This window comes from Diadema antillarum, unplaced genomic scaffold, assembly GCF_040938485.1.
Source record: "Diadema antillarum isolate AM-2024a unplaced genomic scaffold, OU_Dant_1.0 seq00000085_RagTag, whole genome shotgun sequence".
Lineage (NCBI taxonomy): Eukaryota > Metazoa > Echinodermata > Echinoidea > Diadematoida > Diadematidae > Diadema > Diadema antillarum.
In genome coordinates this window covers 587,730-659,818 of record NW_027271177.1, presented here as the reverse complement: position 1 = coordinate 659,818, position 72,089 = coordinate 587,730, and the positions used below count along the sequence as shown (strand labels likewise).

At 38.0% G+C, this 72,089-nt stretch overlaps 3 protein-coding genes across 3 annotated transcripts in view; 2 read left to right on the top strand and 1 right to left on the bottom strand.

The window, feature by feature from the left end:
* The window catches only part of LOC139726489 (protein dead ringer homolog), a 27,477-nt gene extending 4,505 nt beyond the window's left edge, over positions 1-22,972 (top strand). The window contains exons 4-7 of the mRNA XM_071637443.1: positions 13,209-13,392; positions 20,819-21,081; positions 21,953-22,159; positions 22,803-22,972. Coding sequence (XP_071493544.1) covers positions 13,209-13,392; positions 20,819-21,081; positions 21,953-22,159; positions 22,803-22,972 — 824 coding nt within the window. The remainder of the gene's footprint in view (positions 1-13,208; positions 13,393-20,818; positions 21,082-21,952; positions 22,160-22,802) is intronic.
* A 7,939-nt stretch (positions 22,973-30,911) lies between these two features.
* On the bottom strand, positions 30,912-61,755 carry LOC139726465 (transient receptor potential cation channel subfamily M member 3-like). The gene is made up of 25 exons (XM_071637421.1): positions 61,579-61,755; positions 53,966-54,060; positions 52,519-52,675; positions 51,501-51,714; positions 50,650-50,789; positions 48,977-49,154; positions 48,242-48,416; positions 47,575-47,698; positions 46,827-46,899; positions 46,356-46,456; positions 45,689-45,826; positions 44,912-44,998; positions 44,315-44,458; positions 40,537-40,766; positions 39,513-39,735; positions 38,693-38,827; positions 37,985-38,179; positions 37,520-37,648; positions 36,656-36,767; positions 35,740-35,885; positions 34,628-34,802; positions 33,566-33,707; positions 32,374-32,567; positions 31,598-31,730; positions 30,912-31,047 (listed from the first exon to the last, which is right to left on the bottom strand). Exons 1-25 carry the CDS (start codon positions 61,753-61,755, stop codon positions 30,912-30,914), a joined length of 3,753 nt encoding a protein of 1,250 aa, XP_071493522.1.
* A 4,041-nt stretch (positions 61,756-65,796) lies between these two features.
* On the top strand, positions 65,797-70,734 carry LOC139726488 (uncharacterized). Its single transcript, XM_071637442.1, has 4 exons — positions 65,797-66,070; positions 67,127-67,290; positions 68,313-68,463; positions 70,634-70,734. Exons 1-4 carry the CDS (start codon positions 65,797-65,799, stop codon positions 70,732-70,734), a joined length of 690 nt encoding a protein of 229 aa, XP_071493543.1.
* The last annotated feature ends 1,355 nt before the right edge of the window (positions 70,735-72,089 follow it).

The following is a 72,089-nucleotide window of genomic DNA, read 5'->3' as shown; positions in this document are numbered from 1 at the left end:
ATTTTTACCTTCATTTGCACAGATTTTCTTGAGAAAAGTGGAACTGGGGTTGTTCTTTTTCTGTGTGTTTGTGTGTGTGTGTGTGTGTGTTATTTGTTTGTGCATGTGTAATGTGTTGTATCTAAAGGTTCAGCTCATTAACTTGCTTTCTGATGAACATTAGGAAAACAGAGACACTTGCACCACACAATGTTTACATCAAATATTGCATTGTTTTTATGCTCATTCAGACAATAAACCTCAGTACAGTATATATCTAACCATATACTGTATTACATCAATGGGTTGTGTTCATGGGAACTTTGTATGTAAAAGTCTATATAGTAGAAACTTATAGTTAAATGTCAGGTAGGTTTAATCATGTAATGCATAAAAAGCAGGAGTGTGTATGGTTGTTAAATATTAATTACCTTTCCACATTTAAGTATGTTATAATAGTGTGTACATAGTTGTTGTTTGTTTTTTATCTTCTTTTGTTCTTCTCTGAAGTTGCTGTTTCTTTAAAGATCCAGGTTCAGTAAGAGTCAAAAGGCTTCATTTCAGTGGAATAGTAATTACTCGGCCTAATTGCTAAAATAGAATCTGGCTTGGATGCTGAGAGCATAACTGTAATGGAATATATAATTTGAAAGTTGAGGTTGTTATAATAGTGCTGTTATGGCTTGATGTTCATGGACATGAAGACAAAAGAAGGAATTAATTACCAATCAGTGCTGTCAAACCCCCTGTTGGTCCTCTTAATTAGAAATAAATTGATTTCACTGGAAAAAAGCCAGCACTATCTTAGAGTGGCATCTCGGATGAAAAGAAATGGATCAAAGACGAGTTTGATCCAATGTAAATGAGGGTGAGACAAGACGCTAAGTGGTGCTCCATGGTCCATGATAACACCAAGAGCAAACACTGATACCATCAAATTATTAGTAGCATGCATCAAGCATTTTGTGTCAATGTAACTTGTAAGAGAGCTGTTTGACAAAATGTGTAAAATTAAAAAGTGAAATGTTAGTCAGCATTGGAGTTACCATCATGGGTACTATTCTAGTGTATAATACCATGAATAAGTGATTATTTTTCCCACTGTCACTGAGTGATTGATGGGAATTTATGGCAGTTTGCTCCATTTTGTTGTGAATAAAGGAACATGATGATCTCCAAGAACAATGGAAGATAGTTTTACAGGCGCGTGCTAGGTCAGTACATGTAACAATCAATATCAATGCTAGAGCAACAAAAGAGTCTAGACTGCATACAGTCTTTGGCCTTGTGTTCATGGATGAATTCAAGGGTTTTTTAAACCTTCTGCATTGGAAGATAGTTTCCTTCCTTCTAGAAAATCAAGTACAAGTCTAATGCTTAGTTTTGATTAGCAAGTAGAGGGCTCGACACTTACATTACATCTTTCTGTGGTTGCCTATTCTGGCCACTATCAAAATATTTGCATTTGAAATTTTGGTGGCCCAAAATTGAAATGTATCAACCCGACATAAAAGGTAACATAACAGTTCATTTTTTTTTTTTTTAGTTTAAGTTGCTCAATGGGGCCACCAAAAGATAGCCTTTTTGGAAATTTGGTGCCCCGACATCAGTTTTTCGTGGCCCCAGGCCACTGGGCCACCGCTAATTTTGGGCCCTGAAATAGACACTTTGGCTGGATGTTTTAGATTGACAATGAATTATGACTTTTCACACAGTGATGAATAATTTTTGGTGTTGAGTAAGAAAAGTGTTAAGAAAATGAAATGTCATTGATATAGGTGTGATAATAATTGTCCAATATTTTGACATTTCATTCTACAGTTAATCTCTGAATACATTAAAACAGTAGTCCTGAAGATTTTGATCCCAGAAGGATCAAATACAATAATTTGTCTGTTTTTTCTGCATCCTACAGTGAGGGATTGCAGCAGACCAGCTTAGCATGTAAGATTCTTCAAACTTGAGGGCATCTTTCACTCTTAATACAGAATTGTAGATGGGGTGCTTCAGTGCTTGTCACATTGGATTTTCTAGTGTGCATGAAATGTGAAAAGGAACACGATTATCCCAAGAGTTTTTAAGGATTCATACAATCGTTTCCGCCCGGGCTTTTGTGGGTAAAAAGAATATGCAGAACCCTTATTTGACAGTAAATCAACTCCCTCGATCCTTTGCTTCCCATTCACCGATGTAAGATTTCATGTACTACAGTCGAGTAGAGAGATACACCAACAAAAGATGTAAATTTATCCCTGTTATCTACAAATTATAGTGGGTAAAGTGTATGGAAGCGCGTTCAATGCAGAGTCGGAAGCACTGCAAAAAGGGGGTTATTTGGAGGCATTTAACTGGTTAGGTTTGACTTAATATTATTCTGGAGAGGAGGAAGACTTCAAAGCAGATCTATGTCATCTTAATTGCACACCCCAAGAAAAGTCTGTTGTTGTACAGGGTAAAACTGGGGCAGCCTTATTCCCAGTTGCCTTTCTAATGAACATGTTCAAGTTTTGTGTTTCCATTTTCACTCTAATACATCAGAAATCTATTTTCATTTATCTGAATGATCACCAATGATCACTCTGTTTTCAAAGGCTGTCATTTGTGTACAAAAAGATGTTGTATGTTACAACACCACAGTTCTGTAGTCTTCCTCTATTTTGATAACTTGTGTAGGAGTATGTTAAACACAACAGTGTAGCTGTAACAGCTTTTCAACATAATTCTGATCACATTTGAAACAGAACATGTTCTTTGATATCAAAACTATGAAGCTATCACATGCTAACCGAATCACCTTTATTCTCAGACGAGTATCCACTGGGATTTAAAAGGGAGACATGTTTCATGTATGTGCTCCAAATTGTCACTCATTTGAAAGCAGAGTTCAATTTTGTATTCACATTTTGATAGACATCTAGTATTTATGATAGAAATAAAACAGCATATAACTTTAAACAATCTTATATAAGTTACCCTTTAATATCGCAACTTTTGCTGTCAGTTTGCAAGCTTCTAACTCTAACTGACTGGAGACGAGCAAGGTTGCGCACTCTAATTGTGGCTGCTTAATGCTGCATAGAAAGAGACATCTTGGAACATGCTGCTGTCCTCCGCTATCTTGTATACTGACCGAAAGTGGTTGGCTCTATTTGCTGTTGAGATGTTGGCAGCTTGAATGAATGTGGCACCTGTAAACAGGTACAGGGTGAAATACATCTAAGAGAAACTTTTTTTTTCCCCTCCTCCAGTATCAACTGGACGCTAAGCCGGCCAAATTAAGCTTTACCGCAAATTTTTCCTTCTAAGTATCCCCTGTCTTCTACCCATCCAGTGTTAAATCTAAAAGCTAATATGATGATGCCGTCCCAATAGCGCTACTGAAAATTCCTGTTTGTTTGAGTCACCGTGACAGTGGGTGTGTGAAAGGGAATCACACATTCCTCTTCCCCCTTGAGGGTGTTTTATCCGTCCAAAATTCGAGCTTGATTGTTCGGGCCCACTCCGTGTATTATCTCACCTAGCTGGTAGAATCGGCATCCCAAGTTTGCGCGGAAGGAGCTCCATGGAAAAAAACACGAACTACACCAGCAGTAATCCTCCACTTTCTTTTTTTTTTTTTCATTCCCCAAGTGGACTTATTTGTCACAATGGTTGGTGTTTAATCAAGGATTCATCCAGCTTCCCAATCTGAAGAAAGAGGTTTAATCTCCAGTACTATCATCCGGCAAATTTATTCCGCCATTGAGCAGTGGTAGCCACTGGTGGGCCTCTTAAGTTCTTTTTGCCACTGTATCGAGCTGGAATCAAAAGAGCTGTTTACTTCCCTTTGGCTTGTCCCATTTACCCACATTTCTGGAGGGAAGTGGGCCACTCTTTCAATTGTCAAAAAAAAAGAAAAAGAAAAGAAGAAACACAAATCACCGCCCAAGAGCTTGTGGTGGAGATGGACAACACAAAACAGAAGGAATTACTTTTCTGGGAACGAAGAGATGTTGTTGAATAATAGCTGGTCTTTGATTGGTAGGAAATACCTTGAGTCAGTTTGTGCCGTGGAAAAAGGGAGCACTTTCACATAACATCACAGAATCAAATTGTATGATAACAGGAAATCAATAGGATGGCATGTTGGTTGATGTGTGGTGGCCGGGAAAGAGGCTGGCACTCTCGGCTGAGGTGCTGCCCGATGAAAAGGTCGTCATCATTCTCAAAGAATGCACCTCTTAGGCTGCATTTGTGTGGTTTATGATAACATGCAAAGGAGCAGTGACCACAGACTGTTCCATTATTCCAGCATAATGGCAATTAATGACTCAGTTCTCTTCTTCAACATTTGTCAGTCATTCACCCAGCTCAATTAATTACATCAATTGGGAGAACTGGGAGCATAAAGCCCGAAAATGACTGCAGTTGTGGGGGTAAATTGAAAGTGGGAATGGTTTCACAGAAGAAAGAGGAATTGTTGTCAGCCAGTGATCTCACCAGAGATAAGTTAATGCAGTCTAAAAAAGCCATTTGATTTCTTGAAGATTCTGAGAACCTCAAATGTTTTTCTTCTTGTTTTGAGGAATACACTAAAAGCACCTGCACACTGAGTGCCCTGTGTGTGGTACCTTGTGGTCACCACACAAATGGGTAATATTGATGTGCTTTACTATCATTCAGTTGTCATTGGTATATCCACAGGCCATTTAGTAGCTGTCCACAGAATGTCAATGATATGATTAAAGGTATATTGTGTCATGTATTACTATCGAAAAAAGACTTGTGGTCGCATTACTCCCAAAATGTCAAACTGCGGAAGATCTTGATAATATGTAAAAATCTTGCACTTCCCCCATAACATGCATGGGTTGTAATAATATTTTACTCTTGTTTTCATGTTGTTGTTGGGTTTTTTTCAGTTGCCCCTCCTCTGAATAGGAAAGTGATGTACATATGTGGGAAAGAACACTTGGACTTAAGATGTTCACACAGAGTAGCTGGCATTAGTGGAGGCATCATTATAAAAGCACATTATATACTGTGGTTATCGATCCCATCTTCCTACCTCTTACGGCCAAATTTAGCAGTGAATCCCATCCAGAATCAATACGCATCAATGGAGGACCATTTTGATCCCCTCTTATCACTCGCTTGGCCCTCCCGCCCGGATGCATTGAACTTGTCAGTGGTCCAGTGCGGCTGAATAGATAATTGATTCCATTCCAGCCAATTCAAACCTGTAGAGGATTCCTCATTAATCCCTACTGATGGGAAACTAACAGTTGCCCGCTTTACCTTTTTTTTCCCTCCTTCTTCCCCTTCGCGTAATCCTTTTGAATAAAAAAAGTGCTGTACTACTTCTCCTAATCCCCCCTGAATCCTTCTTTGAATCTATAGATCCCTAGTAAGGACTTTCCCAGATATAAAGGGGGAATGAAAGGGAGATGCCCGTGTCATTGAACCCTGTGGAGCTAATGTCATTAGGGACCTGCTGACTAACTGAAGGGGGCAACTTTCAATTGGTGTTAGCATGTGAATTAAAACGAAAAATCAATGCAAGGTATTCAATTTTCAGCAGTCTTTCTGAAGCTTTAAAACCAATAACTTTGTCTTCTGTTGATAACCCAGCCCAGTTTGGTCCTCCCCCCCCCCCCCACTCCAAAGTCAAATTCAAAGGCACATTGAAATAATCCTCAACTTTGTTCCTTAATCTATGCCTGAGACCCCTCCCCCCCCCCCCCCCCCCCCCATCCAAATCAACAATCAAGTAGACAGCTGTACACTGTATCAGGACTTATATATTTCAAATTCATTAATCAGACTTCCAGAGTATCCTTGACAGCAGTACAAAAAGAAAGATGGTTTTGAAAAGGGGAGAACATCACTACAGTAATTCATGCTAATTCATATCATTATTTTATTTTTATTCTCTTATTTTTGTGTTTTGCAGCCAAGATACTCGTTAACGTAGATACTGGCACCTTGTTAATTTTGCAAAGGGGGCACTCTTCACTCTTCCGTGAAGCAGCGAGTCATGTCAATATGATGTAAATGCAGGTTTGTGTGATTAGTACAGTATTTCACAAACAACAGGTGTATACTTTAATCACCGTTCTCTCAGGAATATGTGCACCACTTATGTCCAAGGCTGGCAGCAAGAGGAGTGCACTTTTCTGTCCACACACAACAACAAAAGCATTATGAATCCATAGTTCATATGTCATTGAACAAGTCTCTTTGATTCTCTGTTTGATCTTATTTTCTTTTAACGATCATTTAGTGGGACGTTTCTGGAGAGCATTCTTGTTGAGATGTGTTATTCCAGAAAAGACAAAACATCTCCTGGCACTGGTTCTGCAGATAAAGAGTACATGTAGTTGAAGGACTGCAGTAATTACAGTTCTCTTCTTTAATCAACTGCTTTTTTTTTTCTCTCTCTCTCTCTCTCTTTTTTTTCTTACCTTTCTTTTGTCTGCTTCACCTGAGATGGCTGAATTGAAGAAGGGTTCTAAAGTGGCTTCTCTGGAGATCAAAGATCATTAACTAGCAAATCCTCCCCTGGGATAGAGGTGGTTTGGTGATTTAGGCGGGAGGAAAGAGGAGATTACGGGGCCCCAGTTAAACTTGATATCCTCTGATGAAAACCATTAAGTGGAAGTTGCAAAATATGATTATGACACAGGTGTTTTTTGAGAAGTGTTGATTAGTTGTCATTTATAGGCCACGCAAGCTCTGTCTTTTTTAAGATTTGATTAGTCAGATCAAGTGGATTTTTGAGCGCTGCTCTTTCTTGCTAGATATGAAATGTTTCAAGAGGGTAGTTATTATATTCATTTTTTAAAATGAAATAGCAAAATGGGCCCATTTTTCAATAGATTTTCAGGAGTAGACTTAATTCTAGCACAAAAGAAATAAAATATTTTAATTACGAAGCACATCTTTGCACACGGCAGAATATGTACAAGGTTTACATTCAAACCAATTAATGTCTTTTACTTGTCCCTGGATTATACCTCAGAGTGAGATAAAGCAATACCTTTTACAAGAAAGACAAGTTGCAGAAAAAATGCACTCGTCAAATTTAGTTCAACGTGTATAATGAATAGATACTACTGACTGTAACTTGAACTATCACCGAGAAAGAGATAGAGTCAGTTAAGTCTTACTTCAGTGTTGTGGAAGTTGCTACCAGGGGGAATTGTTGTCACTTTTATTTCCATGGGGAATCAGTTTCAAAGTAATGAAGAGGGCTAATAGGGAACATATTTGTGGATCCACAAAGTAATTGTCATACTACCCAGATCCACTGGAGGTGCCATGTTTACACCACTTCCTGCCTGTGTGTCTGCCCAGGGCTGTGAAGACTTATTCCCACCATTACAGTGCCACGCCCATTGGCATGGTTTTGATTAATTCTCCCTTATGTTGAGAGGACGGCGGCTATTTGTCATCGTCGCGCTAATTCGTGCCCTCTCCCAAGTTCTGATCAGATGATTGGACGTAGGGTCCTTACCGGATTAATCCTCCGCAAACTGGTGAATGCCTGCCATGAATTGTGCCTAAAATTGAATTACACGCCAGACTAAAGTCTTGATTCCCGATGATGGGCAGGTCGCACTCAATGATATACGGAAATCTCCGGGAGATGACCTGCACTTTGATTCTGAGGCAGCTTTCGAGAGTGAGAAATCCTTTCTGACTGCAACACAGACTTTGTCAACTAATTTTTCAATTTTTCATTGTCAGTTTATCCTTCATGGCAAGGCACTGGCAGTTTTAAGTGAAATTCTTATTTTCTCCGTATTGTTTACACCCTTTGTGAAAATGTTCAGATTAATTTTTATACTTACCTGACTTATAGAAATAGAATCTCTTTCATCTGAAACTTTGTATGTAATTTACAGTCTTCAGAAGGAACAGAAAGACAGACATGAAGAGGTGGGTACATCATGCTCTTCTCAAAGGCAATTAGTATCTCTTCCCTCTAGTGTAGAAATCATCGAGCAAGACATCCCTAGATACCAAACAGTGGATCACCCCCACATTATTATTGTTTGTCTCCCTAAATAAAAGGGGGAGGGGGGTACATTCCCCCTCCATGATGAGGGACAGTTTCCTTACACATGTGGTCGGCCAAGATAAGACATGAGATGTTCCTGCGCTCATAGGCTTTATCGGAAGCTGGAGAGGTTATTGCGATGAAAACATGCTATTGATACAGCGCTGGGGTCTATTAAGAGAACCAGGCTTTCTTACCTGTACACCTCTGCCTCCTCTGAGTATTTCTTCCAAACTTATCAGTGCATCACGAAGTTGCTTGCGTGGAGTAAGGTAAGATCATCCTCTTAGCACCCCTCTCAGATGACAAACGCCCCAATCTGATATAAGCATCTCAATCTCCAAGTGCTTGTTGGTTCATGGGATTTGGATAAAATTTCTAGCGCAAGGCACAAAAAAGCAACAACAGCAACAACAAGAGAGAAGAAGCAGCAATAGTTATCAAATACCAATAAAAAAAAACAAACAAACAAATGGACCTGCATCGATTACAAGCTGAACATAGGTAGCAATCTGAGACAATGGCTTGCAGAGAAGACAACAATGAGGTTACAGTGTAGATCAATTTTTGAAGCTTGTATCAAAAACCAAAGGTTGAAGAGGATGAGGTCACTGAAAAGAATCACTATTTCTAGGTTGTGGGGAACAAGAAACGATTGTTACGGAATACTGAAGTTTAGCAATATGAGTCTCTCTTTTCCATAGTAAGAGTTTTTACAGTAAATGGCATTATCTATATTGTGTTTATTTCTTGTTTTAGTAAAAGCATTCTTAAAACTGAATCAGACAAAACGGTGAAAGTGACAACCTGCAGTTAAAAGTTTTTGCTGCCTTCAGAGTTTGTGGGAAATTGCTTGCCCTACTGCACCAAAGTGATCACATTAGTACTGTCATTGTACCGTTAAGATCTGTTCTGCATTTGAGCTAGGTAAACCAGTTGTGATTTATCACATGTACACTCTACATCGCAGAAAATGTAATGTACCATTATATCATTTTTAGAATCAATTTTCCTTTAGTTAGGAAGGCCTCTACCGAGCAAAAATTTGATTCCCCAATCTGCACTCGATGCAACTCTGAACCTCTTAGAAATAGTATTCTTCAGCATGCAAACTGAACCTTTTATTATTTGCATGGCAAGTTAAGTACTATGTTTGTCATTGTGCATTGTGTGGTCTCCATTAGAGATTTGTATTTCTCAGGGGTATAGTCATCGTACACGTTTGCAAGATTGAAATAAGATGCATTTGGAAAGAAAACCCCTGAAGCTCATGTCCATCGATATTGTCTTTTTTTAGGGTGAGACAGGATTAAATTCATCCTTGGTTGATTAGAAACCATGGGAAAACATAAACCATGAATTGTCGCCCGGGAATAAAGAACAAGGAAGGTAAATATTCATTCCACATTTCAACAGGTATGAAATGATAAATATCTGTAGCCCCCTTCTCTTTCTCTGCCCAAAGCTTGCTGTGGAGAGATGTGGGTTATCGGAAAGCCTCCATTAATGGGAAGTACGCACAGGTTAGGTCGATGACAAGCAGACATTGATACCATAGCCCAAAAAAGGCAGTTGTCAAAATGTTGGAGTTATTTGATTTCAAGATCATGGCAAGCTTGGCTGCAAAGATTGCGGTCCATTCCGAGCGTGGCGAGTTCAATGATTACAGTGGAGGCTACCGCGTTGTTTCCGATCATCCTTTAGGGTTAGCAGAGTAAGGCGATTGTAGGCTAAGATCGGACTCTGGTCCACCTGATAGTGGGCTGGGACTTAAGTGAGAGTTTTGCCCCTTTCTCAATTCTCCGTTCAAAATACTACATCATATTCTCCCATTAGCTTGTATACATAATTTGTGTATGTATGTGTGTGTGTGTGTGTGTGTGTGTGTGTGTGTGTGTGTGTTCTGCTACCTGTATGGCAGGGCTCGACACTAACGGTGGCCCGGTGGCCCGGGGCCACCAAAATTGAAAGTCGGGCCACCAAATTTCAAAAAAGGGCAAATTTGGTGGCCCGCCTCGGGCCACCAAATTTTTTTTTAAAGTACGTCAATTAATTCGTAGCTTTTTGCGCCGGAAATTAGCAGTTATATTTGTTTAAAGGATGGATGAAAAGGACTGAATGAGTGCCTGAGAGTGAGTGTTGCGAGTTTGTTAAGGTTTATTTATGAGTAGATGTATGTCCAACTTCCAATTCTTACTATGACTGGATAAAACTTAGATATTTGACTCATTAAAAAAAACCCAGGACTTTTAATGTTTTTTTATTGTTTTTTTTTTTTCGGGGCCACCAAATTTTTCTCTCGGGCCACCAAAAATTTGAAATTGAGGATTTTGGTGGCCCCATCGGGCCACCAAACAAAAAAGTTCGTGTCGAGCCCTGTGTGTGGTATAAATCCAGATTTAGTAGCAAGATAGACTTTCCCCCTGATATTTTGGAATTGTTCTCAAAGATCATCAAGTTTTATTGGTGTATACCTCCCCTTCATCCTGTACTATGCAAATAATATTTTGCAATCAAAGTTCTGAGACACATCTGAAGATCGTGACTATCATTTTTTAAAAGTATTATTATGATTTGAGATAACGTTAGCAAAAGTTATGAGAAAGTATGCTATTGATCAATTATACAGTGTATATTGCATTGATTCAAACATGTGTTTGACAAATTGTCATCAACAGATTGTATTAAGTTAACAGTTAAATCCACAAAATGAATATCAAATTATCAAAAAGAGAAAACAACTTTTATTTGATTTTTGTTTTAAAGGGGGAATTTCTTCACAAAGAATGTGATATGTTGCTGTGAAAAATGAAAATGAAGTGTGTTCATCTGTAACAAGTATGTGAAAGTAAAACCTCCAGAAGGACATCGGGAGTGTGAGCCAAGAATTGAACTCCTAGCTTTGATCCAATATTGGTTATGGTGGCCTTCATGTTGGGGCACAAGCTTGTTTACCAGAATTAGATAAACAATAAAATTGAAATCAATAGGAAAGTCTGACGCTCCGTGGTGGGGTGCAACAAAGGCACATGAGAGATCAAATGAAAAATGTCATTGTGGTTTGCGAGGATGGCACACACCTGACAGATGGAGGACTTGTTACCCATTGTGTGGGAACATATGTCCTGTGCGGCCAAAGAAAAGAGAGAGAGTGCGTATCGACAGGTTGGGACAATGGTCGAACAGGGTTAGCCATTAGAATTAAACCCAGGGAGGACAAAAGACTTACAAAGCACAGAACTCTCTCACACTGCCGGCAAGGATTGTAACACACTCTCTCCAGCTCCTACTTTTCCCCCCATCAATTTTTTATCGACGTACACCATTGTCTTGGGGTTTTGATCCTTCCCGATTCAGTGGGCAGGATTTAGTCGCTTGTCAATAACGGGACAAGGGAGGATAAAGCCCCGCAAGGCAAAGGATTTCTTTCTTTGATATATCAGTGTGTGTTTATGTGTTCGACCTAACCTCATCAGCAGGTTGATGGTGAAAAAATGTGGTGGATCTATATAATGTTTGCAGAGAAGATGATATCAATGATGTTGATGAAAATTGATGATGTTGATGACATTGGTAGTTACACCGTTAAAGATATAGTCCTTGGGCATCGTGGCAAAAATACATCACTCAGTGTGAAAAAAAAGACCATGTTCTCTGCTAATTACTGTCTCCTCTGGTTTTCATGCCGAATTAATCACCCCCGACCAGAGAAATCAATATCTTGCAAATGCCTGGCAAGTTGTCGCCGACATTCCTCTTCCATTTCTGGGCCAATCCTAACAAAGGAGCCGACGCATGTGCGGGAATTCAGTGAAGTCACACAAGAGAAGAAAAAGAAGCGGCGAAAACTCCGCTGGCTTTGTCTCGCTGAGCTAAGTGGCCGCGCATTATATCGAAGATGCACAATTAGCCCAGCTTCCTGTATCAATGCAAATGAATTAGGCCTTTGATATACAATTTCCACCTCCCGTATTTGAGACAATAACCTCCTTTTATACGGCTTTTCCTGCCATTGCATGGAGGTGATTAGATTTGCTGCGTGTTTTCCTAAACCCATATTTTCAGCATCCTCACAGCATGGGATCTTGTTACACCTCGAGCTAGTCGTGCAATTTGTAGCACTCATCGAGAGCTAGCACTTAATCCTCAGCCTAGTGTTTACCACCGCTCTAATGAAGATTGGATTTGTAAATTATGCACCATTCTTATCTTGTCATCGCAATGCATACCTCCGTATGTGGGCTATAATTGAGATGCTTAATTGAAACAAGATGTGGCTTTTTATATTTGTGGACACGCTTTTAGTGGGTCTAATTGTCAAAGCCTTGGAATTACAGACAGAAATTAAAGTGAAAACAAAATGATCTTCAAAATTGAACGAATGACACCCTTGTGTGGTATGATTAGGTTGCCCTAGACATTCGTGGCTTGATAATTTATGATGTTATCGATACAAAGTCATTTCTTAGTGGTTACCAGTGGTCAGAGTTTGTCAGATGAAGGATGTATGATATTACTTCATTATTTTGACTCTTTTAATTTTATGTTCTCAGGGCAGGGGACAGGTTTCTAGTTGTTCACCTACACCGCAGAGTAGAAGCTATCAAAACACAAAAGTAGATCAATGCTTTGAGGCTTTCTGCCAGTCTCAAGTGTGGATGTTTTCAGAAAGATTCTGAAAGACCTGGGAAAACAGAAACCACAAAATCTATCAGGGTTTCTTTTCTACTCACTGTTCTTGAATTAGAAAGGAAATATTACAGAAAGAATTATCTTCATGATTTTTAAATGATTCTCAGATTATATAAAAAATATCATATATGCTTCTATGAAATCAATTGTCTCTCTTGGAAAACCAAACAAGATCGATAAGGAGTACATATTTCCACAAATCTGAATCCCATGAAATGTAATATTATCCTTGAAATGTGTCTACACTAACAGTAGTTCAACATTGATTACTGTAGTTTACAAAATTAAAGGGGGCACACGTGCCTCCCCCCCCCCCCCATTTCTTTTGTTCTAACAAAACAAAAACAAAAACAAAAACAAAAATGGGGATGCGCCAGGTGTGCCCCCCTCTGGATCTGCTGCTGCTTCTCTATAATCTTCTTAACCACTATTACTACTAGTCATTTCCAAAAGGTTACTCTCATCTTCGTTGCTTGTCTTGATGCCTGAACTGCAGGGACGCCGGTGAACAGGATTCCTATCATGGCCAAACAGGTGCTGGACCTGTATGAGCTCTACAACCTGGTGGTGGCTAAAGGGGGACTGGTAGAAGTGATTAACAAGAAGCAGTGGAGGGAGATCACTAAGGGGCTCAACCTCCCTGCCTCCATCACCAGTGCGGCCTTCACTCTCAGGACACAGTGAGTTCATCCCTCATCTCATTCTCATCTCTGACAAGTTTAAAGGTCAAATTCACTGTTATAAACATGTGGATTGAGTGAATGCAGCAATATTTAATAGTAGAACATACAGTTGTTTCAGCGAGAGTTTGAGGAAAATCGGGCAACTCGTTCAAAAGTTGTTAATTTTCGAAGTTTCTGCTCCGTCACTGCTAGATGAGAAGACTACTACAAGTTGTGATGTCACATGCGTACAACGATATAAAGAAAATATAAAGAAAATTCAACATATTTTCACTTTTCTCGCATTATGAAAGAACACTTGACTTGCCTCTTTCAGAAGGCAAGGGAGAACATCATTGCCCTAATATGTCAGTGACAAGTCGAGGAAATGTGCACTTTAAAAAAAAAATTAAATTATGTGAAATTCTCTTTATATTTTAGTTATATTGTTCTATGCATGTGACATCATACACTCTAGTAGTCTTCTCATCCAGCAGTGACTGCGCAGAAACTTCAAAAATTCATAACTTTTTAATGGACTGTCCAATTTTCCTCAAACTTTCACTGATGTGTTCTAATGATATTGCAGCATTCACTCAATCCACATGTATATGAAGGTGGACTTGTCCTTTAACTTCATGTATTATATGGATTGATTAAATGCAGCAATAGCAGTATAGAGCACATCAGTGAAAGTTTGAGGAAAGTTATGAATTTTTGAAGTTTCAGTGCTTCCATGCCTGGATGAGAAGACTACTACAGTTTTGTGATGTCACATGCATAGAATGGTAATTATAAAGAAAATCAAAAGAGAATTCCACAAGCTCACTTTTTAAAGTAATCATTCCCATTGCTTTTTACCAACATATGTTAATGGGAATATATGCTCATTTTTTATGCAAGAAATTTGAATTTATATTTAATTTTCTTTATATCATTCTACGCGTGTGACATCACAAGCTGTAGTAGTCTTCTCATTTAGTGATGGTGGCATTTTAACTTCAAAAATTCAGAACTTTTGAACAGATTGGCTGATTCTCCTCAAACTTTCACTGATGTGTTCTGCTGATATCGCTGCAATCACTCAATCCATTTCTATATGATGGTGAACCTGTCCTTAAAATGGAGGATGGAAAGAATGAAGGAAAGCAAAACCTGACAAAAAAAAATTAACATTGAACCAACAAGGCTGTACCTTCTTTCAAACAATCTGAATTCTTCATTTTCAACTTTGACTATACATCTATAGACCTGTAGTTATTCATTACTGTGTCAGGTATCAGGTACTAACACTACAGAAACCCACTGGTTGGCAAAGGGTAATAAACTGCACACTCTGAAACTTACATGCATTTGTGACAGTCCAGTATCCTCACCATGCTCTTGAAAAAAAAAATGATAATAAAAATAAAAAATAAGCATATAACTAAATATAAATAGATATCTATCCCTCAAGGGTATGTGGCTATTATATTTGCAAATGTGGGCTAACAGGAAACAATGAAACATTTTATTTCTTTGGCAGAGATCTTTTTAAACACTACAGACAAAGTCACCTTGAAGTCTTGCGCATAGAAACTCTCAAACATGGATACGTAGGTCTTATGTCCACAGTCACTTTGAGTCAAATCAAATTTCATATGTCATTTCAAGTTGAGAAATAAGTCACTTTGGTAGCAAATCAAAAAAAAAAAAATCTCACATAATTTGCTTGATATACATTGTAAGTCTTAAATTATTGAATGAGTAAAGTGTTCTATTTTCCATTTACCCTGGGGGTAGATCTCATGGCAAATTGGATTGAGTAATAGCTATGCTGTATTTAATGTTACATGTTAAGAATTGTGTCATCATAACAATAGTGGTCTGCTTCATCAGGTCTGCTGATGTCTTCAATTTTCTTTTGTGTTTATTCATTTACAATATTGAAAGAACTTAGGACAATCGAGGAAAAGAAGGTGATTGAAGTAATATTCGGAGCAGGACATATAACTCCATAATTTATAATCTAGGAACTATGTCTGACTCAAAGTTTTAAAGAGGGATGTATTCTGACATTGTGGGGGCTGTGTTGTAGCATACAGCTGTACCAGTATTTTTTTATGAAGAGATATTTATGTGGGCAGTTCCTCGAAACTGTAATGAGATCCCAGAATGCTGTGCAATGTGGCAAACGAAACGACTGAGGCATTGATAGAGCCCTAAAAATGGTATATTAGATTTAGCATGGTAATTCATAAATGGTTCCGGAAGAAATTAATGAAGTGGAAGCACTTCAAGCAAAAAGTGTAGTGATACATGAGACAAAGCCAGTTGGGAGATGGCATACTTATTTTATATGTGAATATCAAAAAGGAGAAATGTGTGTCTGTATGAAAGTCGAAGTCAAATTCTTTGTGAGAACTTTGTATCCACTGGAGTGACATGGGAATGGAAGGATAGTCCTGGCTGGACATACAAGATTTGAAAGCTGTCAGGCCATAGCTCATATAGGTTCTTGTGGTTGAAATGTATCTTTCACTGTTGTCCACAGAGACAGACCTTGAAGTTCTGACACCTGTAAACAAAGTGGAGCAGCATGAACTCCATTGCTTTGTCATACCAAAGATACTAGAGCAGAGAAGGAGAACTTTTTTTAGGAAGTAGTAGGTGCATTTGATTAGGATTAATTCATCTGCAAAATACACCTCATTTGGAGTCTGGACATGCTCTCTTTGGAATTAGCGGGACTATTTTGTTTTTGGTATAGATTCAGAAACACCTGACATTTTTTTTTTTTCATTATAAAAGTCATAGTCTTCGTGTAGGACCTGAGCAGAGTTAGAACTTAAAAAGAAATAAAAGAAACCTAGTTCAAATTTCTAGACCGAAGTGAAACAAGTTTTGTTCACTTAGACATGAAAGATGAAAGACATAAAATCTTTTATGCATTTTAAAGATTTTTTTTTCTTTATACATGTACATGTATGTCAGTGAAGAATCATGTACAGATTTGAGACTGGTGTTACCAGGGAGGTGAGAGGTTCACACCTTTTCCTTACTTGATTGTTCAACCCAGCAGACTTTGCATGGACTCACCAATTTCTGTTAGACTACAAATTAAGCGTAGTTTAGGATATTCAGACTTGCCTTAGAAAACTATGAAAAGCATTGTTACTTTTTGATATATTTCTTCCACTGTTACCAAAGTTAACACTTCCTACATTGATGCCACCTTTTGAAGAATCAGATATGAATTTTCTAGCTGAAATGATACTGATTTGAAGATTTTTCTTTATTCATTTCTTTGACTGATCTGTTAAAACTGGCACAGAATTCTCCTATCCAATCATTTCATGAAACTATAAAGAACAAGAGGCTTTAATGATGAGGAAATAGTTACAGTGGGTCTCAAAGTAAATGGATAGCAGCATATAAAACTTGCAAAACTCAAGAATAGGGACAGTTTACTCCCATTACTATGCATAAAGGTGGCTGCTAATTAGCAGTTCATCACATTGACTGATTTACAAGTTCTGTATTACTGCTTCATATGATAGTGTACAATTGCCTTTCTTTTTGTAAACTGAAAATTGAAAATGAAGTTTTTTTGAAACAGTAAATATCATAGAGTAAAATAATTATGAAATTGGAAAAATGTACAAAATACTCAATTTGTTTGACAACTTATCTGGTGGCTTAAAACTAGAGGGATTTTGCTTTGGATATGCTGTCAGCGCAAAGTTGAGTATGATAGGAAGATTGGACCGATCCTTCTCATTGATAACATTATTGACAGAGTTATTGTGACCTTATTACAACCCACATTTTTACCACCTGTGCCTGTGCTTTAAATAATGTTTGTGGTGTAGAAACAGCCCAGGTGTAACCGGGGGCTCTGCGTGTCTCGATGAGTGAGTGGCTCCACGGATCAGGCGGTGTTCGCAACTCTGGCAAACTGCTAAAAAGTTTTTTTAATCTCTCGAGGTATCTGCGTGCCCTTTAGGAAGAGAGAGTGAACGAGATCCCAGAGTCTCAACGAGGAGTATCAAATGAAAGATTATTGATAATGAACATAAGAAAGTCGATGCAGAAAGCTGGAGGGAAGGAGAGTGAGAGAGGACAGGGGTTATAGTGCCAGGCCTGGTCAACTGAAGAATGTATTCTATGCATGGAGAGATATCTTCTTTCATACAAGAAGAAGAGATAGCAAAAATGAATTGTAGAAGATGAATTTTATTGACTTTTTCGGCCCACTCTTTGGGTATGAAGAGGGAACACAAACAACACTATAACAGACTTGTGAATACAATTCTTGTAGATTATACATATTGACACATGGATATGGGAGATTATAGTATATGGGAGTATGTACAAGTGTGAGTTAAATGAAAAGTGAAAACAAACAAATGAACAAAAAGTAAAATAAAATAATGTATGTGATCATAAAACACCAAATTGTACACAACAAGAGCCTATACGTAGACAATCTACTTGTTATTCTTTTACAAGTTAAACAAAGCAGGATACAATATGTATTTCACCATCCTACCGCTATGAGTACTTGTAGGTCAAATTCTTTTTTTTTACCATCTATGGTGCTTTGACAATGTTCTTTCTCAGAATTTTTAGAAAATTGCAACTTAATAAGGTGAGTAAATTTTGCTGAATTCTTCACCTGGGTGGTGCTTTCAGTATCAAAAAGTCCTGTCATGAACGCACAAAGCACTTGGAAACATTCTTTGACAATGACATACAATTTGTAACTCTCTGAGGCAGATAAAAATGTCTCTCCCTTTGAAAATAAGAACAAACACAAATATCTGGTGAAATACATCATCTTTGTGAGAAGACAGGCAGAGTGTGCACTGCATATCACGATAATGTATTCGCATTAAATTGGCCTTAAAGAACTTCCCTTGTTATGCCAAAAGGGCGCTAAGAGTGTACAAAGTCTATAGTGCATAACAGTGGAAGTGGTTTAAGGCCCTTTTGGTATATATAAGACCGACGATATGTTATGTACATGTGCATACACATACACTACACATTGAGTATTTCTTATACATGATACTACAGTAGGCAATGAACATGGAGTTTCTCTCTCTCTTCAATACAAACAACACAAACACATAGCCGATGTACTCATGGCATTCAAAAGACGTCCAGGTGTTACATTGATGATGATGAATGTAATGGTAATGATATACTGACTTTTGTAGATCACTTTTCAGCCACATTGTACAGTCATGTGTTAATCACCTTGACAGATGTATTTTTTCAACGATAAGAGATAAGAAAAAACGAATACTAGCACTCCAAAGTTCTCCCTTTGTATAATGTATACACAAGCATATGATATTATATGTATACATAATTATAGAGAGATTATAGTATATGGGAGTATGTACAAGTGTGAGTTAAATGAAAAGTGAAAACAAACAAATGAACAAAAAGTAAAATAAAATAATGTATGTGATCATAAAACACCAAATTGTACACAACAAGAGCCTATACGTAGACAATCTACTTGTTAGTCTTTTACAAGTTAAACAAAGCAGGATACAATATGTATTTCACCATCCTACCGCTATGAGTACTTGTAGGTCAAATTCTTTTTTTTACCATCTATGGTGCTTTGACAATGTTCTTTCTCAGAATTTTTAGAAAATTGCAACTTAATAAGGTGAGTAAATTTTGCTGAATTCTTCACCTGGGTGGTGCTTTCAGTATCAAAAAGTCCTGTCATGAACGCACAAAGCACTTGGAAACATTCTTTGACAATGACATACAATTTGTAACTCTCTGAGGCAGATAAAAATGTCTCTCCCTTTGAAAATAAGAACAAACACAAATATCTGGTGAAATACATCATCTTTGTGAGAAGACAGGCAGAGTGTGCACTGCATATCACGATAATGTATTCGCATTAAATTGGCCTTTGTTTACAGGTGATTTATATGATCAACATGTACCTTGGTAAATAAATAGATGAATAGATCGAAGCTTAAGTAAACAGTCTGTTGAATGAAGGCAGTGTGGCATGTACGACAGTTACAAAACAGTGAGTGGGATTCAAGTACGAATGGCATATAAGCATTTCTATTCACATTAGATGCGAGAGCAAGAATATTTTTCCTCCCATACTGGTTTGGAATAAGACTACATTAGTATAGTGAAAAGAGATATAGATGCAGAGTATACCAGCAAAAGCAAATTTAATTGGTGATGGTTTTAGCAGATAGAAAGTCTGCTTTGATGAAATTCACTCTAATCAATGTTGGATGAATTTCAGTTTCATTTTTTACCCGTTGAGGATGAACTGATTCTGCTTTAACACACATTTCCCACAAACACCTGGCTGAGTATACTCGCAACTAGTCTTCAACAGGTTAAGTAAAATGTATCACACCAAGCCAACTTTCTGCCTTCATGTATCCAACCACCACCGGACAAATTTTATAATTCAAGCTTCCTCTTCATGAGCCCAGTGATGGTGGGGGTGGGGAGGGGAGAGAATAATTATGATCTGTGGAAAATTACATTTCCAGGAGAATATACTTTTGTACTCTTCGAATACAGACTTTTCTCATAAATGTGTACAGGGTGTTTGGCCTAGACTGTGCATGCACTCACAGGCACTTTTGATTGGAGTTGACAGATGGTATTGTGGCATTTAGAATTACAATTTAGGTCTCATGACTTCTCAATGATTAGGGCATTTATCAAGGTCACTGTTTAAGGAATTGTGTTTATGTTTCCTACACATTGGAAGCATACTATTGAGTACTTTCATATGCGACAAACTTTAATAATTATTGTTCTAGAAATCTTGTTTTCTGTGTGCTGCTATGAACTGTTTGAACTCATATATTCTGCCATGTGTAGGATTCTAAAGAAGCTGTTCTTTGTAAGATTCTGAAGAACATGTTCTTAAAATCCAATTGATTGTGTATAAGATCTGTCAAGTTCCTCAAAGGGAATGAATGAAATGGAAAAAAAAATCTGGAAAATTCATCATGTACATGTACTCATATATCAAGATGCTTGAAATTGACTTATATTAGCATAGAATGTTTTGTAGTTTTGCTAACAGCATTTTAGTTAATTGATATCATTATACCCAGAACCTTGATGCACAGCATACCTTCATAATGTTTTTGATTCCTGGAGCTAAGTTTGCATCGTGATTTGTAGCCATCAACTGCTACAGAATAATGGATGATTCATTGTTTCCTATGTCCCTGAAATAAAAGTGCCTAGGTGTTCCATGTTGGTTTTTCTTGGAAATCATAACCCTAATCTGTACACTATCGGCATGATGTATAGGTTTAAATGTATCATGTTTGCCGTTTGTTCGCTTTTTATCAAACCCTTACTGACAGCCAAACTTTGCATTATGCTTCAATGTCCTTTATTGTGTTTGCCCTAACTTGATCTTGTATCCGCTTTTATGTACTACCAGATACATGAAGTACCTGTACCCATACGAGTGTGAGAAGAAGAACCTCAGCTCGCCCTCCGAGCTTCAGTCTGCTATCGATGGTAACCGGCGGGAGGGGCGTCGCCCTTCCTACCACAGCCCACACATGCATTCCCGGCCCCCCTCACTGGCCTACCATGGGCTGGACCTTCACACCCCTACCGGCTCTCCTCCGCCTACCATGATTCCACATCCATCCAGAATTCCCACTCTTCCATCCAGGTTATCACCATCAACATCACCAGGTACAAAATGTGTAAATCACAGCAGCTATAAGAGTAATACTATGACAAACAGCAGTATTACACCAATGTGATATAATAACATTGTGTTCACAGTTATTGGAGGGTTTGCTTTAAGCTTTATCTTACTGGCAACTTTGTAATCATAATTCATTTGTGGTAAGAAAAATGCCAGTGCTTGTGCCATGTACTCTAGGGGGAGGGCTCCAGTGCCCTTTTAGTGTAGCAGTTGATCTTTTAGGCTGTCTTTACCATTAGCAATGTGTTTGCAATGTCAGCATCACACAGGACCCCTTTTTGGAGAGTACAGATGTTAAGCCCAATTCTGAATAGGGTCTGTCCTGGGGTGTATTCTTTCTGAGGGAAAGATCACTAGAAGTTATGGTAAAGTGAGGTATGTTTGTCTGATCTGTCATACCATTTTAGAAGAGATGATTAGACACACAAGAAAACAGACTGCAATCAAAATGACTGAAATAAATGGACAAAAGAAAGATGCTATCAGTGGCCATAGAATGAACAAGAGTGGTGTTTGATGGGTACATTTGTGTATGTGAAATAGCATCACAAATTACATCATTAGTGGTTGTTTGGGACATTTTAAAGGCTCATTTTTCCAGGCTCTTGTCATTCACACAGAGAGAAACTCTATAGAGATTCATTCATCATTTCAATAACTGATGGAAAAAAAAGGTGATCATGGCCCTCTTGCCTTGTCCAGGCAAGTCTTGGTTTCAGAGTTCAGAAATTCCCTTTTAACCCATTGAGGATGAGTCAAGAGTATACTCGAGCAAGTGTCTATGGGAAATGCGTGTTGTAGCAAAATCAGCCAGTCCTCAATGGGTTAAAAATATATTGTTCTTGTCCATTACAGGTGAGGATGATCACATCCCCCTCACCCTGCCCAGACAGGGCAGCCTCAGCCATGCAGCGATGCTGGCAGAGTTGGCAGAGAGGGGTGCAATCCCGCCCCCATCCAAGCGCTCCCTACTGGCAGAGGAGCACCACCAGCGCCTCCTTCATCTCCAGCAGCAGCACCTGCTTATGCCCACTGCCCACCTCAAAGTCAGCAGTGCGCGAGGTATGTTGGCTACCATACACACGGATACTCACACACAGAAGACAATGTTAATAATTATTTGATCTGATATCTCTCACATATCATCGGCCTTCTGCTAAAAGGGCCTTAAAGAACTTCCCTTGTTATGCCAAAAGGGCGCTAAGAGTGTACAAAGTCTATAGTGCATAACAGTGGAAGTGGTTTAAGGCCCTTTTGGTATATATAAGACCGACGATATGTTATGTACATGTGCATACACATACACTACACATTGAGTATTTCTTATACATGATACTACAGTAGGCAATGAACATGGAGTTTCTCTCTCTCTTCAATACAAACAACACAAACACATAGCCGATGTACTCATGGCATTCAAAAGACGTCCAGGTGTTACATTGATGATGATGAATGTAATGGTAATGATATACTGACTTTTGTAGATCACTTTTCAGCCACATTGTACAGTCATGTGTTAATCACCTTGACAGATGTATTTTTTCAACGATAAGAGATAAGAAAAAACGAATACTAGCACTCCAAAGTTCTCCCTTTGTATAATGTATACACAAGCATATGATATTATATGTATACATAATTATGAAATATAATATTGACTGTTTGTGACTATATTTCATATTTACTTTCTCTGAACCTATTCCAGCCCACCCCGAGTCTGGAATGCCTCTGTTTGAAGTGCGAGGTGACAACTCACTGGTAATGAGCATCGAGCTCAATGGGGTGTTCTACCAGGGCGTGCTGTACCCCAGGGGTGCACCGGGACACCCCTTGATTGGCATACCAATCCCGCGGTCCAGTGCTTCTCCCAAGTAACGATCGTGAGAAAGGGACGTCTTTCAGTTGTTGTATAATATGTGTAAAGTACTTAAAAGAGTAAGAAAAGCCAAGAAAATGTAGAGGTAAAATAAGTTTTGATAGTACTTTAATTTCTGCATTTCACATGACACAAAACACTATTAAACAACCTACTTTGTTGTCCAAGCAAGGGGCACTGATAAATTTTTGGTGTGGTTCGGAGTGATGAGATATCTGCACTGTTGTGTGCTATATTTATAAAAACAGTATGAAATCAGTAATGCTGTAAGTAGGAAGAGACAAAGTTCCTACCATTGGTTAATACTTTTGCCCAATTATCTGTGTGTGGAACTATTTCATGGAAAGTTTCAGCAGGCAGCAGAATGGATATTCCATGAGTGTAGCATCTATGACATTAGGTAGTTTCCACTGAAGTCAGTTTGAAATAAAGTGTTTGTTTGTTTTTTTGGCAGAAAAGGGGAAAGTAGGGCTGCTTTGCTTTCTTGTTCTGAGGGATGAACACACACAAAAAAATCACAAACAAGATGGAACCGAGAGTTTAAAATTGCTATCATACTGATAGTTGTGACCAACTTACTTATTCACTGATAGCTTCACAGAGAAAAGAGGCCGAGTAGGATTAGGTAGCACTTGGGCTTGTTGTAAGCTAGGTACAGGAATACTGTCAGATATAAACATTCCTGAAGTGAGGCAGTGCTATCTCTCCTCTATCTCACTACTGAGCATACAGTAGTTTCAATCAAATGTTTCCTGAAATGAACATATTGTACATATAGCGTATTTTGACAATCGATGAATTTTCTTGTAATCAATTTTCTGTTTGTATTCATTTGTTCGAGAGTTTGTGAATGACGGAAATGTTATTTATTTTGATATTTGAATTAGGCGGTTGTATTCATAATGAGTTTGCTTATTCTTGTGTTGTGATAATGAATTCATCTGAACCATTAATTAACCCATTGAGGACGAGTCCCGAGTATACTCAGGCAGGTGTCTATGGGAAATGCGTGTTGTAGCAAAATCGGTCCATCCTCAACGGGTTAACTGTTACTCAAAGACTGAACATGAGATAAAAGGCCATTGTTACCTCGTGTTGGCGAAATGCATGGAAGCATCATACTGACTTTCAATTCTATACCAGCACTTTTTAACACATAGTAATGACTTGACGACATCAGACCAAAGTCATGTGACATTGTTACATGACCATATCATGTGACCTAAGCAAGAAACTACAAGAGGTATGCTGCGCCAGTGCTGTCAGCTGGAGATCTTTGTGCGTAGTCACGATTGGATCATGATGTTCAGTGAACACATACTTCCTCATTTTCACCCGATCTAAATAAGAACAAGATATGAACTACTCCAGTGACCTTCAGAAGACTTATTCATCCAGATAGTTTCCTGTGTTGTGAAAAGAAGAAAAGAAGATTATTGATGAAAGGTATATGGACTGAAAAAACCCCCACAAAAAACAGCACAAATCTTAAAAACCAATTCATGGCATTCAGTCCCTCCCATACTTACTTCCTCATTGGCCCTACAAGAGATAAACAATTTAACATGAACAAAAAAGAAACCAGTAAGCAAGCAATCTTGTGCATTATTATGCTGTTTTCAGTTTTCTTTTCTTAATTTATAAAGCAGGCGGAATTATGGAAATGGAAGAGTTCAAGAGACCTGCGCCTATTTTGGTTTCAATTTGCAGAGAGACGATCAAAAATTTAGCATATATGCTGCCTGAGCTCAACAGTGGGAGGAAATATTTAAAGTTGAAGCTGAAGTGCAATATGTGTATTTGTGTGTTTTCCAATCTCGTTAATATGAATCACTCATGTTATGGATGAGACAAGATATGCGCCACACAGGATTGGACGTATTTGAGACAATCATTTTCTTATGAGAGGGTAGAATGAAAGATGAGCTGCAATATTGCTTTAAAGTGGAATTATCCATGTTTTCTCCTCGGATTTATGTTCGCTTTGTATTCAGTCTTGAGACATGCCTCTTTACATCTAAAGCGCAAGGTGATATACATTATTGATCAAAGTCCATTATGCATAAAGGAGAAGAGTTAAGCCATCTAATTCATTAGCAGTATCCCTGATAATGAGTTTAACTTGCTCAAGTGTATTATAATGTTTCACGGTACATTTCATGTTCGCTCAGCATGTCTACATTTTACGGCAACTAGTGCAAGTTCAGATGCAAATTTTAGGACTTGCTGTTACGAAAGTCATCACATATTTTTATTTTGACTGTGTAATGCTGTGTAATTTGCGTAATTTGAGGGAAATGGTTCTGCCTTATTTTGTGGTGCATTTTTAGTTTTGTCACGATTTGAATGTGTTGTGATCAGGGATAGAGTGATGCAATATGGATTGAGTGCTACACACATGTTTTTTTTTTTTGATATTTTTGGAAGAATGAGGTGCTGGTAATGGTGATTTCATTTGTACTTTGCTTTATTTTCTTTGTATGCACATTGAAAGGATACTTCTGGTATAGCTGAAAAGTGTGTGAGGCTGTATAGATCTTAATATTGAAACAAAGTGGCAAGCTTTAAAGGGTGTTTAAAGCAAGTAATGCTTGTATATTAGCATACGAGGTCTTTGGTTCAACCTTTCATTCAGTGTGAAGGTTATGTCTCATATTGGTTTGAAACTGCATTCATCAGATCATGATATTAATTCCATAATTTTTGATCCACCTGCCTGGGTTAAGTTTGAATGAGATTTGGGTGTAATAATGTATTTGTATTTTATGTTTATGTTTATGACAAGCAAACCATTAAATGTGATGCTATGACATGCCAGCTCACACATTATACTTTATGAGTGAGTTGTATGGCTGAGTTAAAGAAATGGCTGACCCTTTTCCATTTCAGCAAAATTGCTTCAGTGTGCCAAACTCTGCTGTGACAAACTTTGTCAACATTCTCTGTGAAGTTGAGAAGGGCTTTCTACCTTAATAGTTTGGTGCATCGTGCCCCGGATCTAGATTTTGCAAATGCATGCTATGGAGGAAAATCACATTTTCTCTTCACAGCTTGTGTCCCTAAGCTGAAAGAATGCCATTTTTTTCCATATATTATTGTTTATTCTTTAGCCAGTAGATCAGCAGAAACACTATAAAAAACAATTTATAGTTTAGATAATGCACAGAAATTGCTGTTTCTACTGTATTCTATGTACCACAGTTCTAATACCTGGCCTCTACATCTTCACACAAAGTTTAGACCTGAGATGGTAGATGGTAGGAACCAACAGGTGCAAGACTTGAAATCATTCCTCCTCTTGTTTTTGTCAGATTTAAAAGCTCTTCCTAGAATCATATTCAATTTTCCTAAAATGCCAAATTGCAACGAGTGGTTAAGATAAAGCCCTTGTAATGAGTTGCTTTATCAGTGTATGGGTTGCTATTTTTTTTACTGCCATGTTCATTTTTTGTTTTGTGAAATAAAAAAATGTGTATTCATATCTAAACACTATTGTGCAATTCCTTTCATTGACGATATGTCAGTGTTTGAGAAAGGAATTTCCCATGTAATGTAATCTGCACAGTTTAAAATATATCAAAACAGGTGTGGTAAATATTTCGAGCATGTGATACTGGCTAGGATTCATTTATTTCTTGATTTCTCAGAATCTGTTGGCAAGAAAATACCACAAACAATGTCAAGGTTCTTAAATTCATCTCCATTTTTCAATCAAACATTTTGGCGGAAACAGTCATACGCCTAGATATATAATACGACAATCATTTTTATAACACTGACTCAGCTATGTTGCAATTCCGTTTTAATGTGACATTGTTTAGTGATGTTAGCAGCAAAATGACAAAATATGATTCCTTTTTTATACGTACTTCTGTGATGTTCTTACTTATTTCAGGCATAAAATATTTATCGCCTGATGCATATTCTCATCTACCTTACTTCAATATTCTCATTTTGAGGATGTTTTGTTTTATCCCATATTTTTTTTTGTCCAGTAGAAGTGTGTAGAATTACAATGTTATACAACAAGTAGAGACTGTAAATACAATAGTACTACCGTATTTATGTGTCACATTATAACAAGAGTTGATACTGTTACGAAAGTCAACTGTATCATTTAGATGCAGCAAATGTTATTAGTTTATGTTACATGTATTTGCCAATCCCACTAGTATTGGAGCTATAGGTACCTCTCCATGTTATGTGCTCTTTTTTTAAATCATTACCGTGATCAGTTTTGTCAAGCTTTTGTGGTGTTTGTTCATTGTAAGGCACAAGGCCTTTTTCTCATTATGTTTTATTATGAACCTCATAGTCCAGATTCATGGTTGATAGTGTGAGCTTCCATAGGCCTCTTGTGCGTACAAATTGAAATCAATATAACCCACAAGCGAGGGGGGGGGGGTTAGAATTCTGTGTTTCTGATGTGTATCTTTTATTTTTAAACAACTTTACTCTGTGATACTCTTTTAACTTCTATCAGTCTGTGTCACACTTTCTCTGGTTAGGGAAGACAAGTATATAGTGTACTTGGTGTATTTGCCTTAGCATTATAGCAGAGTCTGTGAGATACATGTATCACTTGGCATCACCAGAGTATTTAAACTTTTGACCAATAGGAGGGAGAAGATAACTCGCATAAATGATGAAAATTGGACAAGATTTTGATATCCGTGTAGACATTGTACAGTGTATGCATGCGACCAACCAGTTTTCCATAGAAAAAGGGTTCAAATTATTTTACAGCTGGCAAAGGATACTGGTCTGTAGAGTGCATAATTTCCTGTTATTACTACTTCATATTTTGTATCATGACCAGAAATAAAAGTGGCTGAAGTTGTGACATTGTTACTCATTAGGAAATGACAAGAGGCTTGAGTCAATTATGTGATAATATTGTTTTATTTGGTATGAAGTACAAGGCACAATATGACAATCTGTGATCATGGTACATTCCATTTCTGTAGAAACTTACAGATAGGTACATAGTAAGGCATGCATGAATGTTCACCCAGAATGCATTGTTGGCTTGGTTGAAGAAGACTTGCCAACATAAATCTCAAGTTTTGGTCACACTTCAATCCTGCTATGCAAGGGAGACTATACAGTGGTATAAGGCTGGATACAGGGCGCAAGTGTATGATTACTGGTCCTTTATTCAGCATAGTAATAAAACTCTGTAACATTTTGCTACATATATGTAAAAAAGATGTAGAATTATTTTGGTGTGCGTGATTTTGCTTTCAACAAAGCTTGTACCAAATTGTGTAATTCTCATTGTGGAAATGTATGAGACAAGAACATGACTATCATTGATGATACCTATACACAGTATTATTCGTATAGAAGTTTAAGACAATATACAGTGCATCTAAAATATGTATAGAAATAGTCCATGCGTCATTATTGCAGTACATTCTCCTGGGCCATGGAACATTTCTTGGAGGGGGTGCTGTGGGCCAATAGCAGATGGGGGGTGGGGGTCAAGGGTAAATGTTGCCCCACCCACCAGTCACAAGAGTCTGAGAGTCACACGTTTTGTGACTTCTTTTTCCCAATCTTTGTGTTGTGTCAATTTTTATTTACTGTACTTATTTTTTGAGAAGAGCCAAGAATATAGGTTGCTACCGCCCCTCCCCCTCCAATCCAATTTAGTGGCCCCTGCCTCTGTAGAATGGTTTCAGAGTTCATAGACAAATTGAGGGAAGGCCTCATTTTTCCCTCTCTCTCTAGGCGATCATTGCATTATACAAGTATACATGACCGTTATCCTCTTATTATTCATGTGGAATATGTGCCTTAATTAAGTTGAAGTCTTTCAAAGTGTGTTTGGCAATACTGTGCAATCTCAGTGTTCTACATATGACAGGGTGTTCCTTTTTATTTCATATCTTCTGTTAAAGTATTATTCGTGCTGCAGGTATTTCAGTATTATGCAATCCCAAATTTTGAGTCATGTAGCCCACTAATCTGATACATTGTGGAGTGAATTAAGCTCTTATGAAGTGGATTATTGAGGTAATTTTCTGCCTTTTTTTTTACTTTCCAAGACTTATTGTAGTGCATTAACTTCAGACAGTATTTTTTGTCAGACAGACTGAAGTGGATATATAAGAGAGTTATAGGCTGGCCTTATGTTGTATGTTCTGTGTCCGAGACTCTTATGAGTGTTACTTCACTGTCTGTTATGGACAGTCGTGACGTGCGACTTTGTAAATAAAGAAATCACCATTGTGGGTGGTTTGCCTTACCAAACATTGATATCTGAGTATGGCAGTGGTTGTTCAATATTATTATTCAAAGTTTATTCGATGGAAATTAGTTTTCAAGTGGCTGAGATATCCAAAAGCAAAGAGGTCCTAATAAAAGGTGAGACTCACCTTTTATTAGTACCACTTTGCTTTACTTTGGTTTTTGGATAGCTCAGCCACTTCAAAACTAATTCTTATCAAATGAACTTTGAATTCCTCTTAGAATCATATGCTCTTTGATATTTCATAAGAGGTTTATAATTATTTCTCAAAAAGCTAAAATCTGATTCCCCATCTCAACCAAAACTATAATGCCATACTTTAAAGTCATTCTCACATACTTTTATGTTGTTGAATGCCTACAGATCAGAATAACTGTCGCCCTTGAGCAAATGGATAGAGTACAACACAAACAGATTTATTGGTATATTATTTTGTATTCTATGAATCATCATTTTAGATCCTTGGCAGCTGAGTTATTACTTGTATTGCTCAGCCTATGCATAGATGAAACAAATATTAATTTTAATCACTGAAAGCGCTGGAGCGGTGAGTCATTTCATTCACTTGATCTATGCCTTCCCACACCATGAGTATGCATGGAATATGAACAAGAGTTTGATGTTTTGGAACAAGAACAAACTTTGAAAGTACATGTATGTCTGTCTATCTGTATTGAAACCAACTTATCCGTGGTTAAATGAACAATGTTTGAATACACGGCTGACAAGGTTTTCTAAAGTACACCAACCTTTGTGTACATGTATTAGAATAACTGTTCTGGATGAGAAACTACAGTATTGCACCTGGATTCATAACATTCAATACTTTTCTGATGGGCAACATCACTTTCGTATTCATTATTGAATACAAGAAACAGCAAGTTATCAAAATAGTTCACATCTTTGTCACTTCAACTTTGATTCAAGTCAACTCAATCTAGTATTCTACGACACCATCTTTTTAAGTCACCCGAATTTAAATGATAAGATACAAAAACAAGAAATGAAATCCCACAAATACTAAGAAGGAAATCTAAGAATTGTACATGATAACAAACATTTTTGTAACTGAACAGCAAGTAACGGAATATACCAAGAACAATATAAGCCATGTATGGGCCAGAGGTAAATGGGATTGAATGTATACTACATTATCAATTACTTAATCTCCCCTCTTTCACACATTTTAATGATTTTGCATAGGCTTTTTGTTGTCAGTTGCTGAAGTTGTTAAGGATAGTAATAAAGTGCAGCATGAGAAGAAATTCTGAATAATTCATCACAAAATTATTCATGACATGTGAAAAATTGCATCACGTGTGCAATCAAAATCCATCAAAATCAGTCATCAAACATTTTGCATACAAACAAAAGGGCCGGAAGCGGATGCATTTGCATTCACTTTAACGAGATCGAGAATAGATCACCGGTTACCCTGTGTTTCACTCGCACCCGTCCACGCCGACAGGAGATACTTGTCGTAGAGGGCAGTACACTACTTATAGATGACAATGTACAATGTATTGCAGTAGAACTTCGATATTTAAACTGGATGGTGCATCGGTCTTCCCTTGCTCACATACCGTGAGAAGTATTGTTTCACTTATTCCAATCATGGGAGACTATCGCACACCATTATGTCATGACACGCACACACGATGATTTTAAGTAGAATTCCAGATATCCTATTGGTGATGTGTGATGAAGTTATACACTGCCTTCTCCAGGTTCGTCATTCGCTCCGTCAGCTGATCCAGCTTTCTCCGGTTCTCGTTGTCATAGCGACTCTGCTCTTCCGACCGCGTTGCAAAGGCATCCACCCTAATTTCAGAACAAATCACAGACTTCTCTAATAGATGACACGAGATTCAAAATCACCACGGGAAAAAATAACGGCAACAAAGAATACGAAAATAATAATAATAATGATGATGATGATGATGATGATGGTAATAATAATAATAATAATAATAATAATAATAATAATAATAATAATAATAATAATAATAATAATGAATAATTGTTTCAAAAAAAAATAATTGAAGTACGTCCTTTCATACCGATGACAATTTTAGGAAGGAGAAAATGATCTATGATAATGACAGCACAGTACTTTCCAAAGAAACGAGAGTCGTCTCGATAAGACATTCGTGGTTCAATTCCCCTGGTGGCGGCCGTTATGCCCCTAGGCAATGAACTTGATCCTCTTTGCCTAGTCTTTCTTGGGACGTTGGTCTGGTAGTGAGAGCTACAAGCATTCATTACAACAACGACAACAAATTGTACAAGCATACAGTGTTTCCATAGAAACGACCACAACGAAAAACCAAAAACAAATAACAGCAAATTATAACACAATGATGCAGTTTACCGTTCACTGATTTGTTCAATGGTTCCACTGATGGACTGTTGGTCCGTCAAGTTTTCCTCTCTCAAGTGATTCTCTACGATGTCTTCCATAAAGTTATACAGCAGCTGTAGAGTGTGATCGTCAAGCTGTATTTCTGTGGGGGAGGGGCGCACACAAACATACACACAAACATACACACAAACACAGACAGACAGACGCAGACAAACAGAAAAGGAGGGGGAGAGAAAAAGGGGAGAATGAAGGTAAGCCTGACGAGAGGAGGAACGGTTTGATAAACACGTTTATTGCAATCCAACGTGATCTGGTGATAACGAAAACTAACAAACACTTTTAATCCAAATGAAGATTACTTTGCTTCAAAATTGACCGAGTTCATGTTACTCAAGGCTTTGAATTCAAAAAAAAAAATTAAATGATACTTGTGTAATATGCACTATGAGAAATACTACTGATTGTTGCCAAAGTACATGAACCTATACAGTATTAATATTTGTGTCAATCCATTGATTTACTATCGCTTTCTTATCAAATTTAAGTGGAGATTGAATGGTACTGAGTAATAAACAGTTTTATCACGCTGTATCTCGATGGTTTCTATAGAACTTGATAAATTTCACACGATAAATGGAGAGTATTTTGGATGTAGGAGAGAGACTGACCAACAAAAATGGACTGAAAGCCGTCATTAGCAATCTAAGTGTGTTTCTGCTCCAACTCCACGAAGTAAGCATATATTCATTATAAGCTCGAACATCAGGTAGATTTCTAAGACTTACTCATATCTGAAACAGGCTTGGTCCTTCGATGACGATAACATGACGTCATGACTTTTTTGACCACGAGGTAGACGTGGACGATGAGGATGAAGGGCGGGGGCAAGAAGGGGCGTTCGCTGAATTCCATGATCAGCCGATATCGCTGGAACTTCCAGATCTCGTTTGCATTCTCTTGAACCCGTTGGAAGGTGTTGCTATGGGATACAAAACCAGCGGATGGAATCAATGCAATTTTTGATATTCTTGGAAAAGTTTACCTGCTCAAGACTGCTTTCCTCATCTCATGATTCGTAGTATAGTGATGATCATCTGACGAAGACATACACTTGTATCCACCAGTTCACCAATGAGAATGCGTTTTAAAACAACATGTCAGTTGACTAACGAATTAATAGTGCTTACAGACATCACAAAAATGTCGTTCACAATTGCATGGCAAATTTCTCCTTAATTGCATTCAACCATGACTTTGTGATTATGTAAGTGAGGGTGCTCATTTATTCGCGATGTTCCTCCTTTTATGTCAGCTTGGTTGAATATTTTCTGGGTTGTTTTCTTTTTTTTTTACTGCGTTTGTGCGTGTCTTGAACGTGAATATGCAAATGAGTGAGCTGACCATCTCATAACCTCATAATTTTCCATTGATCGTGTACAAAAAAAATGACGAAAATTCAATGTTTCTGTCATTGAAGTCTCAAACATGATGTTATTCCTTTTTGAATAACTTCAGAATAGTGATCTGGTAGATTAGGATTTGAGCCTCGGGCGTAATTGCGTTTGAATGAAAAACTGGAAATTCCAAAATCTAATGTACAAACTATAATATGGCAAGTTGTGAGGGTATGACATGCTCACTTTTCCATTTGCATTTTTTCATATTGACCGTTCAAGAACTGTTTTCTGAAAAATTAGCAAAACTTCAAAATGTCATAACTTCCTTGTTTTTAACCCGATTTCCATCAAAATTTTGCCGTTGAAGTCGTAACATTTTACTCTTTCTTATCAGACTAACTTATATTTGGACTGGATTTTCCCCTTTAACAATGAAGTAGCAACGTCCTTCTCGGCCACTGCGGGTACGTGTGTATTGTATCTGCTGTCTAGTATTCACATGATGTGCAAAGTCGTCTGCACACACTATGATTTTCCGCCTTTATCGAGTGATTAGCACACTATGGGTTTAAGCGCTTACTTGAAAATTGCGATGAGCATGTTGATGAGGAGGACGTTGGCGATGAGGAGGTAGATGCCCATGATGAGTCGCTCCAGGACGATCCCCACGTGACAAGTTTCCAGTCCCTCACGGGGAAACAAGGAACAGTTGTGGATGAACGCTGGAGGAAGAAGGAGAAAAAACAGGGGACATGGATGGTGGAGCGACTGCAAGATATGTTTGCATTAAGATAGTGAGACGAATTGAATGAAAGAAGAGCAAGGAGAGAAGAGATGGAAGAGAGAGGAAAGATGGAATAAGAGTTATGATAGGGTGAAAGAGGAAGAAGTTTATTAAGAAATGAAAAGAAAACAAAAACCGAGAAAAGAGGAGGAAATCATGAATATATGCCAACAACACATCAAAAACACGAAAACATAATGTGATGATGATGATGATGATGGTGATGATGATGATGATGGTGATGATGATGATGATGGTGATGATGGTGATGATGGTGATGATGGTGATGATGGTGATGATGATGATGATGATGATGATGATGGTGATGATGGTGATGATGGTGATGATGATGATGATGGTGATGATGATATCCACAGCATTTTGTATAGCGCCTTATATCTATTGTAGAAACATTCAAAGGCGCAGACTCTTCCAAGAGAGTTATAGCAATTGAATGCCTGGTGAAATATGTGAGTCCCGAGTGAGGCTTGGAAGTGATCCAGTTTGTCAATTTCAGGGAGAAAAGATGGGAGGGAGTTCCATACAGGTGGGGAGCGATAGAGGAAATGTGAACATGATTTCATGTTTAATGCATTTTTGCATTACGTAGCATTACGTTTTGAAACGTAGTCGGTTAAAGAAAATGTGATGTGTGTGTACGATGTGAAGAAGAACTTTTGTGAAAGCATCCATCAAGCCATACTGACAGTTAACCGAGTATGAAAGTAAAACCTTGTGTTATCATACACCAGCAAGTTTAGACTACAATTATACGTCTGTTCGATATCCTAAAGATGTTTAACTAATGAGGGCGCTAATGAGGGGGGGGGGGGGGTGGCACACAGGCCGGTGGCTTACGATCACTCTCGTCAATGAAAAGTTCGCCGTAGATCTGCCAGTACGGTGTGTAGACGACATCGCGAAGCACATTCCAGTCCCACTCCTTCATCGGGCTCATCAACGCCCTGCTGGCCACACCGTAGCTGATGAGGAAGACGAACAGGATGACGATGAACTTGGCAGTGTCGTTCATCTACAGAAGAAGTAGCGGAATAGCAATAATTTTTCAGTAATTGTCGCCATTTTCAAAACTTCAGGACGTATATTTCGTTTACTTACCTTTTCAATTAAAAATTTGCACTCTGTGTTAGTAAAGAAACAAACACAACTGAAAGTGATGTTTAATTTGTAGAGTTCATATCACTTCGCATTGATTTGAGGGTATTGATGGTTGAAACACATAGTTTGCAATAGCATAAATGAAAAACTTAAACTGATAAAAGTATCATTTGTGTGAAAATTATAACATAGCGAGTACATAAAAACGCGTTTTTCTTGCTGTGAAAAAGCGGTTTGACCAGTAAGTTATAAGAACTAATAAGGATAAAGACATCACTGAGTCTACCAGGGAAATTTGCGATGCTACAATAAAATAAATGCAACTGCGGTTTACTCATGCATAAAAGTTTGGTCTAATAAACCCTAAAATTCACTCAGCAAACCCAAACTGATCGCAATTGATCATAAATTTATCATATCAACTTCACTTTTGTAAGCTCCAACGGACTCACCTGTCGCAAATTTAGAAGGCTAATTCCTGCACAGCCTAATTTTCATTACCCTTTACAAAAGTGGGCAGTGCTCATTCAAGCATGAATTATTTGTAGACTTTTTGGTGTCATATGAAAGTTGAGTCCATAAGCTATCCATACATATGAATCTCCCCCCCCCCCCCCCATAAGTTCTTATTCAGCAGCCATTTCAAAAGTGTATAGTTTTATTTGAGACACCCTGATTACTTTAAATGTTAAAGGTGAGGTTTCTTTCACAAACAATCATGCGGACATTCCCGGTTTAGCGCCCCCATCGTTCAATTTAAGTATGGTCTGTCTCTGTAAAGAGCATGGAGAAGGATTGCAATAATCAATAACTCTTAAAAAAGGTCATAAAATTGAAAGGGTCAATCTCACCATTCTGCCGATCATATTGACGTAGGGCCCCATCAGTTTGTTGACGCTGAGGATGTCGAGGATACGGACGTACCAGACCATGATGTCGAGCGTGTAGAAGACGCGGCCGAGGTCGAGGTTTCTTTCCCACAGACGGAGGACAAAACCTGGAAGAGAATTGAACGAAATTCAATCATGCGCACAGCCCGCCTCCCGGTGGGTTAACGCCTTCAGCTTAATCTACTGTTACTTCTTAATAAGCCACTTCGGAGTTCCACTTTGCGCATGAGCAGAAAAGGTAATTCGAATCAATAGGCATGTTGGTTTTTAAATTCACTGGGATAAGCATCAGTGATGTAATAATTATTCATGTAATACTTATAAATGCTGCTTGCCAGCACATCCACCTGACAGTAAAAATGGTATTTGGTAAGATCAATAGAACTCAATTGTTAATACATTTAACGCAATATAATGAATTGGATGCTTTCCCAAGTGTTAATTGATGGATCATTTTAGTCATCTGGTCTACCCTAGTTCATACCTTGTTTGAACAGAATTCACGAATCCTATAAATTGTTATTTAAAACTTATGTACAATGTCGCTCTGAAAACGAGTGAAGTGCCCGTAACCGACTGATAAAAAGAATTGTTGTTCATGCTAATATGCCCATGATCTAACTCCGAACTGGCTTTTTCATCAACCTATGCAAAAATTAGTACTTTTTTGACGCATAATCGTACTATTGTGTCAAGACTGGAGTAGGGAATGTACGTACTGACTCGGGATGCGCTTCATGCCTTATATAGGATTCTCCCCGGCTTGTTAGATTTGTTTTTATGTGTGCTATCAAGTGGATCACTAATCAATGACTTTGTCCATGTATAATCTAGAGATAGGGACTGCATCCACGCGGTGTGGTAAAGAGCATCTTACCGATTGTGAAAGTGATGATACCCACAAGATCCCAAAGGTTCCACCTGTCAGAAGCCCACATCCTGCACTGCTGACGGAACGTCAGGATTTCACTGTCTCCTTGCATCACCAGCTATGAATGAACATAATATTATTAAACAGCATTACAACCTTCACTCAACACAAAACACAACATACAAGGTTATAGGCTAGTGCTTTTTCATTATCTTCTTAAACTTTTCACTTTTTTTAAAGACAATCACCTGAAAAAAAAAAAGAGAGATGAATCATTCATGGAATGATGTCTGTGAGCCTTCTTTGTCAAAGCATAAAAGGAAGGAAGAAACGGGAATTTTCATCTGTATTGAATAAAATGTATGTTCATGAAACTTCAGGTCACTTAGCTCGATATAGTAAGCCCTTCAGGTTCTCAGCCCGATATGATAATTCCTTTCGACTTATGTTTAGTTTATGTCTCTGTCACGTGAAGTCTTCTTGGAAGTAATGTTACACTAGGTGTGGGCTAATGTCTAAAAAAAAAAAAATAATTTAAACTTTGGACCTTTACCGGTGTCACACTGGGAGCATCTCTACGGGTGCCAATTTGTACCTTTCAGGTCAGAAAGATTTGCTCACTGGTCTGAAAGATGCAAAGATGCACCCATAAAGGTGCAAAGTTGAACATATTTTTCTTAAAAGTGTGAAGGGCTATCTTCTCATATGGGTCGTATGTTCTTTCATTATGATATACATAAGGAACTTTAAAGAATTAAGTAATTTGAAAAAGACTGGTGGATTTTTTTTTTTCACTGTATCCTAGCCCAACCCTCGGGATTTTCGCATAAAATGAAAAGCGCCCTCACGAGGTCGATGATAATTATTTACTTGTCTTATTTCCTCCGTGGCGAGACTGAAGACGGTCACGACAACGAACCACTCTACGTACGGGACCTCAGGCTTGAGCTCCATCAGGACCACGTAGGTGAAGGCGATCAGGAACAGGAAGTAGAACATCTGGCGACGGGAAGATAAGGGCAATGAGGTTGAAGTGTAATGACGAAACTCTGCAGGAGCGATTGGTTCTTCGAGAGCTTCGTAGATCTCAAAGCTTATTTCGCTTCTATACAAGTACTTGGCTTAATGAAACAGCTTACTAAAGCTACTTTGCAGATTGTCAGGCTAAACTCAAATCAATTAATGTTAGCGGCAGAAGATGCGTTTACTGCGCAATACAAGAATACTACAAATGATAAAGATAACTGTCTCAATTGTTGATTAAACGTTATTTTGTTAATTCATCGAATTAAGTCCAACACTGTGTATGTCTGACTGTTTTGGAAATGATCTCACAGCATTGATCCAGAACTTGACGATGGGTGCGGTGAAGATGATGCGAACTTTCTCCGGGTATGATTCTTCCCTGTCATCGGTCGAGAGGTGGAAGGGGCTCCTCCTTCTGTTTCTTGAAACCCCGCTGCCGCCGCCTCCTCCTTTGTCTTCGGACCCCAGCGAGAAGCGGATGATGTTTCGTCCAGGCTCGTAAAGCTGTTTCCATGGCAACGCAGAAGAGATGATAAGATACATTATGAAAGTAGAGACGAAGGTTGGAGTAGGGAAAAGTAGCAGAAGTAGTAGTAGGCCTGGAAGTAGTAGTTTTAGTAGGTGTAGTAGAAGTAGTCGTAGTAGTCGCAGTAGTTGTATTAGTAGTAGAAGTAGTAGTAGTAGTAGTAGTAGTAGTAGTAGTAGTAGTAGTAGTACATTGTAGTAGTAGCATATTATGTAGTAGTAGTCGTAGTAGTAGTAGTAGTAGTAGTATATTATGTAGTAGTACTAGTAGTAGTAGTATATTATGTAGTAGTAGTAGTAGTAGTAGTAGTAGTAGCATATTATGTAGTAGTAGTAGTAGTAGTAGAAGTAGTAGTATATTATGTAGTAGTAGTAGTAGTAGTAGTAGTAGTAGTAGTAGTAGTAGTAGTAGTATAGTAGTAACATTATCGTCATCGTCATTCATCATCGTCGTCATTCCAAAAATTTTGATGATGATTCTTTGATGCTTACCACCTTGGGCGATGTAGGCTCGGAGAGGTCTGCTGTGCTGTACTGTCGGGTGTTTCTTCTCGACGTCACTCGGTATTCGTGGCCGACATCATCGTCCACATCATCATTGGTGCAGAGCAGCCACTGGAAGAAGGCCTGCAAACCACCAGCCACGTGATTACGAGCATGATAACAGTAATGATAATATTAGTGTCGAAAATAATGATAATGATAATAATGATGATAATGATGATAATGATGATGATGATAATAATAATCATCATCATCATCATCATCTTTATGATAATAATAACAATGATAATCATAATAATCATAATAGTAACAGTTATAACAATCGTCTTCATCATCATCATCATCATGCTGTAGTCTTACGTAAAACTGTACTTTCGTTTAGTTCCTTTCACTACCCTTGTCTGTTTGTAATTTAGTTTTGTTTTGTTTTTACAACTATTTGCAACATTGTCTTTCTATTTTGTTTTGACATGAGAAACGGATAATGCAAATAAAGAAACCAACATTGTCGACAATATATCTCTTACATCGTAAATTATGATCTAAAAATGTCGACGTAATTTGATTAAGAGACCCATTTGCATTATTGGCAAAGATAAAAGCACTTATGAATGGAAATGATCCAGAACAAGATTGAATTTTACCCACGGTAACACTATGATAATAGTTGTGATTTTTCCACGCTCTGGCTAAACCTGCTCACAAGGATGATGACAAACTTCATTCTATAAATCGAGTATAGGTGTCATGCTTATCAAACTTTTTTATAGTCATAAGGAGTACACATTTCAGATGGTATTAATCTGACCTTTAACCCAGGGATGGCCTTCAGTTGACCATACCAGTGGTCATTCAAGAGCAGTTGGATAGAAGGGTGTGCGATGAAGCGGGAATGCTTGAAGTTAGCCGCCAGCGACAGGCATGTCATTCGACTCCAGTTCCCGAGCTCTGCACACAGCAGTAGTCGGGTGTACTTGGCATCCTCTTCAAAACACTGGGTGAGAAGACTAACCGCCAACTGTTCATACAACCTTTGGGAGATGAGTCAAAAATAATAATGATTACGCATTAAAAAAGTATCAAGCAAAATAACAAAATTCCCATTTCTTCCTAAATAGGCCTACTCAAATTTTGATTGAACTGAATAACGGGAGAGGGAGAGAGAGAGGGAGAGAGAGGAAGGGGGGGCGGGGGCGGGGGCGGGGGGAAGAGACATGGAGAGGTGAAAAAGCAGATGCACCAAAAGAGCGGGAAAACTCTAAACTCAGGATTAACAAAGCCTATTAAGTTCGATTACCACCCATGAGCAGCGTGAATAATCTGAATAACATGCAATAATAGGTATCCAGCATCGCTCAGTTAATAATGATGCATGGCATCATTAACTGGCAGGCAAGGCAGTATTAATTAACACTGACCTGCAATTTTAGTCACTGATGCATTATTTTGTTCTTCCACGTTGTAAGGCAGCACATGGTTGTATAGTTAGTTAATGATGGCCTAAAACTACACATAGTCATGATTCTCTGTATAATAACTTATTAACGTACTAGCGACTGTATTCTTTCATAAAGAGTTGCGATTGATCTTACGCTCGATTTATTGAGCGTAACTCATTGAAAAGAGCGTAAGGTCAATATTGAGCGTATGTCCTATTTCATAAAGACACTTAGGGTCTACGCTTGATTTTAAGAAAAATCAAGCGTAATTTTCAGTAGATTGAGCGTTATTTGCGATAAATCGCAAAGTTTGTTTATGAAACGCAATTTGCGAGTGATTGCAATTTACGCTCAATCTTTATGAAATAGCCCCGAGATGGGATGAGTTCAAACCTTGACTGTTCGGTGAGTCTGTCCGCGGCGTCGGTGTTATACTTGGATCTCGCCAGTCTGGCCAGGGAGTAGAAGAGTCTGAAGCCGATCAGAGCTTTTGGGAGAGATTCTCTGCCCAGCTGCCACATCAGGTAAGCCATGTTGTACTTTTTGGTCAGCACCGACCAGAGGAAGAGGTCGTTGTAAGGGAAGAGGTTGTCATCGTGAAGATAAGCAGTCTCAGGTTCACCCTGAAGGACAGAACAAGTGGCATTCCAGACGAATAATTTCACATCACGTAGTTCGTAAATCGATAGTGCCATGTATGGATTTGTGGAACTCATTGTGGTCCTTTAGCAGATATTCCAATACTTTGAAATAAGCCCAAAGCATAATTGAGAATGATGTTGATTACGACGACGACGACGACGACGACGATGATGATGATGATAATGATAGTGATGATGATGATGATGATGATGACGATGACGAAGATGAAACAACATTTATATTGCGCCATTCATCTGTAGAAGCCTCAAAGGCGCCCGGCTCCCACAATTTGTCATTCATAAAGTTGCTGGAAAAGATAGGTCTTCAGTTTAGATTGAAGGTATTGAGGTTGTTACAATTCCGAAGCGGGACTGAACAAGGATGATGACAGAGGAGGCTCACATATCCCAGCAATGTAGTAATGTAATTCCATTACAATATCGCTTGATTAACAACTTCACAAGCATGGTGAACCGGTGCCGGACTATATGCATGCTTTCTTAATTCTTTCATTGTTAGTGATTGTGCTTTCTTGAGCATCCAATCATGCATATTCATGTGAAGCTGCTATGTCGTCATCCGTGTTCATTTGATTTAATTATTGTGAATGATTTTGAAACATTCCTATTCCTCATCCCAGTCTCTATGAATTCTGAAGCTCTGCATTCAGTTTGACCAATTTACGGATGTTCAAAATTCAAAAGACTGAAAGTTATCCGGAAGTCTCCGTTGAGATCATTCACAAAGAGGATGGCATTGTATAAAACGAGCTGTACGGTTATGACGGTAGCGGCTGGAGCTAAGATGAAAAGCTGTTGATACAGAAAAGGCATAATGTCTATTAACTCTCCTTCTTCTTCCTCTCTTTTCTTCTTCATCATCTTCGTCGACATCATCATAATTACATTCTTTCTCTATCCTTGTCCCTTCTCTCTCTCCCTCTGTCTCTCCATCTTTCACTGTCTTTCTTTCTCTACCTATCATATTCAAAGATGTAATTATTATCTATCTATCTATCTATCTATCTATCCATTTATCCATCTTTGTATCTGTGTGTGTGCATATGAGTGTGTTTGTTTGCGTCTGTTTCTGTGACTATGTGTCTGTATATAAACATGTAATTATTATTATTATGATGATGATGATGATGATGATAATAATAATGATAATAATAATAATGATAATAATAATAATGATAATAATAATAATAATAATAATGATAATAATAATACACCATATCAGATTTGTGGGGGTTTTTTTCTCTGCCAGTTGCTATCTTAACGATTTTAAAGTACTCGTAACACTACTTTATATTTTTTTTTGTCTCAGTCATTCTTTCCATTCAAGCGACCGATACATTATTATCTCCGCTTCCCTCTCAAACACAACTTTCAGTTCAACGTCGATTCAACCGTGTAAATGCATGTATTTTTCTTATCTTTGCCCGTGGTTTAAGAGACGCCATCTAATCAGTAACAAGGATGGAACATTTAGTTATATCCCTCCCCTCGCCCCATTGTCCCTTTCATGAACAATCCAAGTAGGTCCTACATTTAGCAGAAAGTACATCACATGAGTCACACATCCTGCGCCATCTATTCTGTATAACTGACCCCAGAAGAATGACCTTTAACCATTCTTTTCAGTTAAAGGCGAAGACTCAGTGAATGCAAACAGCGGATGAAGTAATATGAGCTCCTTTGCAGCGATAAAACTGAGCGGAAATTCGGGTCTTCCTTGCAAAGTGTGTACAAACATTCAGTGCTATGTGACCTCGGCCAACACTTCTTATTTCTTTAATCATTGAAGCAGTAAAGCAATCATAACGGTTCTTTGGTATGACTAATCAGCATTATCTCACGTTCCTCACACGTGAAATAATTAGTAATGAGTTAAGTGATTCCATCACACAGGCAGGCGACAGTATCTTGTAGTCGTCCTTGATGAAACAGTAAGTCATGCATTCTTTGTCTTCAGTACGGACAGACGGTGTTTTGGACGGGTCGAAAAGACTTATTGGTCATGGGTCAAGTTCCTTAATGATGTAAGATTTCTTCGTCAACAGGACATCTGCCTAAATTATATCGATATTTGCCCATTTGGGTCAATCGTTGTAATCCAATTTCCTGCGTGCTGGTCAGTGAAAGTTCAGGATCCCTAATGTGCCGACAACGGTGTCGCGTATGCGAATTAGTCACTGCCAATGATTGTGCTCTTGATAAGTGTGCATGAATTAAGAACGCTCGCATTGATGACGACATGACTAGAAAAGAAAAACTTGCACAGGAAGAGATGATAATGACGAACAAAAGAATAAAATCAAGTGATGTAGACGGAGGAAAAATAGAAAAGCAAAGACAAACGAGAAAGGAAATGAGTGGAGAATACCTCTTCGCAAAACTTCACATTTTGTATTTGGCACTTGAAATATCATCACCACCATCATCATTATTGTAGTTTACCATGTGTCTTCATTAGTATTTATGCACAAGAATATAAAACCAAATGAAGTGTACATATTCAGGCCTTTTCTCCCATCCTGCTAAACAAAATTCATTTAGATGCTTCTACCCTGCCCTGACCCCCCCCCCCCCCCCCATATAGGTAAAGTTTCTTGACTGCCACGTGTTCATGCAACCACTTTATAGTGGCAGTCCTTCTTCTCGTGCGACATAATTTCATATCATATTTGCAAATTTAGTAATGCAATATGAATTTGGTTAATGAAACTAATGTACACATTCATTTTTATCAATTACATTGTTGGTATGTAGATGTTTTCTGTGATATTGCCGAAAAGAAAATTGATCTATGTATGAACTTATGTTGAAGAAAATCAAATCAAACAAACAAACGAATACTTTATCGCTTTCATTCCTGCATAAGAGGAGTTTGGTGTCAGCTTTACGATTTGATGGCAAATTATACAATTCAGATAATTATCATCGTGCTATTACCCATGGTAATATCATTCATTTGGTCCTTTGTTTAATATTAACACCAACAAAAGATCACCTAAAGCAACTACAAGAAAAATCTGTTTTAATCGGTGGAACTCTCTACCAATCCCACTTCGGAATTGCAACAACCTCAATACCTTCAAATCCGAACTGAAGAAACATTCTTTTTTTCCAGCGACTTTGTGAATGATGTGTGACACATAGTGGGAGCCGGGCTCCTTTGAATGTCTCTTCAAATAGATGGCGCTATATAAATGCAGCTTCATTATAATCATCATCATCATCATCATAATCAAGGCGCCTCTTCCAAAAAAATATTGGTTATGAATTGGTTACACGATATCAAGTGACAGAGAAAAGAGATATCATGGTGGGAGATGATGTTGATTACCTGTAATTTTTGGTGTACAGTCAACTGTTGTGTGATCGAGAATATTCGTAATTTTCTTAGTTTATTTCATATTCTATGGGAGAATTGAAAAGCGTAAATCCTATTAAAAAAAAAAAACAGGTGAGAAAAGTACATATTATGGATTGACATTATTATCTACAAAAGCACGGAAGCATACCTCACAACATGGATTTCTCGTGATAGTTACACAGGATGAGGTGGAGTGGTTGCTGTGCTTGGTATAGTTGGATTCGAAGCCCTTCCCGAGAAGATGCTCGATGATGCGACCAACGTCGTTGAGAGTTATCTTCGCCTCACTCTTCTGCAGAAAAAATTACAAACGAGATTCATCGTGTGTATTTTGTCACGTATATTATATATATATATATATATATATATATATATGTACGTATATCTATATTTATATAACTTTGAGCAAAGAAAATGAGTTTCCATGGGGATCCCGATGGAAACCCATTTTTGTTGCTCAAAGTTTTCACTATTATTCGTTTCTGGTCAGTTCTACCTTTATTTGTTTTCATTGTATATGCACATGTGTATGTATATGTATATGCACATGTATATGTATATGCATATATATGTATATGTATATGTCACGTATATGTATATCTATGTATATGTATATGCACTTGTACATGTATATGTGTAGGTATTTGTATATGTATATGTATATGTGTATGTGTATGTATACGCATGCGTATGCGTATACGTATATGTATGTTCATACACGAGTATAAACTAGTACTTGAGTTACCTCACAGCGTCTCGATCTGCGAGAGTGACCGTTGTTGATGTTGGCGTGACGAGACAGCAGAGCAAGGCCTGGGAAGGGGTCCACTTCCTGAAATATTTAAAAGTAGACAACTCAGACACATTCCTTGGTTTGCGTGTCAGTTGGTATGACTGAAAATAGATACAGTACCACTGAGAACGATGGGTGTTCTGCTGCTGTTATTTGCCGTTCCTACTTTTTGGTCAATGATGGTATTCAAGCTTTCAGTGTTAGGTCATATCCATAATTCAGTAAGGTTTCCTCAAGAGGCCATGAGGAAAAAAGGACTTAGCGTATATTACAGCGAAGATTCGAACCTAAGACCTTGAGATTGACTGCCCTGCGTTTGATCATCTATAAGTCACAGTGTCAGCTTCTCAATATCAAACCTAGATTGTCGAGGATTTTGTGTTTCATGAAGTTTATTCCTGAAAAGGAACTAAGCCTGTAACGCTGGTACTGTGTAGCTAACCTGACACATAAACGTAAAGACACCATCACACACATACATACATGTATACACACAAACACATACACACACATACACACACGCACACCGTGCTCACGTTCATATCATGGAGCTATCAGTAGAATACCTCAAAAAAGAGAACACTTACAACTATTAAAAATTCGACAAATCGATATGCAAGGTCATTGGATCTAGAGGGTTTACGCTATGACGATTGTAAGAGTAAACAAAGGAAAATAAATTCAGATAAGATATGATTGCAAGTATGTGTAACTGGCTGACGTACTTACCAGTGTGTTGTACAATGACACCAGACGTTCTCTGGTGAGGAATTTCTGCATGTATAACCCTCTCTCTAGGAGAAGCTTAACGAAGCCAACTCGGTCCATCTTCAAGGCGATGTACATAGCTTCCTCCAGGGCCGATTCCTTAAAATCAATCAAAGAGAGTCTTAGGGTTTGTTTGTTTGTTCGTTTGCTTGTTTGTTTGTTTGTTTGTTTGTTTGATTGATTGTTTGTTTGTTTGTTTTGAGTGATGCTCATTGATTTCTTCTCCTTTATAAGTGAAGACATATTGGCCCGAATTCACGAAGGTGGTACAATCTATGTCCAAGGTTTAAACCATGAACAAGGACCGAAGTTTTGTATGGGACGCCAAGTGTTGCTTGGCCTATTTCGTTACGAAATCGTCATTTCGTCGACGAAATGCCTGACGAGGATCGGACTGATTAGCCATCTTCGCACTCACGGAATGTAGTGATACTAGAAGTTATGGTCGTCTTCGCCAGCGAAGGACGAACATCATCATCATCATCATCATCATCATCATCATTTTCAGCCGAACAAGAACTTTGTTATTAGGGTTCACCGACGTGTTCTTTGAATCTCTCTCATAATTGAAAGGATGTTAGAACAAGGAGCCTCCATAATACGGTCAATGGACATCATCCAAACCTACCTCCCATCTCCTGACATTTTTGAAGATGTGTTCCTTAGCGAAGTCCACTCGGTTCCAGATGAGGGACAACTTGAGCTGGTCCGGGGCAGAGAGGTTGCTGGCTGTTTTAATATAGAGCAAACGAATTAACGATTCCATGCTCTCAATCTTGGTACGTTTAAGCACATCATCATAAATATGGGCTGCATGTCTTATCATTTGTTTGAACATGCATTTTCTGTGTTCTCAAGGTCTCTGAGAAAGACTCTCCCCCTCTATTTACTCTCTCCTCTTTTACGACGAAACCAAAAATGGTAACATTAATTTATGACAATTATTGTGTCCTTATTGTTGGTCTGCTATGAGTATGTATGTTCCTAGATACTGTCAAGTGGATACACGTTGATTAGGGAGTAAAACGTGAGTACTGGTCTCAACAAGACGTAGATGGAGTATCGATAATTGTGATTTTTTGTTAGTTTAGATGTTTACCTTTCAGTAAAGCCGACAGGATGGCAGAGTCAATGTCGACGTTGTTCTCAGCCTCAACGCTGAAAATCGTAATCTGTGTCAAATTGGAAAAAGAATATAATAGACGGAGGAAAGGTGAAAATTATGTCAGTAATGGTATTCCCTATATCTTTACGGGATTTTTTTTTTCGTTTGTTCATTATATCTTCTCTTATCAATAACTTGGTTGGCAGCCTTTTTAGCCGCCTTGGTTCAATCGATCGACATTTTGAACTTCGACAAGCGATTAGCCCTTAGCTCCTTTTCAAACCACAGACCAAGTTATCCTTTCAAGTTTTGCAAAATAAACATGTCAATGGTTAGCTCTCTTCCTTTCCTTCATTCGAATTTGCTCCATGCCTGCTATAGAGCTTTTCCATACAGACAAACGCACAAGGAATATTTTTAAGATATTTCAACAAGAAACACACGATTACACACACACACACACACACACACACACACACACACACACACAACATAAACACACACAAAGACAAAGACAAACTCACAAACGTCCCAACTCTGGTGCGCGAAAGCCTAGTTCCTGAAGTAAAATTGTCACTTGTCTAGGTAAAGTTGGAATATTTCTGGGACCGTCGCTTCTTATTCTGTGTTTTCTTCTTTTTAAGGTAAGGGGGGGGGGGGGGTTACGACAATCACAATGTCAGTTTTTCTTTATTGTGAGGTTACTGTCAAACATTTCCAGGCTAGCTCTGTCAGGGCTTACCATGTTTCTCTGCCTCACGACTTCTAGAAGTTCCTGTAGAATCTTATTGCATATGTTCTTCTCCCTCGGGAACGTGTCACATATCTTCTTTTTTAGCTGCTCCTGAGCCTCCGAAGACATTTGTCTGTAATGGATAGAATCAACAGCATGGATTTCTCATATATTTTTTTGTTTTCGTCCGTCTGTGATAAGCAGAAATTGGCATCAGAGGCTGCACAAAAACTTGAAAGACGCAATCTGCAGTTATCCTGACTTTTGATATTATTTTAGGCGGAGAAGTCTACAGCTATCTTTTTTTTTTAATTCAAATTCAAATTCAAATTCAAATTTATTTCACATGCTAAAAAGAAAACATCACGTTCACAATAAAACAGAAGGAGATTAATTATGATTAGATTGTGACAAAATTCAATGGAATATGGTAATTAGTGAATTATAGTGAGAGAATTAATTGATATTGTAGACACTGGTAGAAGCCTGTATGTAGCCACCTGCAATAAGTGAAGGTAGATGCATTCACTTCATCCATAAACCTCAGATATTCATGGAACAGTTTAATGTTTTCCATCTGTTTATCTTCTCCTTCTTGCCATTGCTACTGTTCATTTAGACTTATGTGGTGCCATTATTATGACATTATTACTATGACATGCTAAGTATGTCTGACCCTGTTTTCGATGAGCTGTGCCTGTAGGCGTACGCGATGAGATCGGCGGCGCGACCGCTGCCTTCGGCGATGACAACCGGAATGGGCGGATCATGGGTGACGTTCTCGAGCACGACCCTGATAGTATTGAGACCTCCCTCAAGAGCGACGCATACGGCAGGAACCCCTCGATCACCTGGTCGACAACAGGAGAAGAGAGAAGAAGGAAGGTAAACAGTGACATTCATAGTGGCCAAGCATATAGATGCTTTCTTTTTGCAGCAAGAAAAGGTACTGATAACTCAACCGAGATGATTCAAATGGTATTCATCCGAGATATTCGATCAAATCACTTCGCCTTGAGGTGCCAATTGGATTTTTTAAATACACAATAAAAGGAGGGAGGGGGGAGGGGTGTGTAGAGGTTGGGGGATAGAAGGTGAGAAAAGAGAGGAAACGATAAGGACCGATAGGTTCATTTATTCATTCATTCATTCATTCATTCATTCCAATAGAAACATATGAATATCTTACTGAAATTGAATACATAAATTACATCACAATACATAAAGAGAAGTTTACAGAATATTTTTAATTAGACGGAAATGTTGGAAATGGGGATTAATGCTAAAAAGCAGAGCCTGTAGGGTGCACCTCCTACACGTAATCCAACAAATTATATTATGATTGATATAATAAAATAATACTAAATGTTGCTATATACTAAATGTTTTCGAGTGCAGATTTTCTTCTTACTGGTGGCATCAATTTTCTTGCTCGAGATGAGTTTTTCAAGCTTCGATCTCAGCGAGATCTCGACGCCGTAGTGGCCAACGGATCCATCATCAACCAGGATGAAATGGGTGTGGTTTGGATCCAGTGACGCCCCCGATCCCCGATCCGAACTGGTCAAACGATAGTGTTTGATCCTTTGCTGTATAAATAAAGAGAAAAATCAGTAACTCTATGTACCCTCATCAAATTGATATTGACGTTGATAAAGATGTCTTGTTAACAATCTCATCCCTCGCAAACGTCTTGAACCAAATGTTTTGACCCCGTGTACATTGTACACTATGGCCAATTATGAAGATAAATGCCAAGAAATGATTAAATGATAATAAAGGCAAAGTTCTGTGTGATAGCGGCCAAAATACCGAGGAGGCTACCGGGTCTCATAACAACTGACATTGCACACTTTTTATTTGTTTTCAATACTTTTTTTCTTTCAATAATTTGTCTTCAGCAACATACAAACTATGCAAATATTTTGTAAGCTCATACCGTTGTACAAAGTAACAGAATACAGTAGTAACACATTTTTTGACCCAAATAGCAAAAGTACTTATACACACACACACACACACACACACATATATATATATATATATATATATATATATATATATATATAATCATATATATATATGTATATATATATACATAAGCTCCCACCTTCACCTTTGATACTCTTTCCAAATTCAATGACAGAAGACTAAATTTGTCCTGTCTGACGTCAGTAATACAGCTGTAGATTAATGTCAATCAGGTGAACATGACGCATATTATATAATGCATAGCGTCTCTACCATAATTTTGTCTGTCTATATCGATTTATCTATCTATCTACGTATCTTTCTCTAATATACACAAAGCATGCTTTCAGTTAGGTTCTTCAGACTACACCTTGAGCTCTCACGAAATGTAAAGACCGTTTGATTTGTTTTTTTCTTTCTCCCTCTCTTTTGTTACTTCTGCTTCACGCATCTTCTATGCTTAATCCATGCCGTTGTGTATTTGCCTACTTTCTGACTGGTTCTTCTACGCTGACCGTAGCGCTTTGATATTCTTCACTTGTTAATAATATTGAATTTGAGTCGAGTTGTATATGTGAAATGTGGGGATAAATGTGAACTAAAATGAAATAAAAATGGAGATTCCAGTATGTCATGTATTGCATTCAGTTTTCCAAAAAAGAGCGAGCTTGTAGGCAGCTCTGTCATTGTTAAAGGGGAAGGCTAGTAACTGATCAGTGGGAATCAGTGGAAATGCTGGTAGATGATTGTTCCAATCCTTATGGGATTCATTCAAGAGTTCATTGTATATCTATTGTTGTGTGAAAATGATTTGCTTCAGAACGGTCTCATATTCAAGTAATGTACAGATTAATGCTCCGTCACTGACCAGGGACGCTAACCTGGAAGCATTAAACTGCACATTACTTGAATATGAGACCATTCTGAAGCAAATAATTTTCACACAACATTAGATATACAATGAACTCTTGAATGAATCCCATAAGGATTGGAACAATCATCTCCCAGCATTTCCACTGATTCCCACTGATCAGTTACTAGCCTTCCCCTTTAAGGCCTGTGCCAACCATGAATAGTTTTAAGAGTTTTAAGAAACAAGAAGTCCCTTACCACTGTCGACACTTCGGACCGTGTTTCGATGAGATCCTCTCTGTTGTCGACGATGCCCCACGACACGACCCCGATGGCGGTGATTTTCTGGCGGGATCGTAGCGTGTGCTCTCGTACGGCTCTTCCTACGTGTCGCATAACACCTAATGCGGGCAAAACAACATAAATGAACTTGAAAATAGGCAGATAAAAAAGGTGTGATAAATCATCTAATTTGTATATATACACACACACACACACACACACACACATATATATATATATATATATATATATATATATATATATATATATTAATATATATACATATATATTATAGCAAATGTGGTATTGTATGTTGATATGTTTCCGTTTCAGTTTTTGTGATGTCTCTGTATGAATTTGCATGTAGTTTTGTTCTAGTATCCAATGAACCAAAATTTGCATTGTGGACATAAAGTAAATCAATCTATCGATTAAAAAGTGTACCGCAGCTCAAACTTTACCACTACTGACCTGGCTACTAATTTGCCTTTGCCTATTGAGAGTTTGCTTATAAGCATATTCATTGACACGTTCACAGTAATGTACGGTCTTCGATCAAGGGCAGCCTCTTCAGTGCCGCCATACTGCTCTACCAGAGGGCCCTGCCGTTATTTTACCCTAGCGTTGCTATGGTACCCATTTATACAACTGGGTCGAGAGGGATATGATTGGTTAAAACGTCTCGTCCGAGAACGTAGGCACTTGACGGGATTCGAACTCGGGATCTCCGAATGAAAGTCAACAATCTTAAATCCACTTTGCCACAGCGCCCCCACACATTCATCAATTTAACCAGTGGGATTAGGACCGAACTTGTAGTTCATCCTGACCTGTGTGGGTGCCACCTGTCAGGATCCAGGCATCGGTTGAGACAGCTACACGAATGATGCCCTTGCTGAAGATCCTCTTCAGTTTGGGCTGGAGCACAAAGTCTTTTGCCCCGCCTGTGACCTCGATGAGAAGCTTGGGCACCTTCAGTCCCCACAGGTCGGTGAGGAGGTTGAGCACGTCTTCGGCCGGTGTGTCGTGAGCGAGCCGTACGTACTGACAAAGGGCAGAAAACAGGATCACAAACAAAGAAAAACGGCAACAACGGTGTTACTTTCTTTCCTATTGAATATAATTTATCATCATTTTCTATTCAAATTCTGACGCAGATAGATGAGTACACACACACACACATAACCACACACACACACACACACACACACACACGCACACACATTGGAAGTACCAATGAATGAATGAACACTCTGACAACTAAAGGTCCGACACGTATGGATGACCGTTAGCCAATTTCTTTTTTTTTAATCGTTTTCATAATGCAATATCATCACTAAAGATGTAATAGGTTGACGTGGTATTGGCTGCTGCCTGCGTCGCACTGTGTGTGAATTCAAGGCCCAAAAGTGCATCGAAAAGTCAACTTGTTGAAGCTTGCCTGTATACTCCTTCTTATGGATGACAAGGCAAGAAGAAGACTTTTTAAGATTAGCCTTGACACTTTCTAAGGATGAGTAGTCAAGAAGGCGACCTAATAGAATTGACCAAGACGATTTTTCTTTTCCTCGAATAAGGCTCTCGGGATAAGTTTGAGATGTCATCCTCTTGTCTACTCCTTCTGAACTAGGACCCAGCCGATTTTCGACCAGCTGTTTTCACCCATATCGTCATTATGAAGACGCCTTGACGAATTCGGATAAGTCATCCTCGCGCAAAGGCGAGGTCTGAGAAATGGCCCACCGGTCCTCTCGGCCACAGCAATGCACTTTTGATTTTGACACTTGTTTCAGCAATTCGCCCTCTCTCCGCAATTGTAATCTTCGGCAGAAACAAGACGTAACGTACCTTTGCCCGAGTGGCGGTCAGTGGTCCCTGGAACTCCAGATCACCGTATGCATCGGTCTTCAGGGCCTTCGTGTGTGTCTCCGGCTTCCATTCGTCGCCTCCTTCCACGTCTTCACTCTCATCCGTGTGATACCGGCAAAGACGACCGCACTGGCATCTGAGCGAGAGAAAGGTTGATAGCCAGCAATTCACCTTTGAAGTGATGGCATAGTTTTGGCAGGTTGTGGTCTGAATAAAAGGTGGGACCCATCTTTTATGAGGATCATTTTGTTTGGGGATATTTCAACCATTTCAAAACCAATATTCATCAAATCACTTATAGGATATGAAAGTTCATACAATATTACGAGGAATTCAAAGTTTATTTGATGAATATATCTTTTGAAATGACCGAGATATCCAAAAATAAAGTCGTCCTCATAAAAGATGGGACCCATCGTTTATAAGGACCACAACCAAAACTAATCATCTCTTTAAGATTATGGAATGACACTTATAAACAAAGAAATAAAGAACACAGCCATCGGTTTTTAAATGTGTAAAGAGTGTGGTACTATGTTTGTTTTAATTTTCTTGTGTCATTTCATTTGCAAAGCTTTGTTTTTCACTTCGCTTCCAATTATATGGGGGAGGGCTGAGGTTGTAATCAATATTAACGTACACTTTGCTTGAATACGTAAATGTAAGTTCAATAATTTCAGTGAAAACAGAAATCTGTATACCACAACAAACGTCATTGCTGAAGCACTGATTACATGAGTCAAAAAGTCTAGTAACCCGCCTATAAACCCCGAATCTGCGGTATAGCCATAGTTTGCATCACATAACCACAGGCCTTAATCTTTGTCGCTTTTGATCTGGCAAGCATGACGCGTCAATATTCTACTGGGTATGTTTCAGTCCCTGATGTTGTCTATCCCCCTTGTTAACATCCCTTTCTGCTGGTACTAACGGCGGTGTTTCCGTAAGCTTAAAGGCATAATTTACCATTTGCAGATGAAACAAAAACCCAGCATTAGTGCTTGAAAATAGTTCTACAATGTGAGTTAAGGGATAGAAACAACCAATGTAAAGATTTGAACCAGTATAATCGACGTTAAGTATTGTTAAATAAAGAAAATGTGAACAACAGATATAATAAAAATGTTTTCAGGTAAACCGTCTACAGTTATGGTTTAATGAGAAAAATAGCGATATCTCCTTATATTTTAGGCTTTATTGCAAAAATAATTTATATGGTAGGACGTTTTGTGATACAATTGACCTACACATATGCATCAAATGTGATATTTTGAACATTTTCTGAAATCACTGCTCCCAAAAGTAAACAGGACCATTAAGTTTCTTCCGAACCCCCATCCCCTTGGGTGCACCTGTACAGAGGTTGTCAGAACAGGAAATCATTGATTACATTTGTAATAAACAGTTCCAATGAAATCGTACTCACAAGGTCTCGTCTGATGGTGAAGGGACAGAGTGCACACACTCTCTCTTGTAGAAATTCTCCTTGATGTACGAGGCCTCATCTTTCGTCTGGATTGCCTGCACGGAGATTGGGAGAGCGGGAAGTGCGCATAGCAACGGTTACCAGGCAATCTTCCGATGAAATAATGAATCGATGATGTTATTACATTGCATGTGATATCAAGAGATTTCATAGTATAACAGTCATAAAGTGACGTAACATTTGTTTACTTTTTTTCTTCATAAGTTGGGATCTTACTTTAGAACTGATAAGTTATTTCATCTTGTGGCGATAGAGAAAAAATATTTGTAAGAACTCGAACATGTTGGGTCTAAAATAATTTACCAAAGAGGAGAGTGTTTCATGTAGAAACAGGCAATGGTAGGTGAGTCGGGGAGCTCCCTCCAAGCTGGTTGACGAAGGACAGTAACCATTGTATCGAAAGGACGCGAAAATATTCTTTCGGGCGAGAAAAAGCAGTGCAATGAAGCAATGTGGCAAGAGACTACTCTCAACTGATACTGTAATAATACTTTATGCCCGATACTGAGAAAAGAGAACAATTCTTTGATTTTTTTTTTGAATCACGAATTGTATGAAGAGTGCAACCTGAAGTAAAGCTAATCAAAGTTTAATCAAAACTTAAAATCTCTACTCCAGCAAATTGGCAAGCCTTCTCGTTCTTGTCTTATCATTATCACGAAAATATTGAGGGGATTGATGGGCTTTACCAAAGTATATATTCCTCGAAAAATATGAATATGTCCTTGTGGTTTGGTCTCAACCTGCCACCTTTAACGTGAAGTGCATTTTCAGCACACACCCGTAACACTTGTTAAAAGTGTGTGAAAACTGATACTCAAACAGACACACAGACAATCAACAGACAAACAAACACACACCGTCATGCACCATATCTATAAATAATCAAAAGGCTTGGAAACTAATGACGTTGAGAACACGTCAGAACAAACGATGGGATGCACAATCGAGTTGATGGATCAAAAGGTATGCATCTACTCAAACTTGCATGACAAAATATGTTGCATACAGCGTGTCAATTTTATTCTGTTGTATAATTATCATCATGCATTCTGTTGCAGATAAACAAGGCTTTGCAATACGTCAGAAAATGAGGTCACTGCGTGGTTGCTACCACTATTACTGGTCATCTTGGCGGAGATAAATTTGAGGCAGTAACAATACGCAAAATTAATCATATTAGAGCACTGGGTAATGACACAATGCCAAGCAGGACAATAGTTCTAGCCATATGAGACAAACACACAACACATGCAGCGTCATTGAGGGAAGTGTTTCCTGGTTGTTGTTCTCAGTTTATTCCTAGAACATGAAAAAAAAGTATTAATGCTTCGTTCCTGGTAACCACCCAGAAGCTTTATTAATAACAAACATTTTGCTATACGGAGTGCAGTGCAGTGACGGTACAGAGAAAGAGAAAGAGAAAAAGAAAGAGAATAATAAATCCATCTGAGAAATATGTCTACTGTCACATCAGGGCATGGAAAACAAATATTAGGGTCATTGTCAATTTGAACTAAGAACTAAAAAAAAATGTAAATTATTGCCTTGTGGACAGGAGACCATCTGTCATGTTCCACTTTTTTTTTATAAAGTTAAGCCATGAAAAATGAAAACAATGAATAATATGAAATTATAGTTTGTTATTATGAAAAAGCATACAAATTACTGTCACCGTGTAAAACTTCTGAAGAAATCTCGAATCTACTTCTAGCCTACTTTCTGGACAACTCAACAATATCGAATTTCGTTTCCTTTTTGTTTCGTTTCGTTTCGTTTCGTTTCGTTTCGTTTTGTTTTGTTTTGTTTTGTTTTGTTTTTGTGTGTGTGTTTGAATGTTCTTCTTTTGTGTCATATTTGCGGAGTTTTGTCGGTCAATCAGCCGATAACGCGCTGTGAATAACTCACTATTAAGCTTCCCGGATAGAACGTATTACCGTCTCCTAGTAACGCTATGATGACACAAAGAGAGCAGACTTTTTTGAATGACGTACACATTATTCTCAGCTAGACTCGCTCTGGTGACCGTCGACGAGCATAATTGGGAAAACTTTGCAAAGCGTTATGGGGCATTGTTTTTATTTGAGCGGAAAGTTAAGACACTTCAATCATTATTATTATGACGTTCTTAAAGTAACTTACAGTTACAATAACGATAATAATAACAACGATGAAATGATAGTGACAATAATAAAAACGGCAATGATAATGGTAGTGATGATTATGATAAGAAAGATTATGGAAATATTAATATCAATAACAATTGGAAAATGATAACAATAGAAGTGGTAACAATACAATGCAGTATAATCGAGGTAATTCAACAACAAAAAAAGATATAAAAGCATATAAGCCTATCTGAATGTGATTGCATTAGCTGCTAAACGTTTGTTTTGCGCCATTTAGACTTTGACCAAGTGGGGAAAAACGGTAATGATAATTATGATAATGTCAGTAACAAAAACAAAATGATACTAATGATAATAACATTGCAATATAGTGCAAACAAGGTAGTTAAACAAAGGAAAGACCAAAAAAATGCTTGGTTTTACATGTAACTTGCATTAGTTGCTACATGTTATGTTTTGTTCCATTAAGATTTTTGACCAACTGGGGCTGTTGTAGCCTTTTTATCTGCCATCAATGCGTTTATTTCATTGGAAAGATGTAAATATTCAAACATGTAATTTAATGATATAGCCATGGAATACAGAGTAAGTTCAAGACCAAAATTGATTAATTTATGTCACCACCCAATTACATTTCCACAGCAAACACCTCTTTGCATACCTCATATTGCGTAGAAGCCATCACAGCGCTATAGAAATGGTTCATGTTTTTGTTTATGTACATCATGAATATTCGGCAACCCGAAATGAACCAAAAAATAAGACAGTGAAGTTGTGTCTACGGTGACTCAATGTGAAGTATCTAAAGCAATGAACTGCAAACGATTAGTTTTCCAAGTTTTCTCAAGCGATGAGAACTTTAAAGGAGAGGGGTCTCCATGACAACAAACTCTACAGGTGACTCATACCCTCATTCACTGAGCATGCCTCGATGAATGAGTCGTTGCCCCCTCCCCCCCCCCCCCCCCCTTTCATGCTGCATACTCATCGTCTGTATTTATGACGTGTAGAGTGTCAGTTCAAATGAAGTAGAAGTCGGTGCGGTGATCTAGTGGAACTGGCTCACCCATGAAGTGACACTTCAAACAATAACCATGATAACACAACAAAACATGGGAGGGGAAACTGATATCAACGGCAGCCACTATTGCTGGTATATCACAGGGAGCAGTGATCCTGAAATATCCTATTGAAATTAGGGTATAATGAAACCTCCAAGCTACCATGCAATATTGGTGCATGTTAAAAGGAAGTGACTGTTATTGCAAATGAAAACCCCACGTGCATGGCATTCTTATACTCATTGTTCGCTTCCTCCACATTTAGGAAGGACGAGTATGGAATGCCATCATAGTCTTTCCTTGGAGTAACAATTATATTGTTCAGGGTAATGTTTTTTAACAAATTTTGGGACAGTTGCATTACCATTTTCTTTCCATATTTTGCCATTGTTGTAGTGGTTAAAAAATGCCCCCCTAGTATCAAAAAGTAATTTGCCCAAACCCAGTTGGCCCCAAAAATACTGACATCAAAGCTCACGATATTATAAAGACAGCTCAAACATCATTAATATAGGTTTTCCCGGTCAATTTCATACTTTTGTCACTCAAATTCATTAATGTGCATTCAAATTCACGCAGCGCACGCACGCGATAATATTCGGGCATTCAAATTCAGAATCCGAGCGATCAATTTCATTTATGGGCATTCTATTTCGTTTTCGTGAAATCAAATTCACGATTGGGCATTCAATTTCAAAATGCGAGCACCAACTTTCCTACTCGTGCATTCAAATTCATGCGATAGTCACGTGATAGTCCCAAAGAGCTTGTTTGGAGCGTTCAAATTCATTTTTAGGCGATCAAGTTCCTACTTCGTGCAATCAATTTAACGAGGAAAATGGAGTAGACTTTTAAGAAAGAGAAAAGGGCCAACACAACCAATAAAGGCTTGCATATAGTGTAATTATGATTGTTTACAGGTTCTACATTGTTCTCTGTTCATGTATTCTTTGTTATCCATCTCAATAAGTTTCAAATTGCAATGTCCAATCAGCAGTGCATCCAAACAACACAACGACTAGTAATCATATTTCTTGGTGATACTGCATGCTGACAACGCCCCAACACCAACCACATAATCATGATAATCACAATTCATCAATTTAAAGACAAACTGACACACAATGGTCTCACATAGTCCCGCAAAAGTAAATCAATAAGACAGCAATACACAACAAACAACACGTATAAAAAGTATCAGTTTCAATAGAGTCGAAATTGTTTTTTTTTTCCTCGAAAGTGTCAACCAACCCTCCGTATTATGCTCGTCTGTAGGCCTATACAGTGCCTAATTTTTGTTTGTTTGTTTCATTTTTCATCGAAGAAGATGGCTGGATAACCCATATTCAGCTGCAAATGCTGGTCTTCCATAATATGGGGTCGAGTTTGATGTTCTGCTCTTTGCGATGAATAAATAAAGTGGGATCTTTTACGTGCATGAGTTGTGACTCTCTTACACATGGGACCTCCATTTTATGTCCAATCCGAGGGACATGTGCGTGTATATTCCTATTTGCTAAGCGCGAGTTCAAAATTGTCAATGAACAGGTGGACCTCTACTGCAAAATAAATAATCATCATAAATCCCAATATATTCAAAGCCAATTGAGAAACACATGCATACACGACCCCAAACTAACTAAATTCAGGACTTCATTTAAATTGAATGCAGTTATTTGGAACATGGTTGCCTATTCACGAATTTGAATGACCGACGAGATTCCGTCGCCAGCTTGACATGAATTTGACTGCTCATTGATGAAATGCGTGCTCCTCTCTTAAATTTGAATGCTCCGATAGTGAATTTGAATGTTCCGATAGTGAATTTGAATGCTCCGATAGTGAATTTGAATACTCCGATAGTGAATTTGAATGCTCGGATAGTGAATTCGAATGACCGGATTTTGAATTTGATTGCTGATTCAGTGCTGCGAGCGTGGAATGCGTGAAATCGAATGCTCGGAATACGAACTTGAATGACAAAAGTATGAAATTGACCGGGAAAACCTATATTACATGACAAGGTATTATGCTTATAAAATGTTTCTACGGAAGAGCTCGTTGTCATCTACATTCAACATGAAGTCTTTAATAGTAGTAGTAGTAGTAGTAGTAGTAGTAGTAGTAGTAGTAATAATAATAATAATAATAACGATAGTAATGATGATGTTATTATTATTATTATCATTATCATCATTATTATTATTATTATTATTATTATTAATAAAAACAATAGTAATAATGATAATAATGGTAATGATAATAATAATAATGATAACAATAACATCAATAGTAATTCTTATATAGCGCATTTCAGGCTTGAAAAGAATTTCAATGCGCTTTACAAACAAATTATACCATAACACAAATATAACAACAAAAATTGCAATCTACCAAATGAAATGTATTACTCTACAATAACTATTTTTTATACATGCATAAAGGGTCAGAGTTGCCAATAAATCTGACATAATTACAATAATAAGTTCAAATTCAACAAATATATGCTATTTGTATAAATGAATTATTTTTATGATCTTGTTTGAATTTTAAGTTATTCAAAGCTTTTTGAAACAAGCGTGTCTTACATGTCTTATGAGCGAAAAGTCTCTCCCAAGACTTTCATAACAGGGTCCCTGCCTGAAAAACTTATTCAATACAACATTAGCAATTCTATTGTTTTCAAACAACGAGTACTCTGTTTCTTTACCATCCATTCTTGAAATAACGGGTGACAGTACTTTTAGAAAGCTAACCTAGGCATTGACCGTAATTACTAAGAAAGAATTTTCCCAATTGTACAACATCCCATTTCTCCCCCTATTGCGATCAGACGGGTACCTGTCCTTCAAGACTTTAATGAGACACCCCTGTAAGGTTTGAGTCACGTTTCCACGAGTGGGATTCTAGCATCCTGTTCTAGCAACAGACTCGGGGATTCCTAGCACAGAGACTGAGGAAAGGACATGCGTATATTTGTTTTTTGTGTTTTTGGGGGGTGTTTTGTTTCGTTTTGTTTTGTTTATCCTTAGGGGTGTTCTTGTTGTTGTTTACAGTGAAACAGGTTTTAGCTGACGAACACATTGAGAGTGGAAACATACATTGTGGAGACATTCTCCGGATTTCAAACCACTCAAATTGAGATTTGTCTCAAAGCAAAATCATTTTAAACAAATATAATATTATTTCAATCGATAAATAAAATTTTTTTCGTTGATTACATAAACAAGTAGACAACAAATACATTACAAGTAATTTGATTTTCTAAGTATGGCATAGTAGTCAAACGTAACTGTGGTGAAGAGAGTGTGGATATTTGTCAAAAGGACGTTCCAACATCTTTTCAATGAGTGCGGGCACAAGTAATATTGTTTGTTTGTGTGTATGAGCTTAAATATCACTTCGATTTTTATTGCACAACAAACTTTGAAAAAAAAAATCTTTTCATGACATTTCAGACTAACAGAGTTGGCAAAAACAGCCAAGTCACCTGTACAAAACAAAGTGTTAAATGGATAGTAAATATTAGACTTTGTTTTACGGCATTGCACTCGATTGAAATAAAACATGTGTTGTTTAACTCTCTTGTACACTTATGCCGTTGTGAACGAACATTTTTTTTTTCATTTTCCGCTTATAATAAGGATGTGGTAACAACAATAAAACAATAAAAATGTACAATGTCAACAGTGCCTCTACTCATTGTTAATTCTAGCTCGAAATGAAACATTGGAATGTAGGATCTACACGTCGTACACGTATCTAGCCATTCTGTGAAATAAAGAGAAAAGCTATGCTGCCTCCATTGAGAGCCAGTATGTAATGACGTCCGGAATGATTGTAGGACTTATTTCATTTCAGTTATAGCTGATACACTCAACATCTGATATGCGTTTGAGATTGTTACACGAAGAAATTTAAATGCGACATGTTCCTGGTCAAATATTTTTTTTTTTTTTCAGTTCAGTTCAGTTCAATTTATCTTCATATTTCTCAATGAAGGAATGTACATCAAGTATGATAAAATGACGTGAATCACTATATCGGGCTTGGATGAGCAGTAAATTAATGTAAAAATAAAAAAACATTGCGGTCAATCTTTGGCTCTATGAATAAATAAAATATGAGCGCAGGGCTTCAAGAAAGTCATTCGAAAACCTTAACGAAAATTGTTGTTGTTGTTGTTGGGGTTTTTTTGAGAGGGGGTTGGGTCAGATGTAGAAGGGTTTTTTTTGGCAAAAATAGATAAAGCAACACGGTAGAGTCCTCACGCACAGTAAAACTTTTCACATTGAACTGCTGAAACAAAGAATTCCATTCACGCATTCAGTGTGCGTCGCAAAATAATTTTGACAAAACTTACTTGTGTGATTCTCGCCATAACCTGGCCAAAAATGGCGGCCTCGGTAAGGCTATAGGCCCGCATGAACCTACGATTGTGTAGCCCATCCGCGTTCGGCATGCTGAAAGCTCGGCCCGTCTGCATCGTACCCGTATTCGACGGGGGCTGGGACGAGGGTGGGGCCGAGGTCGACTCCATGGTCGACTGCCAGTGACACTTCAGGTACTATGAAGTCTTGCACAAAATAGTTCACTCTCAAAATGTTCACTATACGATGGAATGAAAAGCTAAAAGTTGAGCAGACTGCTCAGCGGAAGTGTTCCAATACTGCGAAGGGATAGGTGTTCGTCAACTGTTCGTGGCCCGGTTGATACCGTTGGCAGGAGCTTACTTCTAGTACGCTCATGTATTACACAACCGGAAAATGGGGGGGGGGGGGGGGGGAGTCGGAACGTTCAACACTGATGATCATCTACTTATTAATTGACAAATGATGGGGAAAGGGGGCTAACTTATCTCGGTTTTGAGTTAGCTCTATCTGTCTGAGAAACGTGTCCGATGGGCCTCTAGCTTTCCTGCTTGCACACATCGATGGAAACTTCCCTGGCGTAATACTCGGTCAGACTTTTTCGAAATCCTGCGGGGGGTAAGATCCCTTTCCAATGTCAGACGAATCATTTCTGGTGGATGACATCAAAACTTTCACAATATCAATCTGCGGGTAAGATTGGCAATTCGCCCCGTATAAATTCAACCTCTATCCGCTGATCGAGGTGAATTATGGTGCAAGAAGTGGATATCCGAAGGGTGAACTCTGCCATGGCTTGCCCATGGTCAGTTTGGATTGTGGCTAACATGGAGGGAAAACCTCGCCAAACCGCCATCTTTGGCAAGCCCTCATTAGTCTAGTGATTCAGACATCTATTTGAAAGGCAATCGGAACACACCATGGACAAAATTTATGTGTCATTGCTGTTTAATTCCTGTCTTTAGATTCCTCATGATTACATTGAATACATTGTAATATTCTATAACACTGAATTTGTAGATACTCATTACTTTGTTTAATTAGATGACAGCACATGCACAGGTCACGAACGCGCACATACAATATAACAAATGTATACAGATATACATATGCATATATATATATATATATATATATATATATATATATATATATATATATATAATATAGATAGATAGGCCTATGATATTATTTTATACCATATTTCATATGCAAGTTTATGAGGTTATGTATGTTTAAGAGTCTAACCCCCTTACTACCTCCAAATATATAGGTTACCTACTTATAAACATACATATTTTATTCATGATTATATATACAAATATATTTGTCTCTCTCATATATTATATTACCTCAGCTACTATGAATGAAAGAATGTTATTGTGAGCAGGTTATTTGAGTTTATTCAGCTTGCTTGTTTTCTAAAGCTATGTCATATAGTATAATAGTATAATTGTAAAAATGTATAGATTTGTGTTGATTGTTTCCGAGAAAGATAGATTTTACATCATCTTGATGAATGTATGATTATAATCATGCAATATGATGCGAAATGAATAATTATGGATTATGTAATAATTATATACATGTGCTGTAACCTAGACATTTATATTTCTTTTAAATCATTCTCAATTATATCTCAACATATCACTTCTCAGTGAATTGAAATTTTAGAGGACAAGTCCACCTTCATGTGGATTGATTGAATGCAACAATATTATTAGAACACATCAGTGAAAGCTTGGGGAAAATCAGACAATCCGTTCAAAAGTTTTGAATTTTTAAAGTATCTGCACAGTCACTGCTGGATGAGAAGACTACCACAGTGTATGATGTCACGTGCGTGCGACGACATAAAGAAAATTAAAGAGAATTTCACAAAACTTCACTTTTTGAATAAAGTACGCATTTCTTCAACTTGTTACTGACATATGTTAAGGGTAATATTATTCCCCCTGCCTTCTGAAAGAGAGATTATAAGTGTTCTTTTGTTATGCTAGAAAAGTGAAATATGTTGAATTTTCTTCATTCTTTCTTTATATCGTTGTACGCATTGTGACATCACAAGCTATAGTAGACTTCTCATCCAGCCTTGATTGAGTAGAAACTTCAAAAATGCATAACGTTTGAACAGATTTTCCTCAAACTCTCACTGTTGTGTTCTACTAATATTGCTGCATTCATTCAGCCCAAATGTTTATGAAGGTGAACTTGTCCTTTAATGATGAAGTTATTTATGCATTCTTCTACCTCCGCAATACCCAACTATCTAGCCATCTTGTAAATGTACCGTGATTGTATATTATGTTATTTCAATTCAATTCAATTCAAACAATTCAATTCAGTTCAAAATATTTTCTTTTAATGTGTCTACAATGTATATTTTGTGATGTACGGTATTGTATGTGTAGGGCCTCTGAGAATAACAGTGTTTAGCCACTGACAGAGCTACCCTATACCGAAACAAAACAAACAAATAAATGAATAAATAAATAAATAAAATAAATAAATAAATGAATAGATAAATAAATAAATGAATAAATGAATACAGTATATGGAAGGCATGTAACATCTGATCTCACAATAATATGATATCAATATTGTCATGCAGAAAACTCAAAACGCATGGCATTACAACGAATCAGTAGGAACAGCCAGGCAATGTAAAGCACACGCGTTATATCAGTTGCACATATAACAAGCTGCTCTATTTGTATATCATTGTCTTTTTTTTTCTGCTGGTATGTTTTCGGCCCCTTTTTGACCCCTTCCTTTTGGTCATCCTGGTCAATCGTCTCCATAATGTCTCCTACCAATGAATGAAGTCCACTGTCTAATTATCACACCAACTGTATTGAACGTATTTTTGTATCATAATACATGTAGTTTATTACCATTATACATAATGCTCTACACAGCATCTACCTACGGGCAGTGCACGTCGACGTCGATTTTTTTTTTTCTTATGTGTTGTTGAATATGTGTTCGTTTATTGTCTTTTTTCTTCCAATAGGAAAGTTTTCTCCATGTTTGTAAAATATCTGATGTGTAATATTTTGAGTTGATTTAACGAATACATTTATTAGAAGTGTATTTTGGCAGTTTTGTACAATTGAATGATTGACCAGAATTATTTTCTGGCGTTAGGTTGAATGCGTTATAATGCTGAAATAGCTTTAGTTTATTAATGTCTTGAAACAGCTCATCAAATGCATTGTGTTTGTTTTATACTTTGCGCCCTAGTCAATTGTGCTGAAAATGGTGTATTTTTATATTTATTTCTATATTTTTCTTTGTACTTACCTGCCTATGGACAGGTAGTAACCTAGGACTGTCTAAGTACGTGATGTGGTTTATGGAGAAATAAAGTATGTTATATAATATATCCATTCTCTTGACCTTAATAAAAAAAACGAAGTGAAATAGACTGCTCAATGGTGTCTTTTATTCACAAGCAAAACGCAAATTGTACAACGACGGTTGACCTTACGAATCTTTTAGAAGGTAGATGCTGCTATAAAGAAAAAAAATAGTGGTCATGTACAGTAACATAATGTTATTCTTGAAATTGTGGATGTAGGGGGCGTGATAATGTGTATGCATAAGAGGGGATAAGAGGAAGGAAAAAAAAACTAAAGAAAAGAAGCCAGCAAAGACCATCGCACAAAACAGAAAGAATGCAGCCATGTGCACTTGGTTCTTGTCATCGAAGAGGAAGCTGTGAATGCCACCCTTTCAGTCGCCCTTTGTCATTAAGAATAATTGCTTGAAACTGACTAGTTCTTCGTTCTTTCCAATTGTTATGCAAACGAGTCCAAATAGCATTCATACTACACGTCTGATGACATTCTATTCAACTGCGTGCTGTATGACCAAGTGAGGTACGTGACTAGTTTCTTTTGTGGTTGCACGTATTGCGAGCTGAAGCGAATCTGTGGTGAATGCTCCAGATAGTTCGCGCGGGAAATTCGAAGATAGCACTGCGCAGCGAGACATTACAGGTCCAGTAGGGATTCCGGTCTTACGTTAACCATCAACGTTCTTTGAAGTGCAACGCTCTCGTCACATTCTCGTAGATACATTTCTCTTGTCGCGAACGATATCTGTTCTAAGATACTATCATCGAGCCATAACCTTATCTTCCAGTATTCGACAGTGGTTCAAGTAGGTTCAAACAGATTGGAATGAAAAGTAGCGACGAACCTGAGGGAATGGGTGAGAAACTGGACGAATCCCGCAATGCCTCTGATGGCGACAAGGATTTGAGTCACATCGACGCCATTTTGAATAGCAGTGGCAGTAGCGGCGGCCAGGAGGATGGGGAAAAGACCCTAGCAGACAGGCGGATCTTGGCCGCCAAACACAACATGAAGCAAGACAGTCTGTTGCTGCGGCTTTTTAAATTCGTCTTCTACATTCCACTGAAAATCCTTTCCCTCTTTGGCCTGAACATCTTACAAGCAAGACTGGAATTGTCCGGAAATGGTAAGAAGCCCTCGAAACTTCAGTTCTAGCTGCATCTTATCATCCATTTATGTATTTGTTGTACAAAGTAATTATATTAACGCATTTAAGAATAAATCGAACAATAATGAACAAGGTCAAATTAAAGTAATATTCAAAAATAGTTTTATGGTGTCATGGAATGACACAAATATATTTGTAATGCCCATTTTACAACAACTTTATATTGGCGTTTCTTTGACACAGTGTATTTACTCCTGTTATAACGAAGTCCTCTGGCCAGCAGTTTTCTTTCGAACAGAATGGTGTATAAAGAATTTTAGGGCATTTTATTCTGATTTCCTTGCAAGGAGAATTTCGTTAAAACGTGTTCGTTATAACGGGAGTGCATTGTACGCCACAATCGTGAAGTTATATTGGTTCTCCGCTCGGCAAACACATTAAACTTGGCAAATACACTACCCATATTGATTTACTAATCTACTCAAAGGCTCTCTGGCTCAACACATCTTTAAAAAAAATGTATAATTTCGGTAAGATGCCAACTTTATGTCTAGAGTAACGTAAATCAACGAGGTTCTTCCCTGTGAATGTAGAACAACGAGCCCTTCAATTCCACTGGAGATCTACTGATAACTTGGCTACACATTGGAGATTGGAGAGTAGTTTTGGTACATAATAATTTTACTAATGCCAAGCTATATAGGGCCTATGTCTTTCCAACAGCGGTGTTCAAACACAAATCTGTTTTGTCTATGTTATATAACCTTCACAATGCTAGGAAGAAAACATAACATACACTACTTTACTATGAAGCAAATTTGCCAGTAAATTTCTTGTTACAATGTTTACCAATTATTCCTTGTTACTATGACATCAGCTCTGCTACCTCCAATCAACCTTGAGCATTGTTCTGCTTGTTTGTTTTAATGGAAACTTGAAAATTAGAATGACTGCAAATTTCGGTATGACGTTGTTACCATGCCAACAATTCCTATTACTCTCTCTTGTCCGAGATACTTTGTCAAAGTTTGTCAGATTTGTCCTTAATTACTCTGCGACCTATGTCCATTTTAGCGAAGATCAACAACAGCCCACTTCGACCGGCGTCAACATCACCGCAAAAGAGAAAGCGGGACGACCGCGATGCGTCTGATGTCGAATTCGACGACGAGAACGAAGTTGCCAAGTTGCTCGAGGAAGATGCTGACTACGATTCGCAGCAAGACGACGATTTCAAGGTAAGGTATTCAAAGAAGTGAATGGAAAGAAAGACAAGAGAAAGTTAAAGGTACTGTTTACCATTGGGAGCAGTGATTTATAAAAAAAAAAAACGAGATATCACATTTGATGCATGTGTGTAGGTCAGGTGTATCACAAAACATCCTACAATATAAGAATTCCCCAATAAAGCCTAAAATATGAGGAGACATCACTAACTTTCATTTTCTAATTAAACCATAACTGTAGACGGTTTAGTCTAGTAACACTTTTTATTATAACCATTATTCTAATTTTGTAGTATTTGAAATACTTAACATTGATTATACTGATTTAAATTTTTACATTGGTTGTTTCTATTCCTGACTCACATTTTAGAACTATTTTGAAGCACTAAAGCTGAGTTTTTGTTTCATCTGCAAATGCTAAATCATGACTTTAACACTAAATCTTTCAAGCTGTAGAAGAATAGATCAGCAATATAGATTCACAGGACTCCTAACTACAGCACACTATACAAGCTGATAGCTACGGACACTCAGAAACTAGAGCATGCTTCTTGCTTACCACCATTGTGACTGCGTTTCTGGCAACTTATTATTGTAAACCTTTCATGAAGCAGGTGCAAAATCTCAAACCGGCTTACATCTGATGGACTATTGATATGCCAAAGTAATCGACTTAAAAAAAAAGAAAGAAAGAAAGAAAAGACGTAGTGTTACTTTTTCAGTAGAATTGAAAAAGACCCTCATAAACACATTATAGCTCTATACCAGACCAAGCTCTCTCTTTCCTTAAGAGTAGACTAGCTTCTTGTTTTATCTGATCTGACTACATAAAGTGAATAGAAGTGTGTGCTTTTGATCAGGTCGCTGTGAGGCGATGTATAATCTATCTCATGACAGTGCGGCTTTATGTGTGATGGCAACCAAACGCTTGCGTCAATAAGAGTGTAAGCTTTGGTCCGATTCATCTTTGCTCTTTCTCAACCTCCTTTGCCCTCAACCCTGATCACGTATCGTGGTCGATGACCATCGAGTAGCCTGGGGAAGAGAGTTCGTGCAGCGATGAGTACGCCGAGGGCGACACCGAGGGCGAGCTGTCCAAACTGAGCATCGAAGACGTGTCTGAGCCTCGCCCCTCCTCGCTCCGGAATCTCACCGTTGTCGATGACGGTGAGAAGAAGGATAAGGGTTCGGAGAAAGCCGACAAGGTAAGGAGAGGGTGACATTAATAACGTTCAGACGGTGATCCTTAACCTCGAGGATAATCTCTATGGGGCGCCGAGTGTCGCACGATCGATTTCGTTGGGAAATCAGTCATTTGTAATTCGTCAACGAAATCATCATTTATGTCGACGAAATGACTGATTTCTTGACGAAATTGCCATTTCGTCGTCGAAATAACTAATTTCATAACTAAATCGACCATGCGACACTTGGCGCCCCATAGTACCCACCCTGAAGGTTAAGGATCACCGTCTAAACGTAACTACTACGATTCTTTTATAGCTTTGCAAATCCAAGCACGTTATCAATGTTTTTAAAGCAATGTTTTCATTATACTTTCTTTGCTCGCTTTGCTTTTTTTTCCCCCTAGACATGGAAAACATGTCACATGTTCTTTACGCTGCGTTCACATAGAAGTATTCGGTATTCGCTATTCGCTATTCGCTATTCGCTATTCGGGCACCGAATACACCATCACCCGCATCGTCAACTCACCATCCCATGCAGTGAGGATTTCTTCCTCCTACATCCCAGCAAATCTTATTAACAATTTCTAAACTGCATAAGAATGTCAGTCTACATGCTTATTTTTGCTAAAGGGCAAATCCAGACCAAAAGTGTCATTATTTCATAAACGAGAGACGGTATACGCTGCAAGAAAATCGAACAAGCTCGATTCCCACTTTGCTACACTTTTCGCAGCTATTCGGTACTTTCGAATAGTGCCCTCCTATGTGAACCGGTGTGAGGAAATCCTATCGTTCGATTCAAGCTATTCGCGTGCCCTCGAAAAACGAGCCCGAATACCCGAATAGTATACTTCTATGTGAACGCAGCCTAATGGTTCGGATTTTAACCTTTCTTGACCATCGACCAACATTTCCATTGTTATAATGGCAAAAACCATTACTTCTGAGCATGTTTCGTTTCCAATTAACACTCCAGTCAGTCTTTATACCACCAACACACATATTGTACGGTTGACACAATGATAGAATCCCTCCCCCCATACATGGTATTGACGTGTGTGATATGTATCAATAATTATTGTATACCCAATTGTTACGCAGCCGCAGCCACTGCGTCACGTAATACTGTGACTTAACCTCGTTTCTTGACAGATTTTATTTAAATTTGGAATGTAGGCATAGATAAATGTGAATAACGATCAAGCCGCTAATGGCTTGTGGTGGGAGCGCCATCACATGTTCCGTCTTTACACACAAAACGATTGATTGGTTCAAGGGTCTGCCCAGTTGTTTGCGCTCAACTAGCCACAATTCTTGATGGATTTAGTTCAAATTTGATACGGATGTTTAACATACCGGTAGTCAAATATGAATCTCATGATTTAAAGTGACCCTAATTATTACGCTTTTAAAGGGTCAAAGATTGTCACCATTTATACTTCTTGCTATCCTCATTTCTTTGTGGGTTTTTCTTGAAAATTTGTATGGAGGTGAATCATGGTGAAACTGAGGCCCCTTTTAGTTAATGTATGGGCTTTGTAATGCTGTCCCACTGTTGCGCTATATATATATATGGTCAAAGGTCATATTTTGGTTGATGTCTTGTGTGTGGCCTATGAGCTGTAGTTTCTTTTTCTTTTCTTTTCTTTTTTTCGGACGGATAATGGCATATTATACTCGGGTGTGTAATGCAGGTCGTCATGGTATACTTTTAAAACCTTTATTCTAACGACCAAGGGGAGATATTCACTTCCTCTGCGTGGCAACGGAAAGCAAATACCGTTCATCGACGGTCATACAATTATGAGATGTGCCTTTGTCTTATAATATTCATAATATTATGTAAAACAGTTTGAGTCTCATTAAAATGGAAAAAAGTCTCTTTGTTTCCTGTGGAAGCTACCTACATTGCACATTTGCACTATAATTGTCACCATTCAACCTAATTACCACATCATGACATACAAAATGTTCCGCTCCATTCTACGTAGATCGCACCCAAACTATCACAACAATGCTGAGAGGTCTGATAGCGATAACATGCTGCGTACCACTTTATTCGCGTTAGTCTTGTTCAAGGCGCATCACCCTATTAAGTTCGCTAATGTTAAGCCTAACTTTTTGTACATAATTATTATGTCACTCCTCGTAGGCCGACATCGAAGAGAAGACTGTGACTACCCCAGCCGTGATCGTCCCGAAGTGCATCGACGAGCCGATCTCCAAGCCGGAGATCACACCTGCCACTGTGGGTGTCATGGGCTAGATCACATCCGGTGAAATAGCGCCCTCTACGTCGGCGATCAAGGCAGACTTGAGTCGGCGATGCGGCTGCGATCCACTTCAAGAGAAACTTGTTCAACCACACGACGGAAGAGTGAAATACAACTTCGGGCTACTGGGTTAACATCATGCACTTTGGATCTAATGGGTAGGATACACTGTGGGAAACAACTCTCACTGACTGTTGATCATACGTAACAGTTTTTGAGTATTCAGTGATAGTAGAGGTATGTCATTAGTCAGTTTTGTTGCTACATACGTAATAATAAATAACCCTTTGAAGTAAATTTAGAGTATCAAATTGAAGTTAATGATGTTTCACTATTATGCAAACATGACATCCCATTTTGCATGTTCGTTCTGTAAAACCGAATCTGTGCTGTGATTATCAACGAGAATGATCTCGCATGCCACGCTTTCCGTACATTCAATGGCGATAGCTACAATACAGTAATTTTGCAGATCTGGAGGATGAACCCATAATTATGTAATGGCTCGGTTATGTTATACGAGAAAGCTTTGGTCTGCTCAAAAACTTAACATGCCGACATAATTAGAGACTTCTTCGAGAGCGAAACTGTTTGATTTAGATACTATAATTGTTAATTGATTGTAATAACGAAAAGACAGTAATGGAAATTACATGAATATGTGTTTTAACCGTTGTGCCAAATTATGTTTGACCTGAAAGAAATCTTCGTTCTATTTTGTTATCAGTGTTTGTGCGTAACCATGTGGATGTTTAAATTCTATTTCGTCGATTGTTTATAAGTGGCTTTTTGTTGCTCTGGATCTGATCTATTAATGGAAACACAAGAATATGATTTATTTAGTAAAAAGTGTTATTTATAGCTTTTGTTTATAGATCTGAATTTATCAAATTTATTGTAATTTTTGTGTGATTGATTACAGTAATGTTGGTTGTGCTTTAAGAATGTTTTGATTGATGCTGGAATAAAGAACAATTAAGGACATTATTTTTTTTCACATTGTTTATTCGTTTTCATGTAAGACACTTTGCTACCAGGCTCACGTTATCAACAGATTACATATATATTATAATCATATAAAAAGAGCATTGATAAATTTCAGAAACATAAATCTCTTAGTATACAAAATAAGGTATTGCATTGAATAACATTAAGGCTGCCTGTCAAACAACACATTGACAATTGATCAAGGCAGAATTCTATCACATTTTACAACAGTATGATATTCAAGAGGGAAGAAGAGGTCATTAATATTTTGTTTTGCTTCGTATGTGTGTGTGTGTGTGTGAGTGTGTGTGTGTGTGAGTGTGTGTGTGTGTGTGTGTATGTGTGTGTGTGTGAGTGAGTG

What these genes read in the sequence shown, in the direction of transcription:
- LOC139726465 (XM_071637421.1), bottom strand. Translation starts at nt 61,755, where the DNA reads ATGGAGTCGACCTCGGCCCCACCCTCGTCCCAGCCCCCGTCGAATACG. An exon ending in CAAGAAAATTGATGCCACCA is followed by an intron (nt 48,417 to 48,976) that starts GTAAGAAGAAAA and finishes GTTGTCGACCAG; the next exon opens with GTGATCGAGGGGTTCCTGCC. An exon ending in ATGCTCATCGCAATTTTCAA is followed by an intron (nt 32,568 to 33,565) that starts GTAAGCGCTTAA and finishes TGTATCCCATAG; the next exon opens with CAACACCTTCCAACGGGTTC.
- LOC139726488 (XM_071637442.1), top strand. Translation starts at nt 65,797, where the DNA reads ATGGGTGAGAAACTGGACGAATCCCGCAATGCCTCTGATGGCGACAAG. An exon ending in ACTGGAATTGTCCGGAAATG is followed by an intron (nt 66,071 to 67,126) that starts GTAAGAAGCCCT and finishes TGTCCATTTTAG; the next exon opens with CGAAGATCAACAACAGCCCA. An exon ending in AGCAAGACGACGATTTCAAG is followed by an intron (nt 67,291 to 68,312) that starts GTAAGGTATTCA and finishes ACCATCGAGTAG; the next exon opens with CCTGGGGAAGAGAGTTCGTG.